Source organism: Selaginella moellendorffii, unplaced genomic scaffold (genome assembly GCF_000143415.4).
Source record: "Selaginella moellendorffii unplaced genomic scaffold, v1.0 SELMOscaffold_21, whole genome shotgun sequence".
NCBI classification, from domain to species: Eukaryota; Viridiplantae; Streptophyta; class Lycopodiopsida; order Selaginellales; family Selaginellaceae; genus Selaginella; species Selaginella moellendorffii.
In genome coordinates, this window is record NW_003314282.1 from 1,093,239 (window position 1) to 1,154,186 (window position 60,948).

At 45.5% G+C, this 60,948-nt stretch overlaps 15 protein-coding genes, 1 long non-coding RNA gene and 1 other non-coding gene across 26 annotated transcripts; 8 read left to right on the top strand and 9 right to left on the bottom strand.

The window, feature by feature from the left end:
- Nucleotides 1-5,283: 5,283 nt before the first annotated feature.
- LOC9641647 (aspartic proteinase nepenthesin-1) lies at nucleotides 5,284-7,024 on the bottom strand. Its single transcript, XM_002973331.2, has 3 exons — nucleotides 5,914-7,024; nucleotides 5,604-5,832; nucleotides 5,284-5,398 (listed from the first exon to the last, which is right to left on the bottom strand). Exons 1-3 carry the CDS (start codon nucleotides 7,022-7,024, stop codon nucleotides 5,284-5,286), a joined length of 1,455 nt encoding a protein of 484 aa, XP_002973377.2.
- A 3,501-nt stretch (nucleotides 7,025-10,525) lies between these two features.
- Nucleotides 10,526-14,802, top strand: LOC9637926. Its single transcript, XM_024678188.1, has 5 exons — nucleotides 10,526-11,013; nucleotides 11,301-13,340; nucleotides 13,414-13,464; nucleotides 13,622-13,694; nucleotides 14,380-14,802. Coding segments are annotated over exons 1-5 (2,475 nt in total). The 5' UTR covers nucleotides 10,526-11,011; the 3' UTR covers nucleotides 14,689-14,802.
- LOC112347418 lies at nucleotides 14,750-16,086 on the bottom strand. 2 transcript variants are annotated; one of them, XM_024678191.1, is made up of 6 exons: nucleotides 15,776-16,086; nucleotides 15,669-15,716; nucleotides 15,533-15,621; nucleotides 15,339-15,469; nucleotides 15,070-15,271; nucleotides 14,750-14,975 (listed from the first exon to the last, which is right to left on the bottom strand). In XM_024678191.1, exons 1-6 carry the CDS (start codon nucleotides 16,006-16,008, stop codon nucleotides 14,794-14,796), a joined length of 885 nt encoding a protein of 294 aa, XP_024533959.1. In that variant the 5' UTR covers nucleotides 16,009-16,086; the 3' UTR covers nucleotides 14,750-14,793. The 2 variants fall into 2 exon arrangements, with proteins under 2 accessions (XP_024533959.1, XP_024533958.1); XM_024678190.1 differs by having other exon boundaries at nucleotides 14,750-14,987.
- Nucleotides 16,087-16,143: 57 nt separating this feature from the next.
- On the bottom strand, nucleotides 16,144-17,528 carry LOC9637927 (cysteine and histidine-rich domain-containing protein RAR1). 4 transcript variants are annotated; one of them, XR_002992755.1, is made up of 7 exons: nucleotides 17,410-17,528; nucleotides 17,309-17,311; nucleotides 17,166-17,248; nucleotides 16,879-17,009; nucleotides 16,503-16,747; nucleotides 16,283-16,420; nucleotides 16,144-16,195 (listed from the first exon to the last, which is right to left on the bottom strand). XR_002992755.1 is itself a non-coding variant. In XM_024678195.1 (6 exons), the coding sequence occupies exons 1-6, from the start codon at nucleotides 17,500-17,502 to the stop codon at nucleotides 16,334-16,336; spliced, it is 642 nt and encodes a 213-aa protein (XP_024533963.1). In that variant the 5' UTR covers nucleotides 17,503-17,528; the 3' UTR covers nucleotides 16,229-16,333. The 4 variants fall into 4 exon arrangements, 1 of the variants encoding a protein (XP_024533963.1); XR_002992753.1 differs by having other exon boundaries at nucleotides 16,144-16,225; XR_002992754.1 differs by having other exon boundaries at nucleotides 16,144-16,225; nucleotides 16,279-16,420.
- Nucleotides 17,529-22,798: 5,270 nt separating this feature from the next.
- On the bottom strand, nucleotides 22,799-25,616 carry LOC9641650. Of its 2 annotated transcripts, none has more exons than XM_024678193.1 (12): nucleotides 25,518-25,616; nucleotides 25,417-25,445; nucleotides 25,274-25,356; nucleotides 24,994-25,126; nucleotides 24,648-24,862; nucleotides 24,454-24,583; nucleotides 23,967-24,396; nucleotides 23,860-23,907; nucleotides 23,724-23,812; nucleotides 23,554-23,630; nucleotides 23,294-23,486; nucleotides 22,799-23,199 (listed from the first exon to the last, which is right to left on the bottom strand). In XM_024678193.1, exons 7-12 carry the CDS (start codon nucleotides 24,194-24,196, stop codon nucleotides 23,018-23,020), a joined length of 819 nt encoding a protein of 272 aa, XP_024533961.1. In that variant the 5' UTR covers nucleotides 24,197-24,396; nucleotides 24,454-24,583; nucleotides 24,648-24,862; nucleotides 24,994-25,126; nucleotides 25,274-25,356; nucleotides 25,417-25,445; nucleotides 25,518-25,616; the 3' UTR covers nucleotides 22,799-23,017. The 2 variants fall into 2 exon arrangements, with proteins under 2 accessions (XP_024533961.1, XP_024533960.1); XM_024678192.1 differs by having other exon boundaries at nucleotides 22,799-23,211.
- A 1,690-nt stretch (nucleotides 25,617-27,306) lies between these two features.
- Nucleotides 27,307-27,717, bottom strand: LOC112347421. The gene is made up of 2 exons (XR_002992756.1): nucleotides 27,653-27,717; nucleotides 27,307-27,574 (listed from the first exon to the last, which is right to left on the bottom strand). It is a non-coding gene; the product is annotated as an uncharacterized LOC112347421 (long non-coding RNA).
- An 8,154-nt stretch (nucleotides 27,718-35,871) lies between these two features.
- Nucleotides 35,872-35,952, top strand: TRNAL-AAG. Its single transcript has one exon. It is a non-coding gene; the product is annotated as a tRNA-Leu (tRNA).
- A 6-nt stretch (nucleotides 35,953-35,958) lies between these two features.
- Nucleotides 35,959-36,754, top strand: LOC9637928 (photosynthetic NDH subunit of subcomplex B 3, chloroplastic). 3 transcript variants are annotated; one of them, XM_024678198.1, is made up of 5 exons: nucleotides 35,959-36,138; nucleotides 36,202-36,303; nucleotides 36,362-36,478; nucleotides 36,536-36,598; nucleotides 36,664-36,754. In XM_024678198.1, the coding sequence occupies exons 1-5, from the start codon at nucleotides 35,980-35,982 to the stop codon at nucleotides 36,697-36,699; spliced, it is 477 nt and encodes a 158-aa protein (XP_024533966.1). In that variant the 5' UTR covers nucleotides 35,959-35,979; the 3' UTR covers nucleotides 36,700-36,754. The 3 variants fall into 3 exon arrangements, with proteins under 3 accessions (XP_024533966.1, XP_002973178.2, XP_024533965.1); XM_002973132.3 differs by having other exon boundaries at nucleotides 35,959-36,303; XM_024678197.1 differs by having other exon boundaries at nucleotides 35,959-36,303; nucleotides 36,539-36,598.
- On the bottom strand, nucleotides 36,723-37,924 carry LOC9637929 (ATP-dependent RNA helicase eIF4A). Its single transcript, XM_024678194.1, has 7 exons — nucleotides 37,810-37,924; nucleotides 37,698-37,761; nucleotides 37,504-37,641; nucleotides 37,208-37,429; nucleotides 37,039-37,129; nucleotides 36,884-36,981; nucleotides 36,723-36,830 (listed from the first exon to the last, which is right to left on the bottom strand). Exons 1-7 carry the CDS (start codon nucleotides 37,833-37,835, stop codon nucleotides 36,813-36,815), a joined length of 657 nt encoding a protein of 218 aa, XP_024533962.1. The 5' UTR covers nucleotides 37,836-37,924; the 3' UTR covers nucleotides 36,723-36,812.
- Nucleotides 37,832-38,723, top strand: LOC112347420. Its single transcript, XM_024678199.1, has 3 exons — nucleotides 37,832-38,145; nucleotides 38,202-38,462; nucleotides 38,518-38,723. The coding sequence occupies exons 1-2, from the start codon at nucleotides 37,864-37,866 to the stop codon at nucleotides 38,454-38,456; spliced, it is 537 nt and encodes a 178-aa protein (XP_024533967.1). The 5' UTR covers nucleotides 37,832-37,863; the 3' UTR covers nucleotides 38,457-38,462; nucleotides 38,518-38,723.
- On the top strand, nucleotides 38,703-42,376 carry LOC9641652 (probable LRR receptor-like serine/threonine-protein kinase At5g48740). Its single transcript, XM_002973133.2, has 16 exons — nucleotides 38,703-38,800; nucleotides 38,877-39,408; nucleotides 39,469-39,944; nucleotides 40,002-40,125; nucleotides 40,190-40,261; nucleotides 40,320-40,391; nucleotides 40,457-40,528; nucleotides 40,584-40,652; nucleotides 40,704-40,763; nucleotides 40,810-41,036; nucleotides 41,088-41,293; nucleotides 41,344-41,470; nucleotides 41,521-41,580; nucleotides 41,642-41,831; nucleotides 41,892-42,024; nucleotides 42,087-42,376. Exons 1-16 carry the CDS (start codon nucleotides 38,725-38,727, stop codon nucleotides 42,282-42,284), a joined length of 2,694 nt encoding a protein of 897 aa, XP_002973179.2. The 5' UTR covers nucleotides 38,703-38,724; the 3' UTR covers nucleotides 42,285-42,376.
- Nucleotides 42,377-42,413: 37 nt separating this feature from the next.
- LOC9637930 lies at nucleotides 42,414-43,778 on the top strand. The gene is made up of 7 exons (XM_024678196.1): nucleotides 42,414-42,573; nucleotides 42,631-42,690; nucleotides 43,030-43,080; nucleotides 43,134-43,214; nucleotides 43,272-43,341; nucleotides 43,397-43,479; nucleotides 43,532-43,778. The coding sequence occupies exons 1-7, from the start codon at nucleotides 42,448-42,450 to the stop codon at nucleotides 43,676-43,678; spliced, it is 618 nt and encodes a 205-aa protein (XP_024533964.1). The 5' UTR covers nucleotides 42,414-42,447; the 3' UTR covers nucleotides 43,679-43,778.
- A 266-nt stretch (nucleotides 43,779-44,044) lies between these two features.
- Nucleotides 44,045-49,434, bottom strand: LOC9637931 (kinesin-like protein KIN-14E). The gene is made up of 18 exons (XM_024678187.1): nucleotides 49,127-49,434; nucleotides 48,765-49,060; nucleotides 48,535-48,700; nucleotides 48,388-48,482; nucleotides 48,167-48,329; nucleotides 48,005-48,114; nucleotides 47,848-47,947; nucleotides 47,706-47,792; nucleotides 47,482-47,658; nucleotides 47,141-47,426; nucleotides 46,935-47,096; nucleotides 46,666-46,881; nucleotides 46,577-46,614; nucleotides 46,365-46,528; nucleotides 45,226-46,314; nucleotides 44,985-45,169; nucleotides 44,571-44,933; nucleotides 44,045-44,515 (listed from the first exon to the last, which is right to left on the bottom strand). The coding sequence occupies exons 1-15, from the start codon at nucleotides 49,383-49,385 to the stop codon at nucleotides 45,286-45,288; spliced, it is 3,348 nt and encodes a 1,115-aa protein (XP_024533955.1). The 5' UTR covers nucleotides 49,386-49,434; the 3' UTR covers nucleotides 44,045-44,515; nucleotides 44,571-44,933; nucleotides 44,985-45,169; nucleotides 45,226-45,285.
- LOC112347367 lies at nucleotides 44,079-45,164 on the top strand. Its single transcript, XM_024678101.1, has 2 exons — nucleotides 44,079-44,248; nucleotides 44,654-45,164. Exons 1-2 carry the CDS (start codon nucleotides 44,097-44,099, stop codon nucleotides 45,162-45,164), a joined length of 663 nt encoding a protein of 220 aa, XP_024533869.1. The 5' UTR covers nucleotides 44,079-44,096.
- A 532-nt stretch (nucleotides 49,435-49,966) lies between the features above and the next one.
- Nucleotides 49,967-52,021, bottom strand: LOC9641653 (probable sodium/metabolite cotransporter BASS3, chloroplastic). Of its 2 annotated transcripts, XM_002973337.2 has the most exons (7): nucleotides 51,710-52,013; nucleotides 51,514-51,647; nucleotides 51,314-51,432; nucleotides 51,105-51,200; nucleotides 50,736-51,042; nucleotides 50,436-50,683; nucleotides 49,967-50,366 (listed from the first exon to the last, which is right to left on the bottom strand). In XM_002973337.2, exons 1-7 carry the CDS (start codon nucleotides 51,798-51,800, stop codon nucleotides 50,135-50,137), a joined length of 1,227 nt encoding a protein of 408 aa, XP_002973383.2. In that variant the 5' UTR covers nucleotides 51,801-52,013; the 3' UTR covers nucleotides 49,967-50,134. The 2 variants fall into 2 exon arrangements, with proteins under 2 accessions (XP_002973383.2, XP_024533957.1); XM_024678189.1 differs by having other exon boundaries at nucleotides 51,314-51,647; nucleotides 51,710-52,021.
- Nucleotides 52,022-52,154: 133 nt separating this feature from the next.
- On the bottom strand, nucleotides 52,155-54,951 carry LOC9641654 (FAD synthase). Its single transcript, XM_002973338.2, has 17 exons — nucleotides 54,821-54,951; nucleotides 54,715-54,760; nucleotides 54,443-54,594; nucleotides 54,255-54,372; nucleotides 54,111-54,193; nucleotides 54,001-54,060; nucleotides 53,647-53,934; nucleotides 53,500-53,596; nucleotides 53,392-53,442; nucleotides 53,261-53,341; nucleotides 53,141-53,212; nucleotides 53,025-53,087; nucleotides 52,820-52,972; nucleotides 52,711-52,768; nucleotides 52,609-52,664; nucleotides 52,424-52,553; nucleotides 52,155-52,370 (listed from the first exon to the last, which is right to left on the bottom strand). Exons 1-16 carry the CDS (start codon nucleotides 54,919-54,921, stop codon nucleotides 52,482-52,484), a joined length of 1,551 nt encoding a protein of 516 aa, XP_002973384.2. The 5' UTR covers nucleotides 54,922-54,951; the 3' UTR covers nucleotides 52,155-52,370; nucleotides 52,424-52,481.
- Nucleotides 54,952-55,119: 168 nt separating this feature from the next.
- On the top strand, nucleotides 55,120-56,861 carry LOC9641655 (myb family transcription factor PHL7). 2 transcript variants are annotated; one of them, XM_024678230.1, is made up of 6 exons: nucleotides 55,124-55,729; nucleotides 55,821-55,897; nucleotides 55,955-55,997; nucleotides 56,066-56,105; nucleotides 56,173-56,242; nucleotides 56,306-56,861. In XM_024678230.1, the coding sequence occupies exons 1-6, from the start codon at nucleotides 55,444-55,446 to the stop codon at nucleotides 56,687-56,689; spliced, it is 900 nt and encodes a 299-aa protein (XP_024533998.1). In that variant the 5' UTR covers nucleotides 55,124-55,443; the 3' UTR covers nucleotides 56,690-56,861. The 2 variants fall into 2 exon arrangements, with proteins under 2 accessions (XP_024533997.1, XP_024533998.1); XM_024678229.1 differs by having other exon boundaries at nucleotides 55,120-55,729; nucleotides 55,955-56,242.
- Nucleotides 56,862-60,948: the final 4,087 nt, after the last annotated feature.

The following is a 60,948-nucleotide window of genomic DNA, read 5'->3' on the forward strand; positions in this document are numbered from 1 at the left end:
ATAGCTAAAGTGACTAGGGAACTTGAAATCAAGCAAAAATTTAAAATACGCAAGGGGGATGTCACTCAATGGTTCCTAGAGGCAAGGGGGTCATACATGGGATCAACTTGGCAAAGGATTAGCTATTGAGGATGTTTAGGTTGAGTGGGATGTTGTTGGAGCAAAGATTGAGACTACAGTCTAGGAAGCCCTTGGATAGACAAGATGGGAGATATGGTGTGCATCCAGGATTTAGGCACTCTGGGAAGCTTAAAACCAAAGGCATTTTGAGGGATAGAAATTTAGCGATCATAGCAAACTAGTTGGGGCTCATGTTAGTAGCTGTCCGTCTCAAGGAAATGCTACTGTAGGAATATAGCAAAAGGAAGGTGCTTGATGCTTAGCAACAGCAATAAATACCCTGCTATAGAGGGGAATACAAGGGAGGTATCAAATGAAAATGGAGACCACTAGACACTATAGTAAAGGCAAGACAAGGTGATTTAGTACAAGATATTTTGCAAAGGAGACAACCACAACAGCCTCGGTTGGAAGGTAGCGACCACTAATAGATAGGATATAGTGAAATGTTATAGTTGAGAGAGTACCTTTTTTGCAACAGTCCCTAAGGAACATTGAGTAATGTACATATATGTTGCACCAATAAAAAATAACCCAGACCAATCCATGTATATGTGCCACTATTGCTAAGAGATGGCAATTGTGGTTGTATTAGAAGCCTATTGGGTGTTTAGGTCCTTGCAAATGGCTTATCAATGTAATAGCTAGATCATGCTAATTCTTCCTAAAGGACTCCTAGCTAATATAAAATTGCTTGAATTTTATGCTTGAGTGCCTCTATCTAGACATCACACCAATGCTATGATGGCCATTTAACACTAACCAGCCCTAGAATGCTCATGGATGAAGATGAGCTCTTGCCTTGAGATAATGGATTGACAATCCTAATCTCAACACTTCAGAAAGTTTGTTATCGCAAACTAATAAAATATTCTTAGATACTCTGATATTATCCAGGAATCCAAGCAAGAAATCCTTGAAAGGTAAATCATGCCTCCTAAGCAACTCTTTTCTTCCTTGCTTGTCCTTCAAGAGGATTATTTCCTTTGTTATCTCTGTGGGAGATAGCACTACAGAGAACCCAAAGCTTTTGGGTTTTTAATGGAGTGAATGTTGCTCATGCTACATGATAGTGTGGTGCACATATTAGAAGCTAAAAGTTAACAAGGAAAATCTAACTTTGAGAAGGACCAAATAAATATTTTTCTCCATTTTGAGGTCATTGTCTTTTTGGAAATTTAGCAACATTGGATGGTTGAGAGTAAATGTGGGAAAGAATTTGAATTTTTAAATTAATTTTTTATCAAAATATTTAGTATAAGCTTGTGAAGGAAGAGTGACTTATTTTTGGCTAATTGGGTTAATTATGTGATGCTAAGTAAGTTTGAAATCTAGTTCATCAATAACCTCCTCAAGAAATTTCACAGTCCATTTTCCCCTTCACTTTTAAGCTTTTCTTTCCTATTTTTTCCTTTGTTTTGTCTTGTTTTTGCCATTCTTGCAATAGTTATCAACTCTTGGATGAGTATGGAACAGTCGATATTTCACCCTTGCTATACAACTGAGGAAAATATTTTATCTTCCTCTAGGAATCCATGACGAACCTAATGTGACACAAAATGGTTTTCCTTGATATTGGATTTTTAGGGCTTACAAAATCTTCTATATTTTAAATATAGCATATTCGATGTGTTCTCTCGAAGTTGAGTGCAGCATCGAGAAAGAAGCTGGCTTCCAAGGTTTCACTTCTTTTGCAACAAGAGGGCAAAAACAGGCTAATGTTGACAATTGGCGTATTGTTGGGTGGGAGTCCTTGCACGCTGTCCTTGAATGCATCCTGTGAAAGTTACCAACAAGACCACAATTGCTACACAAGATCTCCTCAGTTGGAAACAAGCAAATAGGAGCTATATATCTTGAAAACCAAGAATTAACTGAATTTTCTATGTTGATGTGGTTTTGTATACTTGACAAGATAAAGTTTTGAAGGTGTCTTACTTAAACAAGCAGGAGATACGTCAGGAGAGGAAGAAAACGAAACACTTGCATTGTAGAAGATTTCCACACGAAGACGTATGTCCAAGCACACAGTTGCATTTTCAGCATGTTCATCTAGCAGAAACCATGTCCAAAATTCAACCTGTATTCCATCCTCTAAGTGATCAGAGTTTGTGGTGGTGGTGTGTCACCATTTACGGAAACATTGTAGTAAATATCATTGCCGAGCAGTGCTTCAGTTCCATTGCTCGATACTTGAGTAAGGTTAGAGTTGAGGTTTGTACGGCTTGCACAAGAGAGGTGTAGGAATCTAGTGTGAAATAGCTGAATACAAACATTAAATCAATGATCATTCCTCCAGTTCCATCTGCAAGAATTCCTTGCACCACGTGCCATTGATACTTATGGATCCCAAGCCGATGTAATACAACACAGTGGAATTTGGATTTACTATGATTTCTTATAGTTGCTGAGCACAATTTTGCCACTAAACGTATCAGATGGAACAAAATAGATAAACTTGCTTTTCGTATCCAAACTATGTACCACTCTCATTGAGCCACACTAAAAGGATAAGTCAGTTAATCTGAGGCATGGGATTTTGAGAGGCTCTATAATGCATTTTAGGACAAAGAGATTGAAGAATGCAAAGAGCTTCTCTCTGCAAAAGTCTATTGATTGGCTCTTTGTGGATGATGCTGCTGCTGAAGTATCACAATTATCGATTGGCTCCAAGTATGCTTTTCTGATTATGATTATTGGACAGTTTTCGTGAGGGAAATAATGCCAGAATCAGAGTGAGCAGTGTTACAGCATAAACAGTTAGAGTGTTTACATGACTTTCTTTATTGTCTAACTTTTTAGCTTCTCCAATGCTTGTTTTACATTTTCAACACTTGCAATTTTCTTAAGAAGATTGTTTATCGTCTTCAATTCATAATACTTATAACCTTTTTTGTTTTTGAATGTGTGGATAACAATTCCATTGTTGGGCTGCAAGCAAAAAGACTTTGGCTTGTTGCCCACGCCCTAATCTCAAGAGATCTTTCACAACCTTTTTCCCTCTAACTTCCTTGGTAAGCACAAATCTTTGTAGACAATGGGCAAAGAGATTCCTAGCTAGGTCAAGCTTGTCCAAAATCTTGTCCACATACAGCTTCATTTCTTGAGTAAAAACCACAATCTCATATATCTCACTCATCTCTTTTAGAAAAGTCATCTATGCCTAGCCTCTTTGTTATAAGGTAATGCTCTAGTGGAATAATTTTCCCATTGAAGAGCTTGAAGGATGTTGTGGCCTTTGTCTCATCTATGTCCAACACAAGCATGGGTTTCTTTTCCAAAGCTAGTTGTAACAGCAAAGAATTGTGACAATTTCACCTTTTTGTTCTTTTTGGTGGTGATGTCAAGTGTTACAAAACTCTACTCCTTATATTCCCACAGCCTCTTTATACTTATGAAGAAAGATAGAAAAAATGCAAGCCCTAGTTTAATTGCAATGAATTTTTATAAATCAAGTTAATACACTTCCATAATTTTGGCGACCCCAACACCAAGGGTCTCTAGGTAACTCGAGCTCCACACTTGGGATCCTTGTGGATCTTTTGGCAAACAGCCAACAGTGAGACCCCCCAAGCAACACTCTCAAACTCAAAGGTGCTATGGATGAGTTTTTTAGCCTTGTCTAGCTCTCTGGCCTTTGCAAATGCGTCAACAAGCCCACAGTAGCATTGTCCCATGGGCTCAACTCCATAGCCCTAAATCATTTGACTAGAAGTAGTCCCAAAAGATCTTCACCAAACCCAAGTGGTAGCATGCCGCAAGAACACTCATAAAGATTATGTGATCAGGCATCATGCTCTCCTGGATAGTCCTATGGAAGGTTTCCAAGGCCTCAGTTACATGCCTGGTGGAAGCATACATGGCCACCACTGCAGTCCATGAGACCAAGTTTCACTCTGGTATTCTCTCAAACCAAACTCAAGCTTCCAAGAGGAGTCCCTTGTGAGTGAAGCCTGCCACCATTGCCATCCAGGCAATCACATTGCACTCCTCGATCACCTGGAAGAGGCTTATTGCTTCTTGGAGGTGGCCGTTCCAGAGATAGGCGAAGAGGAGCACTTTGCTCACTGTCTTGCTATCATAAGGCATCTGACAGAACATAAACTTTCAAGATGGTTTCTAGAGGCAAGCATATGGATCATTGTCGTCCAAGAGATGTCGTCGCAGTGAGCCATCTTTTGGAAAGAATGTAGTGCCTCGTCAAAATGCCCATTCGCGGCATATGCGCAAAACATGGAGTTCCAAGCCACCATGTCTTTGTTTGGAGCGTCTCAGACAAAACTTTAGCCTCTTCTACGGAGTCGTTACATGCGTAGTGTCAATCATAGCCGTAACTGCCACCTCATTAAGATCCGGGGCATCATTAAAGAGAATCTTTGTTTTCTCCATATGCCCAGGCCTATGATCATGGCCTTGTGGGCATTCTGTCAATCGTTTCTAGCACCGCCATGATCGTGGCTTATGCCCATAGCGGGCATCTCTCACGCGCGCGTGAGGTGTTCGATAATCTGCCCCAAAAGGACGTAGTGGTGTGGACGGACATGATACAAGGCCATTGCCACAACCAGGGGCTGGATGAAGCTAAAGATCTCTTTGGGTTTGCTCCGGCATGGAGTGGAATACCGCCTCCGCCTCGCCAAGATTGCCACTCTGCGAGTACATCTCGATCATCCGGTTCCAGGTGATGGAATTCTTTGGCAGGGATGCGATCGAAGTGCTGCTTGGCGCGCTGCACGTCCCCAGCCGCGGCATATGCCGAGATCATGGCGTTGCTGGACACAATCTCCTGCCGCGGCATGCTTTCCAGGACCGATCACGCCTGCTCCAGGTCATGGTTGGGATTGTAGGCCTGGAGGATGAGATTCCAAGAGAAGAGATTGCGATCCGAGGTAGAATGGAAGACCGATCGCGCTTCCTCCAGGCAGCCGCAGCGGCCATACATCTGGACGAGGAGATTTCGCACGAAGACGCTGTTATTGTGGTCGCTGTGAAGGATCTGGGCGTGGGGCGGCCATCGCTGGGATTGTCGCAAGATCTGACAAGGGCGGCCAGCTCTTGGACGCGCATCACATCATGGCCGTTGGATGATGGGGACGGCCGAGGTTTTAGTCGTGGCAGGTTCTAGCTACCAGCCACGAAGTTTTCATGGCACGCGGCGAGAACTCATCCCCCATCGTCCAGCCGCACTCCAAATGCCGGAGGCAATCGCAATCGGGGGCGCGCGTCAACGACACAATTAATTTCCATCTTTTCTTGTGGCTTGGATGGATTTCTCTTGCTGCGAGTTCAGCAAGTTGTCCGATGAATGACTTGTTTGTCTTTGCAAATCCCACCAGGCCTGATGTATTGAGAATTCAAAGAAGCTATATATCTCGAGTTTACAAATCAATCCAGACTGAATTTTCTATGTTGACGCGGTTTGTATAGTAAACTTGACAAGACAAAGTTTTGAAGGTGACGTGAGGAGAGGAAGAAAAGAAAACGCTTGAGTTGTAGAAGATTTCCACACGAAGACGTATGTAAAACCAGAAGAAGTGTCAAGGTTCATGCTGACATTGCATCCTGCTGTTCCAAATCCAATCTCCTGCTTTTCCAGATCAAACTCCACTGCCACATCTAGCTGCTGGTAGGTTCCTATAACATTCAGTGAGAACCCCACCTTCTCTGAGTCTCCAACAGCCAAGCACACGGTAGCATTTTCAGCATCATCATCTAGCAGAAACCATGTCCGAAATTCAACCTATGTGCCATTCTCAAAGTGATAAGTCAGGGTTTGTGGTGGTGGTGTATCACCATTTACAGAAACATTATAGCAAATATCATTGCCGAGCAGTGCTGCAGTTTCGTTGCTCGATACTTTAGTAAGGTTGGAATTGAGGTTTTGTATGGCTTGCACAAGAGGGGTGTAGGAATCTGGTGTGAAATAACTGAATGCAAAGGTTGAATCAATGATCGTTCCTCCAGTTCCATCTGCAAGAATGCCTTGCACCGGAAAAGTCAACGTATCGGTGATACTTATGGATCTCAAGCCGATGTAATACAAGGCAGTGGAATTTACGATCATTGGAGTGTAAGAGAGAGAGGAGTGCGATGAGATCTTATAGTTGCCGAGCACGATTTTGCCGCTAAACGTATCAGATGGAACACAATAGATAAACTTGCTTGTATAGTCCATTTCAGCAAGTTGTCCAATGAATGACTTGTCTGTCTTTGCAAATCCCACCAGGCCTGATGTATTGAGAATCCCCAGCAATGTCGTGCTTTCTCGACCACATCCAAGTGACATTCTGAGGCTCTTATTGCCTCTAGTTTTGCGTGGAGTTTTCATGGCTACAACATCACTAGCCATCTCACCAGCTGAGGAGTAATCGGTGCTGTAAGAAAAATTATATAAGCAAGTCGTGGAACCCACTGCTGAAGATCCGCAAGCGTTTGTGGAGAAACCAGGGGATGTCGAGCAGAAAGGAGAGGTGCAAGGAATTCTAGTGTAAGATGTGGATGATGCCGATGAAAAGAGGGGATCGTTTGTGGAAACATTGCAATCGACGCAAGGAGAGCACGCAGCCCAGAAGAATTCCGAGTTAAGTGCCATGGTGAAGTTGTGCTGCACAGGAGGAGTTCCCAAATTGAGATTCATGGCGAAGTTGAGGCCGTTATCTACATAGAAACTCGTCTCTAGGCCTTTGTCTCCTCCTCTCACACTAAAGTCGGTGGTGATGTTGGCTAGAGTTCGTCTTTGCTTCCATACGATCGCGCCTCCCTCTTTTAGGGCAGCTGGCAAGACCTTTCGCGCAATAGCATTGACAAGCCCTGAGACAGGAGCAGCCTCGACGTGAGGTCGACTAAATTCCCAAATGCACACAAGAGCCAATAGGAAACAAAGCACAGACCGACGCCTTTCCATGGAGAAATGAGAAACTCTTGGAGGATTGAGGCAAGATTGGGAAAAACTAGATTGAGAAACTCTTGAGGCAAGATTGAGGAAAGGATAATTGATATATATTTGATGACATATCTGACTCTTTCAATCAATATACCTTTTTGTAAGAGATAAAACCTCGACACTTTAAATTATCTCGGTTTACCTCTTACCAATATAAAAACGGGCATAGCATGGCAAAACCTAGATAGCTATGGCGAGGGCAAAGCACGCAGCCACTGCACCGAAGGTAGCCAAGTCACAGAGAGACAAGAAAAATGGCTGGATTGAGCCAAAGGTTACAGTATCTAGTGAAAAGGCCTTGTCCTCATCTCTGGTTAACAAGGACAATGAGATTGTTGGCAAGAAGAAGACTGACGATTTCGTGCTACTCTCGAATCCATGGTCGGTGCTTAGAACGAACATCGATATGGATAGCAAGAAACAAGCGTCAATCGCTCATGAAGTGATCATAAAAAAGGACAAGCAAAACTCAGCAGCGCCACCATCGAAGAATGGCGAGCCGGATCATGACAATTTGAAGAGAAAGAAGAAGCGCTCTAAGATATCATCAAACGCTGCCCTGGAGAACAAGGATGAATCTGATGCCAGGAAAATCGAATTGGAACGTGAGGAAGTGGTCAAGAAAACTCCCTTCAAAGAAGAAAGAGTGGTCGATCAGAGCTCGGGACTCTTGATCATAGTGACTCTTTTAGTTATTGCTATCTTGTTGTTCATGCTAATGTGAAACAAACCATTACAATGGTTTTCCTTTTGATAGACAAGGTTAAGTGCATCCAACGGCCACGATTGCTTTAGGGTTCTTCGTTGCACGCTCAGCCCCATCACACCAGGACGATGCAGCTGGCTGTGGCACTGCGGCTAATCTTTGCGGGAATGATCTGGTGCCTGGCATACGCCGTCGTCGCCGCGATCGCTGCCGCTACCGTCTTCCACTAAACCCATGGGTAAACGAATTCTAGGGTCGATTCGATCGGGTCTAGGGAAATTTCGATCAAGGAGCGTATTGCGATCGACATTGCGGCCGGATTGTCCTCTCGCGCATCCAAATCGAGCGAAATTCCGGGCTTGACACTTCGCGTCTAGCTAGAGCCAAGGCAATCGTACGGTGGAAGGCCTACGATGGACGGCATCCAGGCATCCAAGCAAAAGAACCTATGGATGAAACCCAGGTGGCGGAAGAAGATTCTCTCTTGGAGATTCCCGGGCTCTCACAGTTTCTACAAAGGTGGTGGTGGTGGTGGTGGTGATGCCGGGACCAAGAAGAAGATTCTCTCATGGAGATTCCCAGTCTGAGCGAGGGGCTATTACTCGATTTCTAGGTGGTGGACTCCCTTTGTTCGTGTGTGTGGATTGATGGACGGATGATTCCCCACCAGCACAACACAGGGTCAAATACTTTGCTTTCGCAGCTTTCCTTTTCCTCTTTCTTGCTTGCATGCAAGGCCGCGGCTTTGACCCCTCTCTCAACCCCAATATATGCCCAATCCATGGCGAAGTGACGCGAAGAAGCAGATCGAGAGGGATTTAACAAGTCGTGCCTGTGCTTTGGAGGCCCCACGATACAAAGCCGAACGCTGCTTTAGACGTGTGGAGTTATATGTGTAATGGGCGACAGACGTGACTTTTAAGTTAGTTTTTGGCAAATGTATGAAACTGTTTTGCTCTTAATTGTTCCTTGCTAAGCTTGGCTAGGCATTCTGTTTTCACAAAGTTTGGATCTACATCTCTTTGGAGACAATGTCACAGGCCCCGATGAAGGTGGCGGGATTCCTTTGGAAAAAGCATATGATCCCGTCCATCTTTTCTGATTTATAGAGGCGTGACACTTGGAAAAAGTTGCATCATTCTGTTCACTCTTATGCATTTCATCATGACCAGAGGGGCGAATCTCTTGCGGCATCTTCCCATACATGCAAATTGCCTAATTGTTGGTGATAAACATGCTGTTTTCTACTCTAAACCCCCGTCACGTACGTACATGGGGATTGCAGACGCAAAAGAAAAAACCCTAGTACATTTTCTATGCAAAAGCTTCCGCTCCACGTACCTGCGAATGATGCCCACCACCACGCACCGCATTTCCATGAGACCACTCATGCTTAACGCTAATAAACAATCCATCCCGATCTTAACCAACTCTCAAGTACATAATCTAGCAGCTTAGCCCTAAATCCGGACTCTTACATCACCACTCCATCACCTTCTTAGCTGCCTAAGTATGAGCCAGATTCCTCAAACAGGAAAGTTACGTACACGTACATGCAAAAACGAGAGAGATTTTTATAAAAATATAAAGAAAAAAGAAAAATGTTGGGCTGTGTTGATTGAGAGGACCTTCATTCTGATTCTCGCTGCACCTGCACCAACAAAAGCTTCTTTTGCAAACAATGCTGTAAGCTTTTGTCCCTCTGCACAGTGCAAGTTTTTCTATTAGGGCTCGCCCATGTCGTGTGTCTTGTTTACTTAAGGTAGCGGCCGGGGATTCATTTCCTAGTCGCTCGCGTCAGCGTGACAGGGCAAAACAGCAGCACAGATTAACAAACAAAAAAGAGAAAAATAAAAAAAGTGCTTTCACACATAAAAAGGAGCACGCACGCACAACTACAGCCCCCATCCCCGTCGATCCAACACTACGTTCCTATGTAATGTGTGGTTTAATAATGCCCACCATGGGCTATGCTTGTAAAAGCAAACAATTCTATCATATTTGGAGACTACGTTCTTTCATGGTTTTGGAGACGCGTTGAAATTTCGTCTAGTAGAGGAGCCCATGCTTTACCAGTGGAGGCGCGGGATATACCTTCCGTACGATGGACCACGAATGATTTTGCCATGCAAACGCATGCATGCATGGCCATTGGCCATCGCTTCGTCGGGCGGGCGCGCATGGCATGGGTGCTTGATGGGACATGGCATGCATGCATGCATGGGGCCGGGACCATTCCATACTGCCAGGTATTGGACAGGCGCGCGAAATGATGATGGCACGCGTGCACCCCCCCGATCTGTGTGCTAGTGGATTTACTTACCTTGGCAATTTCACGCAGTTTTTACCTCGTATTACCACGCATTTTCTACCGGGTTATACGTATGTGAGTGCACGCGCACACATGAAGGCATCATGGAGATATGGCCAGCCAGCCCTGCAAAACATGCCCATGTAACTCCCATGATGGCCATTTGCCAGCATGTCCTCTCCAATGGGTGCGTACGGGGCCGTACCACGGGAGCGTGCCTCGGTATGAGAGCTTCCAACTGACCACCAGGGCGGCCACGGTAAGTTACGCTGGGTGTCACATTCCACGGAATGTAGCTGTCGGCGGCGGACCCCAAATCCGGAATGTTGGGGGACGTGCCATTCTGGTAATCGACGGTCACTACGTAGTATGGGCTTGCCCATAGAGCACACGAAGGAGAGAGAGATAGAAGAGAGTGCGGTGGGGTTTTTTCTTTTCTTTTGTTACCTAGCTATGGCACCCAGAACGACGACGCGACTCGACAGAGGGATTCTTCTCCGATAGCCGTGCAAGATCGAGCGCCCGGGCGGCGCCTCGCCTCGATCGATCATTCGGTCTCTCCATCGGCATCGATCGGCTTCTTTTCTCTCGCGATCGATCGCGTTCTTGTTTTCCTCTCTCTCTCTCTCTCTCTCGTGAAATCTCCCGTTCTTGGCGCCGATCTTCCTTGTTTTCTGCGAAATATCGAGCTGGCTAACGCTCGATCTCCCGGAATTGGCCGAAATTCTCCGAGTCTTTGTCATCTCACTCACGCTACTTCGACAGCTCGAGATTTTTGGTTCTTCTTTCCTCTCTTTCTTGCCAGGGATCTCAGTCTTCTCTCTCGCAGCTCCTGAGTGACTCCAAATCGAGATTGCAGAGAGAGCGCTGGATCATTCTCTTATGAGACGACAACGCTCAGTTCATCAAGGGTTGACAAGCCTCTCTGATAATGTGAGTCGCAATCGCTGTTTTGGATATTTTCTTTGCTCCTCGATTGTGACTGGCAACCTGATCCGCGCTGCTCTGTGGTGTCGAACAATCCAGAGCATCATAGTTTCCTTGCTTCCTTGCATCACTCCTGCCGAATTCTCTGCTAGAGCTCTAGTGATGATCATCATCTAGAAAATCTCTCCTAGAGTCATGATCGAGTAGAACGCGCGAGCATTGCATGGCACGGCAGCATTCATCTCCTTTTATCGGAATCTCGGGCTCGTGACTAACTGATGCTGCTACTGCAGGCTGAATCACGATCGAGATAGAAAGAGACGTCAACAATTTCGTGCGCTGAGAGGAGACTTCACACGCCACGATCGCAAGGACGAGGAGAGCCAAGAGCTAGCGCTGCGTGCCTCCTCGTTCCATCGTAAGTATGAGCAGATAATGAGCTACACACAAGACGATCTACATGGTTGCGGTCGCTTGGGCAAAGTAACAGCGGACTCTCTCAAGGAAGAAGAAGCTAGCTTGATCCGGAAGAGAAAAGCAGCATGGAATTCATGGCCATGGAGCAACTTTGACGGCGGTGATGGTGCACAAGGATCGAGACCATACAGCAGTGTCAACAAAAAATTCAAGCAAGTAGAAGCAGCAAGGAGCTCGTCAAGTCCTGGATCTAACAGCTCGGAGATCACCACCGATCAGTACATGGCAGCAGAGAGCTCCAAGTCGAGCTGCTTTGATGATGCTTGCACACTAGCGACCACCGCCGGGCAGGGTTCCAGGAATTTAGTAGGCGATCAGGGAGGAGGAGGGGAATTAGGAGCTTCCACTTTGGACCCAGCTCAAGCTTACAAAACCTTCCGGGACGTGGACTTCCATCACGGTGGCTCTCTATCACTCGTAACGCAGCAGTCCCAGCAGGCGAGAGAGAAGCTCTTCCCTGGTTTCAGTTCCAGGGAAGAAGGCCAGCAGTTTATATCTCAGACTGTGGTGAAGGCCGAGGATCGCGAAGCTATAGCTCGAGGGGAGGAGTTCCGTCACGACAGCAGCGCCAGTAGACAACGGGCAGGGGAAGGCATTGATTACTACAACGATTCATGGCTCCAACTGGGACTCGGTCCCAGCAGCAGTGGCGCCACTCCAACAAAGGCCCGACAGGAGATTGCGAGCCCGGAAGTGAGCGAATATCCGGGGGATGATCAAGACTTCGAGGCTCCTGGTGATGTCTCGATACAACCGAAACCAGTGCTGCATTTATTTCCCTCGGAGTCGGTTCATCAGATACCGGAGTACAGTCCCCACAGTCCTCTGAGAATGCCGTCATCACAGTTTGCTGGTCATGGCGAAACTTCTTCCAGCAGCGACTTCTACTTTGGGGGAGGAGCTCATGTACCTCCCGTGAGATTTGACAGCAGAGAGGCGGCTTACAGGGAACACGAGGTCGCCGGTTTGCTCAAGTCGATGAAAGAAGCTCCCAGCACGCAGCTGATGACATCTTATAGCACCAGCAATGCAGCCACTCCTTATGCTGCGACCACCACCGATGCTGCGAGATATATCGATCAGCAGCGACGGCTGAGTATGTTTGCGGAGTCGCTGGTCCCCTACCACGATCAAAGGGCGGCATCGCTTTCGGATCCACCGGTGCATCACGGAGGTTATGGCGGTGATGGCAGTTTTCCGAGCTCCCAGCTCGGTCAGTTCGAGGATAGGCGCTTCCTTTGCGGAAGCTATAATGCCCCGGCTACTGCAACGTTGAGTCACGGGAAAAGATCGCACCAGGACGTTGCTATCTCCTGGAAGACCGAAGGCCTTCCTCTATTTGCTCCGGCGCGACCAGACAGCGTCTACGTTCCTACGCCATCGCCATTCCATGCGACGTCTCGGTTGCTGCCCAGCCAGCCACCTCATGAAGACTGGCAAGCTTTGATAAAGAGGCTTGGTGGCAGCATGCAAATTCAGTCGCTTTTCCCAAAAGCTGCCGAGGAGGACTTGCAGCAGCAGCAGCAGCAGCGCTCGAGAAGCAACTTGCGGGACCTTCAAGAGCAGTGGAGCAACCAGGAGATGAAACCAGCGGCCTGGTCAAGGCATCACGTCCTGGGTGGCCAGGAAATGATGAAAACCATGCCACCATTCAACTTTCCTGCGTTTGAGGGGCGGGTGCCGGCACCACCGAACGTCCAACAAGGCTGGCACTCGCATTCTTCGGCAGCGAGTCTACCATTCTTCCAGCAGCTGGCTGCTGCGGATGGGTCATCCTCGAGGGAGCGACGGAATTTCTCTCCACCGGTCGTCAGAGACCACGACCTCTGGTTCTTCCTACGTGCTGGCGAGAATCAGTAACTTCTACTCCCCCCCACCACTTTACTTTGTGCTCAGATAAAGCTCGGTATACTGATAATTCCCCTACAGGGACAGCGAGCAGTGGTTGCCACAAGTTCCCAAAGGCTACCTGCGGGTCAAGTAAGTAAACAAGAGAAAGAAAAAGAGAGAGGAGAGAGAAAAGCTGTGGACACGACTTCACGCAGCATGGCGTGTGTCGCAGAGGACCGAAATTTTTTAGGATGTACGCGATGGTGGTGCTAATTAGCCTTTTTGTTGGGGGGTGGCTTTGTTGCAGGGATGGAGCGGTACCTGTTTCCCATGTCAAGAAGTACTTGGTGCACAAGCTGGGATTATCGTGCGAGTCAGAGGTACGCTCGCCTACTTTATTTTCGTGTCTGACCAGGTCGTCCATTTCTTCGTCACGTCTAGGCAGAGTCTAGCGCATACTTCTTAGTCATTTGACCAGAGAGAGAGAGAGAGAGAGAGAGAGTGAGAGATCCACACTCGAAGCATGGCAAGCTCCCCTCACACGTATCTGGCGTGATAGTTGCATTGCATGCTCGTCACTTCTCTCAGACACTCCAGTCTCTCGTCGTCGTCAGGGAGAGTCCTTCATCTGGGAAATGAATGAAACTCTCTTCTCTTCCCCCATTCACTCACTGTGCTGCCTAACTGCGCAAAAGTAGAGCTGTCCTGTCCTGGTATGAGTCACAAAACAGCGAGCCCAGTACACGTACGTCCTGCTTGCAGGGGGTGGTCTCGCTTGTTCCTTCCCGATTTCATTCCTTTCATATCTTCTGACCCTTAAAATGATGGTATATAGGAAGCGCATTTAGTTGCATCATGAATCTCCTCAGTCTGCCTCTCTGCCTGTGTGTGTGTACTGCTTGCAACTTTTAAGCTTTCCTCACTTCCTCACTCTCCTCTTTTTTTTTTCTTTTGTTTTGTTTTGTTTTTTGTTTTGCTTTTGCTTCTTCTTCTTCTTCTCTGCTGATGGCATTGCTTTATGCGCGTTGTCTTGTTGTGTTTGTGTTTGGGTACCTCCGAGTATAGGTGGAGATCTCATGCAGAGGCCAGCTACTGCAGCCGGGCTTGTCGCTACAGCATGTGCGTGATGTTATTTGGCACTCGAGTGCGGCAGCAGCAGAAGCAGGAGCAGCAGCAGATGAGCAAAGCCCAGCATCAATGACTGCAACAACACCAACAGCAACAACAACATCAGGAGGAATTATATCATCATCAGCCACAACTGCTACACCATCACCACCTCCTCCTTCAGGCAGGAGCATTGTCATGGAGCTGAATTACAGGAGACAACCACACCAATTTGGGCCACCACCACCACCACTCCCAACATCATGAAGAAGAGCAGCAGCAAAAAACTTCACAGCAAACATCTCACAAGACAAACAGAGACACCATCTGTAATTTTGGTCACAATGATTTTCAAAAAATGGAAGAGAATATTCACATTGTTATGCTGTGGTGGAGCAGGAAGTCAAACACGTGCTTGAGGATGGCCGGCCAGTTTGAGACTATCAAACTCGAAAGCATGGCACTCAATAGCACGAGCGTGACGGCGCTTCTGCCGCGTGAAGGCGATATTGCTCGAAAGTGGTGGGACTTGCTCATCGCGTTAGTGGTACTCCCTGTTAGAATCTCTTTCGTGCTTTAGTAAATGGTTGACTCTCGTTTTCTTTCCCAGCGATCAATCACAGCGATGCGAAAGATGCTAGAGCTTACCTGTGTGCTTCTCCTCGAGCTCCGTCGCCGCGTCTTTGAGCTTCTGTGCTTTCTCCGCAGCTCGAGAGGTTGCGTCGGCTGCGGCCTTGACGTCGGGTTCTCCACCGGCTTTTGTCTTGGGCTTGGTTGGATCCGCAGCTCCTTGCAGGCTGTCAATGGCGGTGCCGATGTCCGAACGCATAGAGTCCGCTGTGGCTTCCACCTATGCTTCCAACAGTTGAAGCTTAGAATACTTGGAAGGTTGGAGCAAAGCAAATGAGCGTGCTCACCTTGTCCATGAGTTCACGGGTGTCTCTTGCGTCATCTGCGATCGACTCGGCCACTCTCTCCACAACTCCTGCCACTTGCTCTATTGCTTCTGCAATGCCGCTCACAGTTTCTGCTGCGTCGTCTATTTGATCTGTGCAGCAGTGCACAAAATTCTTACTGTTAGCATGGAACAATAAGAAAGCAACGTTAATACCTTCCACTTTATCGATAATCTGTTTCTCCTTTTTTATAAATCCCAGGATGAGGGCCGGAATTCTTATCAGAAAACCCAACACATCCAATCTGCAGAATTGGTTAAATAAAAGAGCACCCAAAATGACAATTCTCACATATTCAAGGAGAAAAAGGACTTCGAAACTGGGCCATCTGGATCGTTACTGTTTCATCACAATTCACGAGAATTTGTTTTCGCAGAGGAAAAGATCCGAAAGCTTACCTCGCTCTGGCGATGATATTGGAGCGCCTTGCGGAAGAGAAGCGAGAGATTTGTTCCGCCGGGAAGGATGAGTAGAGCTTCAGAGCAACCAAATCCTGTTGCCTTCTCGTAGAAATTCTGGATCCCGCCCTCGCGCTCAAGTGATTGTTGATTGATAGAACCTGGTAGCCGCGTCGTTCTGCCAGAGGATTGAAACGTAGTCCTGGAAAAGCGATATCAGAAACCGTAGCCATTCTTGAATCCAGATCCAAGCTGCTCGACCTCCGCTTAAGAAGCCCTCGAAACGAAACTTCAAAGTCAGCACTTTCCGAAGCTTCCTAACACAATCGAGACTTGGCAAAAACGTGAGCAAAAGAAACAACAAAGCGTGAACTAAACGGCTTGTTTTACGTCGTGGATCCGTTTCCAACTAGTATACACCTATTCCAATTCACGTGCAGTGTTAATATCCTATCAAGGAAAACAGAAAAGCGTTCAAGAAACGAAAACGAGTGAAAACTCACGTACAAGCCAGAGCCATCGCGAAGCATTCCTGCGCATGTGCATCTCGTTTTTTAGCTATTGGCTGCTGTGCCAGCCTTTCGAGCACGGCGGGATCTCCAGGAACTCGTCAAACTCCTTCACATGAACATCACAGCAGGCCCACTAGCAAGAAAAAAACAAGACAGAAAAAAACGCGTCATAGGATTTGGAATGGATAGACTAGACAAACTGAAGAGAAGCTTACTCCTCTCGATCTGTCGTGAAAAACAGCTGGGCCCGGATGATAACTGCAAGCAGTTTCATGGTTCTCTCGCTCGGTGAATGCCTTTCCGCAGCCTTTATTCCTGCACGTCCGCTTTGCATCCAAGTCAATCACGTTGGGGAGGGCCGCCGGGGCTGCTTGCACCGATGATTGCGAAGCTTCTTTCGCAGCTGGTTTTTCCACGTCTTTGCTGGGGGCTGCCGCTGGTCCACACGATATCTTTGAGCCTGCGAAGAACAGATATTTTAATCTTAAGTTACGAGCATAAAGGACAAGTAAAGAGAGAAAAAAGATCAAAGCCATCGTCCGTGCGTGCGAATGAGCAAGACAAATGACAAAAGGTTTAAGGTTTGCTTACCGTGATCTGAACAGTAGAAACCTTGTTTGCATCTCAAGCAATTGGTGTTGCTGGCGTCTCCCTGTGGTAAAGTTTTGCTTGGCTTGGGAGCTGGCTTTGGTTTCTCTGATGTGTGCTTTCCGTGCGTACAGCTGATGGAACAAGGAGAAAATTTAGCCTCCAAAAAAAAAGAAGAACAAAAAAACAACGAACGAGAAAATGACCGCAGCAGAAATAAAAGAAAACAAAAAAGAAGAAAAACAAACACAAAAGAAGAAGGAAGAAGCAGGAGAAGGAAGTAGACGTACCCTGGAATGCTTAAGAACAAGCTAAAATCGTGACTCTGCTGTTTGCAGCAACTCCATTGTTTCCCACCGTCGTGAAACAGGGGCTGAAATCACCACAGCAATCCCAAACTGAAGAAATCAAGCACAGATTTGACAACACATACCGGCTGCTCGAAAAAATCCAGTTCCAGTTCCAATTTCATGCACAAGATCAAAATTGGAGGCAAAAATCTGTGAAAACGCGGGAAGAAAACCACAAACTTACGCCGGGATGGTAGCAGCAAGCCTTCTCATCGTCGTTTTGATCGGGAGAGAAGAGCGCGTCGCATCCAATCCGCTGGCATTGGACCTTCCCCATCGCTCCAGCTCCCACACACAAGCCCTAAAAATAATTAACATTACAAGTTTGGCTTATACTATCACATTCTATCAGCAAAGACTGACATAATGCGCCAGATTTCGGTTCTGGTCCGGAAGGGCATCGGTTCGAATCCACAGCATTTTTTATGGTTTTTGGTTCTCTATGGCTGTCTCTCCAGATGCCAATGGGAGTTTTCAAGTCCTTTGCGATTCATTCCAAGGTCATTGTTGTGAAATCTACAAGATGGTAGTGACCAGCCAAGCAGCGAGCCAGCATCGATAGAGCTCGAATTTTGGGGGCTAATAGCATCAAAACTCCAGCAATTTCCAAAGCTTTTTTCTTTGTGTGTGCTGTGAGCCCGATGGCAATGGGGATGTGAGTGTCAAGAGCGGTGAGAAGGTGCTCAGGAATGTGATGCACAAGAACAAGCTCGAGCTCTACAGTTTGTATGTGAGCTTATGAACAAAGTCAAGGGTGAAATTTGAAAAAAAAAATTCTTACTGAAGAGCAAGCTGATGAACTGTGGAGGAGGGGGTGGCAGCTGTGGAAATTGTATTGTGGAGATTTTAGAATGACAAGAGTTGGTAAGTGAAGTGAAGCAAGCCAGTGCTGAAAAGAAATATCTCAAACAGGTAAAAGAGAATTTCAAAGCAGACAAGTTGAATAATTTATTACTTAAAACTTTCATAAGCCTGGTACTTTGGAGGCTAGCTTGTCAAACAATTCTCAGAGATAAGTCTGATGCTGGCAAGGTAAGAAAGTATTCTTTTGCCAAGTCAATTTAATTTTTTGTTTTTCATTTTTTTATATACATTAATTAGCATTTTGTTAATCATCATTCCCCAACTCTATAGTCTACACATAGTCAACAAAATGTCTCAATAAGATAATGCTGATATTTATACTAATGATATAAAATATATAGTTATGGAGCCATTTGCACCTGCGCTTTATATAAAAATATTTAAAAACATGTATTTAATTTTTGTGACTGCTACATTTGCACTTAAGTAGTTTTTAGGTTGTTTTAAACTTTAAGTATGCATTTTTAAGCATTTTCATTCCCACTTGCATAGGTTTTTGTGGTAAAAATTTAACGTAAAACACTAGTGGCTTCGCATCTGACATACTTTAAAATGTCTTCAAAATAGCATTTGAACATGTTTTAAAATATTTTAAAATTTCAAATTCAAATCAAATTCAAATGCTAACCCTAAATTTCAATTTCAAATTTCAAATATTAAACTTGAACATAGCAATCACGCAATTCTACGACGGCGCAAACATAGGAAATTGGTTAAGTTCTCTCAAACCTTTTATGCATCTTCCAGCCCACGCAAATCTTCTTATGGTTCTCCCTCAGCCATGATAGGATCCTCATAATCTTCAAAAATCTTTGCTTTCTTCAAGGCTTGAATATGTCTCTCCCACGCCTTGATCTCGGCATTAATGTTTGTCTCACCAGCATCAATCAAGAAGTTGTGCAAGATGCAACAACCTTTGATGATGTTTGATAGATATTTCAGCTTGATCCTTTGTTTTTTATCCAAACATCTAAATTTCATTTTTAGGAGTCCAAATGCTTGTTCAATAACAATCCAGGCCAAATGGTGTTGCTGGTTGTATTCTACCTTAGTCACCGTCAATTGGGTGTAAGCAACCAAGAGAACGACTCGAGAGACAATCCATGGGGTTCAAATATAGAGGGAAAGGGCCTATGAATAAAAGTGCACCCCCTTTTCTAATCGGTTAAGGGTCTTGGGATATTTGGAGTTACATTTGGTATCAGAAGGGTCTCGGGTCCGACTCTGTTGGTTAGCTAAGGGAATCACACCACATGTTGATTAACATCTGGCTGGTCCAATTTGCTCCTGAAGGGTAGGGTGTCAAAAGAGCGGGGCTCTTGGGAGAGCAGGGCTCTTGGGAGAGCTGTGGCTCTCAACTTCCGTTCACAAGGGCGTGAACTTGCAGGGAAGTGTGATGGATTGTAAGCAATCAAAGGGAACTACTTGAGAGACAATCCATAGGATTCAAATATAAAGGGAAAGGGCCTATGAATAAGAGTGCACCCCCTTTTCCAATCAATTAAGGGTCTTGGGATAGTTAGAATTAAATAGTACTGGGCTGGGTGACTTCTCGGGAATCGGTTAAGGGTCTTGACATAGTTGGAGTTAAGCATCCTTGGGTTTGAATAGTACTGGGCTAGGTGACCTCTTGGGAAGTCCAAACTCAGGAGTTTACACTGCGAACCTGTTTCAAATGAATAATTAAAAAAAAAAACAGTCAACTTACCTAAGTGAGGGATCATCAAGTGCTGCTATAGTTGGTTGCCCTTGAGGAACTCTTGAGCATAGCTTGGAGTTCCAAAAAACCCTCACGTCATGAACACTCCCTAGGGAAAAAAAAAAACCAATTAGATGTATAGAAGAAAATAATTAAAAGTAATTACCTGGCAACCTGCATAGATACTCCAGAACCTTTTCTAAGCGTCGCAAACCCCCTGCAAGATCACTAAGTACTGCTGCTTTCGATCAAAGTAGCCCTCACCATCTGGGCCAATTGGTCAGATAATCTCGAAATGTGTAGAGTCAATCACCCTAGCCACATTAGGGAGACAGGTCTTGGTGATTTGTTGAAAATCTGCCACTACAGCTCTAACCTTTGCTGTTGTCTCCAAGAATTGAATCTTGTACCTAAGGCACTTGATGATTGCAACAGTTGTCTGCACCACAATGTCATGTGCAATGGCTTCCCCGATTCCAAACTTGTCAGACAGGTCAGAGTAGTCAGTGTTTTTGAACAAATTGTACAAGATGACCCCCATACGAACATCCACTAGCACCACTCTCCTAAACTTCGTATCCTACTTGCAAATTTCAACCTCTAGAATGCCACAAAGCCCGAAGAATGTCATCTTCTCCATCCTCAGCTTCCGCTTCCATCAACCAGGGTCATACAACTCCATGAAGAACTTGCTCCATATTGTCATACACCACAGCTTCACCCACCAGAGACCGATGTCAAATTGTTTGGACAAGACTGCTCAACAAAGCTTGTCTTCGTCCTCCTCCTCGTCCGGAAGAGTTTGTGCCACTAGGTCTTGTCATCAATGATGGATTGAAAAGCCTCCATGGCAAGAAACAAAACTTACAAAAGAAGTAAGATTACCTTGTTCCTCAACAAGGCATCGATGACTGCTGCCTGATTGTTGAAAGAACCACGTTCTTCCCCAGCATCTCTCTGGTTTTCCCTAGAAGCATCTTCTATTTTTTGAGGTTGAACTGTTGCAAGATCTTGAAAAAAAAAAATGGTTAGAAGAAATCTAGAATATCATAGCCTAAACATAGTTTAGTTTAATATTAATAATTAACGTCCCCCTAAAATCCCGAAAACAAGGTGGCTAACTCCTGGATGCAGCCCCATTCAAGAAGTTGGAGATGGAGCTTGCAAGGTTGGAAATGGCTCTAGTTAAAATTGTTGCAGCTGCAACCTTCTCCTTCTCGGCCAGGCTATTCTCCTTCATGCAAACAATGCTCTCTTTTTGCCATGCTAGATTCTGCTTATTTTGAGCAGCAACTAGAGCATTCCCCTCACCAAACAAAGTGTTCATGCTTTTCTCGGCCTTCTTCAGGTTCTTTTGCTTCCTTCAACTCCTTGGCACTTGTGTAGCATCTCCAAGAGGATCAACACCATCCGTGGGATCCTCCTTGTGAGATTCCTCCTACAGAGCATTTGAATTAACAAGAAACGTTGGAGATGTTGGTGCCTGCTTTGCCAGGAATTCATCCATGATGTTGAAGTACTCGAATAGGAACACCTTCAAGTTTAGCTTCACTGGCATAAGCCACTTTGCATCCTTGTGGCTCAAGCTGAAGTAATCAGGGTTCTCAGTTTTCCTCTAGAAATCGCAAACACACTTGTAGTCATTGCAAAGGTTGTTTCAGCGAGTCTAGCAAGCCTTCCAGTCCCACTGCATGCCAGCAACTTGCATCTTCTTTACAATCCTCTTCTAGCAAGCAGTTGTTTTCAATGTCATCTCCTTGCTGGCCTACACATCCCCAATCTTTCCAAGGTGATCTTCTTGTTTGAAATCAATGAGGGAAGCTATCTTATTGTCCCCCCAGTTTTTCCTGCATTTCTTCCTCACTTTCTTCACGACATAAACACTTGCCTCCCCTTCCTTGCAATCATTGCCCTCTTCTTCATCACCTCCATCATCTTCTTCCACCTCTTGTTCAACAGTAACATCGTCTTGCTCCTCTAAGTTATGAAACCACAACTGCATATATTGTTGTCTTGATGACTATTCCCGCTCCAAGTCACTTGCTTCGCCACCCTAAACCCAAAACCACTCTCCTAGAAACTCTGAGCTAAATTGGGGATGAAGCTTACCTCGTTGGTTGTTATAGAAGAGAATTTAGAGAACAATCAAATTCTAGAAGCTGTAGGGGGAGAGGCTCTAGCTCCCCGTGCTACAGCTCCCCCCACTCCAGCTTCAGGTCTGCCCTGATTAAGGCCAAGATCCGTGAGCTCGGCATCTCCACGGCCTCAACCCCGAGGCGGCCTGCCTCCTCAAGCGACAGTTGGGCCTGGTGCCGTCCTCCAGCCCTAGATGCTCCTCCACTGCAGTTGCTCCTCACTCCACGAGCAGCACCTCCACACTAGATGCTGCCGCCTTGAACCCACACATCTCCTTATCAAACCCTACAACTCCTCCTTCCTCAAAATCAGCTGCTCCTCCTTCCTCCATCGAATCCCCAACATGATCTAACCCTAGGGAGCCTACCTTGGTGATGCGGCTCCCCTGCCATCAATGCCTGAGCTCGTGGCAAGCAAAAAAACTGAAATACCCTAATCAGGGCATTGGAATCTTTAAGGAATCTTGGACATTCCTTTTAAAAATATTTTAAGATTAAAAGAACCCATCTTTTAAAATCGATTTATTTTTATCTGAATGTTTTAAAACGTGAAAACATTGTGTTAAAGTTAGCACTTTCAATGAAAATGTTTTTAAAAAATATCCTAAATTTTAATGTAAAGTAATTTACTTTATTTTAAAACATAGTGCAAATGTATTTTTCACTTAAATTTAACACATTTTAAGAATAAAGAGCAAGTGCAAATGCCTCCAAATTATCTATGTTTAAGAGATGAAATCAAAATATAAAGTTTGCAAGCTTGTCACAAACCACATCAATAGCTGGATCACATTATGTTATAATGGTGATCTAGAGATTCAGGAGAACCTGCTAAAAAAAGTGTCTTATATTGGGATTGAAAAGTTCATATGGGATGCATATAATTATATCCTTTTTTTAATGCAGGATTTAACATTTGACATTATTTCTTGCAGAAGCATAGCAGCCTCTTGAGAGGACAATTTACCTGTCCAGCCAGAACTAACTAGATTTCTCTAGCAAGCTTGTTTCCCTAGCACTTTGCTTGCTGTAGGTCATCTAGAGGAGTAAACTTCTCTTCAGAGAGAAACCATCTGTAATTTTGGTCAGAATATTCAAATTGTTATGCCGTGGTGGAGCAGGAAGTCAAACACGTGCTTGAGGATGGCCGGCCAGTTTGAGACTATCAAACTCGAAAGCATGGCACTCAATAGCACGAGCGTGACGGCGCTTCTGCCGCGTGAAGGCGATATTGCTCGAAAGTGGTGGGACTTGTTCATCGCGTTAGTGGTACTCCCTGTTAGAATCTCTTTCGTGCTTTAGTAAATGGTTGACTCTCGTTTTCTTTCCTAGCGATCAATCACAGTGATGCGAAAGATACTAGAGCTTACCTGGGTGCTTCTCCTCGAGCTCCGTCGCCGCGTCTTTGAGCTTCTGTGCTTTCTCCGCAGCTCGAGAGGCTGCGTCGGCCGCGGCCTTGACGTCGGGTTCTCCACCGGCGTTTGTCTTCGGCTTGGTTGGATCCGCAGCGCTGTCAATGACGGTGCCGATGTCCGAACGCATAGAGTCCGTTGTGCCTTTTACCTATGCTTCCAACAGTTGAAACTTAAAATGCTTGGAAGGTTGGAGCAAAGCAAATGAGCGTGCTCACCTTGTCCCTGAGTTCTTCTCTTCGGTCTTCTGGGATCGACTCGTCCTCGATAACTTCTTCCACTTTCTCTAGTCCTTCTGCAATGCCGCTCACTGTTAGTGCTGCGTCGTCTAATTGATCCGTGCAGTAGTGCACAATAGCATGTAACAGTAAGAAACCAACGTTAATACCTTCCACTATTTCCATAATCTGTTGCTCCTTTTTTATAAATCCCAGGATGAGGGCTGGAAGTCTTATCAGAAAAGCCAACACATCCAAGCTGCAGAATTGGTTAAATAAAAGAGCACACAAAATGACAATTCTCACATATTCGAGGAGAAAAAGGACTTCGAAACTGGGCCATCTGGATCGTTACTGTTTCGTCACAATTCACGAGAATTTGTTTTCGCAGAGGAAAAGATCCGAAAGCTTACCTCGCTCTGGCGATGATATTGGAGCGCCTTGCGGAGGAGAAGCGAAAGATTTGTTCCGCCGGGAAGGATGAGTAGAGCTTCAGAGCCAAATCCTGTTGCCTTCTCGTAGAAATTCTGGATCCCGCACTCGCGCTCAAGTGATTGTTGATTGATAGAACCTGGTAGCCGCGTCGTTCTGCCAGAGGATTGAAACGTAGTCCTGGAAAAGCGATATCAGAAGCCGTAGCCATTCTTGAATCCAGATCCAAGCTGCTCGATCTCCGTTTAAGAAGCCCTCGAATCGAAACTTCAAAGTCAGCACTTTCCGAAGCCACCTAATACAATCGAGACTTGGTAAAACGTGAGCAAAAGAAACAACAAAGAGTGGACTAAACGACGGCTTGTTTTACGCCGTATACACCTGTTCCAATTCACGCGCAGTGTCAATATCCTATCAACCAAAACAGAAAAGCGTTAAAGAAACGAAAACAAGTGAAAACTTACGTACAAGTCAGAGCCATCGCGAAGCATTCCTCCGCAAGAGCATTTCATTTTTTTAGCTATTTTCCTGAGATCTCCAGGAACTCGTCAAACTCCTTGACATGAACATCACAGCAGGCCCACTAGCAAGAAAAAAACTAGAAAAAGAACACGTCATACGATTTAGAATGGATAGCCTAGATAAACTGAAGAGAAGCTTACTCCTCTCGACCTGTCGTGAAAAACAGCTATCATCCTGCAAGCAGTTTCATGGTTCTCTCGCTCGGTGAATGCCTTTCCGCAGCCTTTATTCCTGCACGTCCGCTTTGCATCCAAGTCAATCACGTTGGGGAGGGCCGCCGGGGCTGCTTGCACCGATGATTGCGAAGCTTCTTTCGCAGCTGGTTTTTAATCGTTGAGTTGCGATATCTTTGAGCCTGCGAAGAACAGATATTTTAATCTTAAGTTACGAGCATAAAGGAAAAGTAAAGAGAGAAAAAAGATCAAAGCCATCTTCCGTGCGTGCGAATGAGCAAGACAAATGACAAAAGGTTTAAGGTTTGGTTACCGTGATCTGAACAGTAGAAACCTTGTTTGCATCTCAAGCAATTGGTGTTGCTGACGTGTCTCCCTGTGGTAAAGTTTTGCTTGGCTTGGGAGCTGGTTTTGGTTTCTCTGATGTGTGCTTTTCGTGCGTACAGCTGATGGAACAAGGAGAAAATTTAGCCTCCAAAAAAAAAGAACAGCAAAAAAACAATGAACGAGAAAATGACCGCATAAGAAAACAAAAAAGAAGAAAAGCAAACACAAAAGAAGAAGGAAGAAGCAGGAGAAGGAAGTAGACGTACCCTGGAATGCTTAAGAACAAGCTAAAATCGTGACTCTGCTGTTTGCAGCAGCTCCATTGTTTCCCACCGTCGTGAAACAGGGGCTGAAATCACCACAGCAATCCCAAACTGAAGAAATCAAGCACAGATTTGACAACACATACCGGCTGCTCGAAAAAATCCAGTTCCAGTTCTAATTTCATGCACAAGATCAAAATTGGAGGCAAAAATCTGTGAAAACGCGGGAAGAAAACCACAAACTTACGCCGGGATGGCAGCAGAAAGCGTTCTCATCGTCGTTTTGATCGGGAGAGAAGAGCGCGTCGCATCCAATCCGCTGGCATTGGGCCTTCCCCATCGCTCCTGCTCCTACACACAAGCCCTAAAAATAATTAACGTTACAAGTTTGGCTTACACTTTCACATTCTATCAGCAAAGACTGACATAATGCGCCAAATTTCGGTTCTGGTGTCGGTTTGATGAAACGTGTATGTATTATTCCCCAATGCCCCTTAGGGGCTAAAACAACAGCGAGAACGCACTCTCTAGCGAGACTACGAGCATGGATGCTCAGCGTTGCTCATGGGCCATCCACCTCCCAAGTGACTCCACCACGAAACTAGAAGCCACAAACCGCCACAGAGCCCTCCACCACCAACCTGCCTTCGGTGCCAAGACGAAAGGGCATCGGTTCAAATCCCACTGTCCCACGGCTTTTTTTATGGTTTTTGCTTCTCTATGGCTGTCTCTCCAGATGCCAATGGGAGTTTTCAAGTCCTTTGCGATTCATTCCAAGGTCATTGTTCTGAAATTTACAAGATGGTAGTGACCAGCCAAGCAGCGAGCCAGCATCGATAGAGCTCGAATTTTGGGGGCTAATAGCATCAAAACTCCAGCAATTTCCAAAGCTTTTTTCTTTGTGCCCGATGGCAATGGGGATGTGAGTGTCAAGAGCGGTGAGAAGGTGCTCAGGAAAAGAACAAGCTCAAGCTCTACAGATTTTATGTGAGCTTATGAACAAAGTCAAGGGTGAAATTTGAATTTTTTTTTCTTACTGAAGAGCAAGCTGATGAATTGTGGAAGAGGGGGTGGCAGCTGTGGAAATTGTATTGTGGAGATTTTAGAATGACAAGAGTTGCTCAGTCAAGCCAACTAGTGCTGAAAAGAAATAAACAGGTAAAAAAGAATTCAAAGCAGACAAGATGAATAATGTATTACTTAAAATTTTCATAAACCTTGTACTTTGGAGGCTAGCTTGTCAAACAATTGTCAAAGATAAGTCTGATGCTGGCAAGGTAAGAAAGTATCTTTTTGCCAAGTCAATTTGATCTTTTGTTTTTCTTTTTTCTTTTCTACACATGGTTGTTCAGAGATTACCATAGAAGAAAAAATCTTTCTATACCTGCACATAAATTAATTATTAACTCCAATGTTTTTTCAAAAGTTCTCTTTTACTTTGTATTTGGTAGTAGCAAGAGTGAAAGGTTTTCCTTCTAATGAGCTTGCTAGAACAACTCTATAATCTGTAAGTCAGTAATGTGAAAATTAAAGAAGTTTGAGAGAAAAAACATACATTAATTAGCATTTTGTTGATCATCATGAAGTTGACTCCCCAACTCTATAGTCAACAAAATGTGATCTTCCCAAGTCTCAATAAGTCAATTCTGATATATGATATAAAATATATAGTAAAACCATTTACAATAAATGTTTTTTGATAGATATATATTGTAAATGTTATCTATATTCAAGAGACGAAATCAAAATATAAAGTTTGCAAGCTTATCACGAACCACATCAATAGCTGGATCACATTATGTTATAATGGTGATCTAGAGATTCAGGGTAGAACCTGGTAAAAAAAATGTCTTATATTGGGATTGAAAAGTGGGATGTTAATGCAGGATTTAACATTTGACATTATTTCTTGCAGAAGCATAGCAACCTCTTGAGAGGACAATTTACCTGTCCAGCCAGAAATAACTAGATTTCTCTAGCAAGCTTGTGTCCCTAGCACTTTGCTTGCTGCACTAGGTATAAAGAGTACATCTAGAGGAGTAAGCTTCTCTTCAGTTCGTCTAGTCTATCCAGTAAGAGGAGAAACCATCTGTAATTTTGGTCAGAATATTCAAATTGTTATGCTGTGGTGGAGCAGGAAGTCAAACACGTGCTTGAGGATGGCCGGCCAGTTTGAGACTATCAAACTCGAAAGCATGGCACTCAATAGCACGAGCGTGACGGCATTTCTGCCGCGTCAAGACGATATTGCTCGAAAGTGGTGGGACTTGTTCATCGCGTTAGTGGTACTCCCTGTTAGAATCTCTTTCGTGCCTTAGTAAATGGTTGAATCTCGTTTTCTTTCCGATCAATCACAGTGATGCGAAAGATACTAGAGCTTACCTGTGTGCTTCTCCTCGAGCTCCATCGCCGCGTCTTTGAGCTTCTGTGCTTCCTCCGCAGCTCGAGAGGTTATGTCGGCTGCAGCCTTGAGCTTCTGTGCTTCCTCCGCAGCTCGAGAGGTTATGTCGGCTGCAGCCTTGACGTCCGGTTCGATGACGGTGCCGATGTCCGAACGCATAGAGTCCGTTGTGGCTTTTACCTATGCTTCCAACAGTTGAAACTTAAAATGCTTGGAAGGTTGGAGCAAAGCAAATGAGCGTGCTCACCTTGTCCCTGAGTTTTTCTCTTGTTGCGTCTTCTGGGATCGACTCGGCCACTTCCTCGAAAAATTCTTCCACTTTCTCTGTTACTTCTGCAATGCCGCTCACTGTTAGTGCTGCGTCGTCTAATTGATCCGTGCAGTAGTGCACAATAGCATGTAACAATAAGAAAGCAACGTTAATACCTTCCACTTTATGGATAATCTGTCGCTCCTTTTCTATAATTCCCAGGATGAGGGCCGGAATTCTTATCAGAAAAGCCGACACATCCGATCTGCAGAATTGGTTAAATAAAAGAGACACAAAATGACAATTCTCACATATTCAAGGAGAAAAAGGACTTCGAAACTGGGCCATCTGTATCGTTACTGTTTCGTCACAATTCACGAGAATTTGTTTTCGTAGTGGAAAGATCCGAAAGCTTACCTCGATCTGGCGATGATATTGGAGCGCCTTGCGGAAGAGAAGCGAATGATTTGTTCCGCCGGGAAGGATGAGTAGAGCTTCAGAGCAACCAAATCCTGTTGCCTTCTCGTAGAAATTCTGGATCCCGTACTCGCGCTCAAGTGATTGTTGATTGATAGAACCTGGTAGCCGCGTCGTTCTGCCAGAGGATTGAAATGCAATCCTGGAAAAGCGATATCAGAAACCGTCCATTCTTGAATCCAGATCCAAGCAGTGCGATCTCCCTTTAAGAAGCCCTCGAATCGAAACTTCAAAGTCAGCACTTTCCTAAGCTTCCTAACACAATCGAGACTTGGTAAAACGTGAGTAAAAGAAACAACAAAGAGTGGTTTGTTTTACGTCGCGGATCTGCGGGATCTTCAGGAACTCGTCAAACTCCTTCACATGAACATTACAGCAGGCCCACTAGCAAGAAAAAAACTCTTAGGGAGCTATCTGTGTGAACTTGGCCAGCCTTGTCCAAGGCGTGGACATATTTAGAGATCCTGGGCATTCTCAGTGTCTTTCACCTGCTGTTCTGCCATCTTAGCAACATTGCAAAGATGAAAATGTGAAGTTTCCGCACATTTCTTCACCATTTCCATGGCACAAACCCAATTTGCTATGGGAGCTTTCCAACTTGATCGTAATGCAAATTAAGCTAAGCAGTGCTAGTACAATGTTAATCCAATGCTGCAATTTAGTGGAAGTCAAGAAGATCTTCAAGAGGATGGAGACGTGTAATTGAGCCAAATCTATGAAGGTGTTTAATCAAATGTTTCTAAATAGTTTAGATGTTTAATTGAAGATCATAAATTACATGAATATAAATTATATTTTACATTTTATTTTGGACGGAAGCTAAGAACTATAATTCTCATGAGAGCCCCACCCAATTGAAAAAAGTGGTACACTTTTATTTATAGATTTTTTCTTTTTATATTTGAACTTTTATGAATTATTTCTTAAGTCATTCTCTTTAATTGTTTACACAAATTTTTTAACACTTCCCCACTCTAACTTTTAACTCCTGAATATTTATATCATTATCATTGGGTATAGCTTTTTGTAGTCATATTAGTTAGCACTTTCGGCTTTCAGTCTCAGTTTAGAACTTAATTTTGGACTTAATTTTGAATTCTTTATTTTGGATTTAGTTTCAGATTTGATTTTAAATTTGATTTTGGACCCAATCTTGGATTTGATTTCAGACTTAGTCTTGGATTCAATTTTTTATATTTCCATGTGTCACAACACTACTCACATGTTAATCATTTTTTTGCCCCTTTTGTTTATCAATCACTATGTACAATCAATCATCCAACCTTTAAAAAGGATGCATTTACTAAATTCAAAGTTGATGTAGGCTTGTCCATATCCTCAGTGATTTATGGTAACTTTGTCAAATCATGTAGCCCTCATGCCAATTAATTCATTAGACTTCCACTCTATATGGCACATCTTCAGCTTTAGTTTATTTTGGAACTTAGGGATTATGCACTGAAAAATAAAGCAAACATGATGGTCATGCTTTTCTTGAGTTTCAGCTTATCGAAAGGAGTAAGCTTCTCTTTAATTTGTCTAATTTATCCGTTCTTTTTCTAGCAACACGCTCAGTATCTCCGCTGGACCATCAGCATGAACTTGTCATACTCAGCACACCAACAGGTACTTCCTGAAATCGAGCAACATTCCACAGCAAGCACGTCTTGAGATCGTTAAGCAGAGCAGACCTGACTTCTGAGTCTTGATTCCTGAGCTTTTGGCTGCTACATTCATCCAGATGAGACTTCTCTGGAAGTCTTTGAAAGCCTCGGCCAGCGGGGGGCGTGTACAAGTTCACGGACAAGGAGCGCACAAAGATGCTTCTTGTTGATCAAGACGAGCTTCAAAATTACTACAGTGTGCCCGAGTTCCCCAAGGTGAGATCCAGGTGGATCTTAGGGCGCTTTAGACGTCAAGAAGCTTCCAAACCTTCAAAAAGCTGGAGTTCAGAATGCCGTATGGACGACTGATGTTGGCGATCATCAATTTCGTATAGTGCTAGATGGAAGATCTTCTCCATGTGGAAAAGCTTTTCTGTGTAGCGCTGCTGCCTTGACTTTGGAGCCGCTTCGTCTTTGCAGCTCTTCTTCGCCTCACTATCCTCGTCACTGATGTTGGAGGCTTCGGCAATGATCTGGTCCTCGTCTTTGCTCTTGACATATTCCTTTATTCCACAAGCTTGCAAATCCTTCCCGGGACCAGGAGATCAGCATAGGCAACAGTATCACAGCATGGCATCTCATCATACTTCGAGAAAGTGATTTGGAAGAAAAGGTGAACGGGTGCTTACGATCCAAACGTGATTAAGCTGAACTCATACCTGGAGATGTTCTTAAAGGCGCTGGCCCTGGCATCAAAGCCTGACTTGACTTCCCAGGAGCAAGATCACAATGAAAGCAGCACTCAACCTCTTCTCGCCTTGAGCAGCTACACCGACGACCAAGGCCGCCGCGACTTGAGGCTCTACGTTGGTTTCGGCTATCGAATTGCCCCTTTACTTCAATCATGCCCTGCATGCTTGCTGAGACGTCAATCGTGGTTGACGCTTAAACTTTACATGCTGCCTGAAAAGAAGAAAGTGAGCAGTACTCAATCTTACTGCATACAAGGTCATAAGCACTCGTTGGCAAAAGAAATCAGCCGAGCACCTAGTCTTTCGTAGGATCTCAAGCGAGTGACAAAGAACTCTACGTTGAAAACGCAAACAATAAACAATAAGAGGCTGACCAGGGACAAAGAAAATGAGAGAGTGACTTACAAAACCAATTCCAGAGATCAGTTGATGTAGCAAAGGCAGTCCGATGCAAATCCTTCCCCGGACCAGAAGATTAGCATCATCCAAACGTAGGCAATTGAAGCCACGGCCGTCTTGGCCGTTTGTGTAGCTGCTAGTAGCGAGAAGAGATCATACACTGCTTACTTTGTGATGTCTGTTACCTAGGACGCAAACTTCTCCCCTTGCTCCTGAAAAGTCAAGCTCTCAAGAACTTTGACATCCAGCCCCTTTGAGAACTTCTCCAAGTGTGAGTTCAGCTCGCTCACGTTTGGATCGTGAACACTCGTTTGCCTTCTCATACTCTAGTGTCCATTTCCGCTTTATCCTCGTGCCATTGTACAGTGAGAAGACTAAAGGAAAGGAAAGAAGGAACAAGAGAAACTTACATTGCAGTCAAAGTGTGACTTTTCCACCAGAGAGCTCCCATTAATGTGTAGAACCAGCTTCTCGCTTCTCTTTGGTTCGTCCATTGGCAACGAGTAGCCAGAAAATAAAATCCCTGCGTCCCTGGGAGACATTTAAATAAAATTTGGTCACTCACGAAGTTCGTCAAGCTTACTCTTTCAGTCGGGTCACAGTCCCACTTCCTTGTCGTGGGGTAGAAGACCATGGTCTTCCTTCACACGTTAAAAGCCTGAAAGAAGAAAGTGAGCCAGTAGTAATCCACTCAATCGTACCGCTTCATATAAATACTGCTGGTCGGTAAAAGAAATCAGATGATGAGGAGGTCGAAAATCCAGTGCCAGTCGGATCGGTGGCAGTGCTAGCCACGAGCACGCTCAGATTTTTCCATTTCCTTGCAAAGTGGATGTTTACCAAATCTTCGTGGTCACAGCTCGCGCAATGGGTCTCGACTTTCACTGCTGCCCTCTACGGGATCTCTGCGTCTGATCATGAGCTCCATAGCCAAGGTGATTAAAGTTAGTGGATCTCTCTTTCTTTACGGCACAGCGGCAGAAGCCTCCCCGATTTTCGCACAAGAGTTTGCCCGGGATGTGCACGGAGCTTTCACAGCGTTGGTCTACACTTACAGGGCGTTCCTTTTGCGGAGAGGACTGCTTTCGTTTCACCACTGCTCAGGACCATGCTATCCCGAGTTTTGGAGGTATGTCTGTTCGTGGAGGTCGGCTTTACCATCCTTATCTTTTTGAGTCCCTTCTGTAATAGACCCTCCTGCAATACAGAAACATATCTAAGTATGAATGAGTGGAGATTTGTCGAAAATAAGCACCTTCTCACCGCTTATGTGGGTCTTCTATAGCTTGTTTGAAGAGCATCACATAACAAATACAAATCTATAAGAAAGAGTCCTTTAAAGGGATCATCTTTGTCGGCTTGATTATTACTATCACATTTTCTGATGTATTGATTATAAACAACATGAAAATCAGGGAAGGTGGTATATGGACTTCAGGTGATATTGCAAAACTTCCTAGACTCTTTGAAGTTGAAACTCTTTTTGAATTGATTTTTCCAGTTTTACCAACTTGCTTCATCTAAACTTTTAGGGCTATCTAGATTTGATAAAGTTATAGCCTTATGGTTATGTGTAAGATAGTTATAAAGGGCAAAGGTAAGGTAATCTCAGAGTAATATTTATGAGAATAGTTATTATCCAAAGGTATATTCAAATGAGTTAACATTATAACTATATAAGAATAATCCTATGACTCTAAGAGTCCCTTTTTTTCACATGATCAATTATAGTTATTACCATAACTACATTAAAGCCAATTTTTTAAATTTATGTTTTGCATCTTCATTTATTTAAGGAAAATCTTTTATAGTTCCTAAGTGTAGCACATAGTTTTCATTAGTGATTTACTATAGGATAATCATGAAGTGAAACTTATCTATATGCCATGTGTCACATGCTACATATCCAAGGAGAGTGGAGTGGAACTTAAATTTTAAAGCTTTGGGCCATTGAATGAAGGAATGGAACCAAACTCCTAAGTATGGAATTAAGGAGTGAAAGTACTAGAGTATGGAGCAACTCTTGCATGTATAGTCCAAGAAGCGAAAAGACAGAAATACAGAGTGACTTAGAATAGTTTTAAAGCATCCAACATCTAAATGTCAAGATCAGCACATAAAATTGAGTTAAACAGAATTTAATATTATTTTAGCATACCAGTGGTCTAATATGAAGATATAAATATGGACTGGTGTTAGATTCTGAATTTGGACATAGGATGAACACCATTATATTCAAGACAATCTCTACATTCTATAAATATCCTAACATAAAAGGCATGATAGCAAGGGTGTTTTGTAGACATAGTAAATTATCATTTAACGAATATTAACGGACTAATTTCAATATTGTGGGGGTTCTTAACATAGTTTCTCATCATCGTATCAAGTATGCTTAATTAATAACAACTTAGGATTTCCTTCCTTAGTGTCATTCCAGTCTAAGTGCACATATTGCCTTGGACTCCCTTTATATAAGGCTCATTTAGCTTCTGAAAGTTATTGTACATAAAGGAGGGGAGAATGATATAAACCACAAAAATATTTTAAAAATATTCTATACCCTATGGGATTTAACACCTTTATATGCCACATAGACTCTCATGTTATAGAGAATGTATATCTCTAACAATCCCTTCCTCCCATATCTCAAGTTTATTGGCATACATGTGATTTAAAGAGGCAATCAATCTTATGAAGAGAAAATGCCATATGTGACAACCAAAGCATTGTAAGCCCAGCCATGGGTGTCATAGAAAGCTGGTCCAAAGATCAATGAAACAACACATGCAATGACATAAAAAATGGGTTTAGCAATCAGCCTCATGAATTTCGGTAGCAACTCCCTAGTGGCGATGAGCTGAGCAAGAGATGCTGTATACTAGAGCCGCCAAGGTCACGCTCCAGCCACAGAAAGCCGACCACTCCACCATGCTGAAGATCCACTTTTCAGTGGTTTGAGAAAGCTGAATAATGCTGAGCACAATATCGCGAGGCATCCTGGTGGCGGAGCTGGAGCTTGGCCCGCTGAAGCTGGTGGTGGAGGAGGATACTTGAAAGTGATGAAGAGAACCGGGATGCTCACTAAGAAAGACGCGACACTAGAGCCGATCCCGATCCAAAACCCGCTTGCCGTTGGCCATGCTGATGCCGATGCCAGACTTGCCGCAGAGAGATTCTGCTCGAAGATAAATCTGCGCTGCAGGAGCATTGAATTACAGGAGGCAACCACACCAATTTAGGCCACCACCCTACAGCAAAATTTCACAGACAACAGAGAAATCATCTGTAATTGATTTTCAAAATAGAAAGAATATTCACATTGTTATGCTTTGAAGTCAACACGAGGGCCGGCCAAGACTATCAAACTCGAAAGCATGGCACTCAATAGCACGGGCGTTTCTGTTGCGTGAAGGAGACCACGATATTGCTCAAAAGTGGTGGGACTTGTTCATCGTGTTGGTGTTAGCATCTCTTTCGTGCTTTAGTAAATGTCAAGGACGTCCGTCAAACCTCTTGCAGGCAGGGGTCCTCCCCACTTGTAGTGGGTGGCGGTCATAGTTGCTGCTGTTCTTCTTGGTGCTGGACCAAGTTGGCTGTCTGGGAAAGTGTAGGGCTTGGGGACTTTGGTGGTGCTCTGGAGGGTCTTGCAATATTCCGTTTGGTTGGCATTTCACGATCACTGTCCTCCACCTTCCATTGGGGATGTTGTGGCGTGGATATGTGGGAGAGTTCTGGTGACGGAATCCTTACCATATCTGTTGTTGCGCTTCTTGATGATGGATTTGGTTCCTTCTTGGCGCGGGATGGTGTGGTCGCCCCCTCACGGATGTTGTTTCCCTTGTCTCTCGGACTCTCGGAGAGTGCATGCGCTCTAGCCTTGAGCCGGCAAAAGATCAAGTACGAGATTCCTGGAGGTACAAGCTTTGTTCGAGAATCATGGTTTTCTTTCCTGCCACTGGTCCAATATCTTTGAGCCTGCGGAGAACAGATATTTTAATTAGCATAAAGGATAAGAAAAGAGCGAAAAAGATCAGAGCCATCATGCGAATGAGCAAGAGGTTTAAGGTTTGCGCTCCGTGATCTGCACAGTAGAAACCTTGTTTGCATCTCAAGCATGCCGGCGTCTCCCTGGGTAAAGTTTTGCTTGGCTTGGGAGCTGGCTTTGGTTTCTCTGATGTGTGCTTTCCGTGCGTACAGCTGATGGAGGAAGGAGAAAATGTAACCTCCAAAATGAAAGGACCAAAAACAACGAACGAAAAAATGACCGCAGCAGAAATAAAAGAAAAGAAGAGAAAAACAAACACAAAAAGAAGAAGGAAGAAGGAGGAGAAGGAAGTAGACGTACCCTGGAATGCTTAAGAACAAGCTAAAATCGTGACTCTGCTGTTTGCAGGAGCTCCATTGTTTCCCACCGTCGTGAAACAGGGGCTGAAATCAGAAGAAATCAAGCACGGATTGACAGCTCGAAAAACTCCAGGTCCAGTTCCAATTCCATGCACAAGATAGAATTGGAGGCAAAAATCTGTGAAAACGCGGGAAAGAACCACAAAATTACGGCGGGATGGTAGCAGCAAGCGTTTTCATCGTCGTTTTGATCGGGAGAGAAGAGCTTCGCATCCAATCCGCTGGCATTGGCTAAACATAATTTCAATTATTAAAAAACTTGTGTTTAGCTTTGCGATTGGTGGTTAAACTTACACACTCTACCAGCAAAGGTTGACATGGCCGAGTTGGTCTAAGGCGCCAGATTAAGGTTCTGGTCCGAAAGGGCGTGGGTTCGAATCCCACTGTCAACAGATAAATTTTCTCCTTTTTGCTCTTCTATGGCTGTCTCACCCGCATTCTCCATATGCCAATGCGAGTTTTCAAGTCCTTTGCGATTCATTCCAAGGAAGAAAGCCAGGCCATTGTTCTCAAATCTACAAGATGGTAGTGAGCAGCCAAGCAGCGAGCCAGCAGCGATAGAGCTCGAATTTTTGGGGGTAAAAAAGCATCCAAACTTCAGCAATTTCCAAGGTTTTTTTCTGTGTGTGTGTGCTGTGCAGCCCGATGGCAAAGGGGATGTGTTGAAAACGAGTGTCAAGAGCGGCGAGAAGGTGCTCAGGAATGTGATGCGCGAGAACAAGCTCGAGCTCTACGGATTGTACGTAAGTTTCTGAACAAAGTCAAGGGTTAAATTTGATTTTTTTCTTTTTCTTACTGAAGGGCAAGCTGATGAACTGTGGAGGGGGTGGCAGCTGTGGAACTTGTATTGTGGAGATTTTAGAGGGACAAGAGCTGCTAAGTCAGCCAACCAGTGCTGAAAAGAAGCATCTCAAACAGGTAAAAGAGAATGTCAAACCAAACAACTTGAGCAATTTCTTACTTTGAAACTTTCAGAAGCCTGGTACTTGGAGGCTGGCTTGCCAAACAATTGTTGGAGATAAGTCTAATGCTGGCAAGGTAAGGAAAGTAAATTACTTGCCAAGGCAATTTGATCTCTTGTTTTTCATTTTTTTTTTCTGCAGGTGGTTGTTCAGAGATTACCACAGAAGAAGAAATAGATTCCAAAAGTTTCTTTCTATACCTGCACATAAATTTCCAATTTGTTTTTCAAAAGTTCTCTCTTTGTATTTGGTAGCAGCAGAAGTGAAACGTTTTCCTTCCAGTGAGCTCGTTACAACAGCTCTGTGATCTGCAAGCCAGTAGTGTGAAGATCAAAGATGAAGTTTGAGAGAAGAAACGTACGTTAATCGGCATTTCGTTGATGATCACGACGCAGCCTTCCTCGATGCTGCGAAGTGTGGATACTTCGCCACCAACAACGATGTTAAGCACGACACCATCTGGAAAGAAGAGAACAATAATCTATCACAAGAGATAAACACAGAACTACCACTTACTGGTGCTCGGTTCATTCGTAGAACTCTTTGTGACGCTTTGTGTCCCTCCGGAGGGGCTCAAACAAGCACCGAGACGCCTCAAGTACGCTTCCTAGAGAAGCAAACGAAAACAAAGAATGAAATCCCGGGGAGAACGAAAGAAATGCGAAGCTATCAGAAGAAAGCTCGCCTTTTTCACGGGAAGATCGTAGTTGACAAGCGCTCTTGCGAGAAGGGAATGCTCTCCAAAAGTGCTGGAAGGCAGGCAAGCGTCGGTGACAAGGAGGAGGAAGAGCTTTGGAGGCATGGTGGAATCACCCTCCATCGTTACTTCACTCTTCCTCCATTCTGCCATGGCACGCCGGAACTCTTCGATCGTTGTCGCTCGTTCGTGCTCGCATAGATCACTGTGCTGCGTCTCACAAATCGTTTAGTCTCGAAGGAAAAGAGCTGGCAAGAAACGAAAAAGAAGAAAGCTTTTCTTACGAGGAATTTTACGTGGAAGTGTGGACACGACGCAGCGGCGGCGAAGACTGCGTCGAGGCTGTCGCGCGCGTTGCAGCAAATAACCAGAGGAACTCCCGATCGCTTCCAGAAGTGCTCAAGCAAATCGAAGAAAGTTCTCTAGAAAGGAAAACGAAGAACACATGTAAAACGAGAGAGCCAGAGACTATCTTCACCATTTTAAATTCTTGCCGATCGACCGCGATGTAGAAATGCCGCGGCGAATCTCCATCGCGCTGCCTAGTCGGAGTAGAAGCGATCGGAAATAGCAGGAAAGAGAATTCCTACCTGGGAGTCACGGATGCCTCGCTCATAGCTACCGCGCATAAACCCTAAAATCTCATGGCTATGGCGTCCATTGCCAGATTATCCGCGGCTCCTCCAGCGGCACGCCCGATCGGCGCCAAGACCCCGCGGTGCTTCTTCTCTTCGCAATGCAGGATCGATCGCAGCAGGAGGAATCGCGGCACGATTGCGAGAGCGTTCTCGGACGATTCGAGGCGAGATGGAGAGAAGAATGCGGGCAAGAAAGGCGGCCAGGAAGAAGGAGAAGAAGAAGGAGAAGAGGGCGTGGAAGATCTGATGCTACCGGTGGAATGGTCGACGGCGTCGGCAGCAGCAGAGGTGTGTGCTATCGATCAATCCATCGATCGTGACGAAAATCTTGGAAAATCTCGCAGGAATCGCAGTGGCTGAGGGAGAATCTCCATGCCTGGCTCGACAACGAGTACTGCCCGGAGCCCGCCAACGCCGAGATCAGCGATCGATGCGCCACTGTCTACTACCGCTGCCTGATCGAGAAGGAGCTCGATGCTGGCAACATCCTCATGCGAATCGTGGAGAATTTGGAGAGCTTCTCCTTCAAAGAGAGCTTCCATGGCGCGTTCTCCTCCGCGAACGCGGCCATTCAGCTCATTCTCACGAGAGTGAAGTAAAGAGAGGTATTAAAGCTTAACTAAAATGTTTTGTTTAAGCTAAAATCGTGTCGACGGCCAGGATGGAGGCAATCGGACGGACACCAATGCCCACGATAAGAACACGACTAAGTCACGAAGCTTACATTATGGTAAGCTACTGGGGACTGGATCGCGTCAATAGGTACTAACAAGAGGAGAATTCAGAAGAAGAAGACGAAGAAGACGAACAGGGGAGCTCCTCCAATTCACTCTTAATTTTCCAATGTGTCGATAGCGAGCGACAAAGATGAAAGAGGGTCTGGCAATTCTCCTCTGCATCGCGTTTATTCTTCGTCAGATTTCTTCGCAGACTCCAGGGCCAGGTACATCCCTCTATCATTTTCGCGGAATTAAATGCCACTCATCTCATTTTCTGTTCTTTTCTTTCTTTTGCACCAGATTTTCTGAGCTTGTCATGTGGATCGTCGAGCAATTTCACAGATAAAACCACTGGGCTTATTTGGATTCCAGATGCGAGTTTTGTGAACAACGTAGGCATCACGTCGAGCATCCAAGGTAATTCTGTGAGATACTTCCCATTCTCCAAGACCACGCGCAACTTCAATTGCTACGACATCGGTCACCAAGCCGGCTTGCATCTCACGAGAGCAACTTTTAGATATGGAAACTACGACACGCGCAGAAGGCCTCCCTCGTTCCAGTTTGTTATGAACCAGACTGTGGTGTCAACGGTGGACCTTTCGTCCAGGGACCCTTGGATTGAGGAACTTGTGTGGACTTCTTCCACTGCCGGCGCTACAGCCTTCTGTTTGCTCGCGACTTCAGAAGGTGGTGTTCCAGTTATCTCGTCTTTAGAACTTCGGCCGCTCGAAGAAAATGCTTATGACGCAGCTACATCGAGACTAGACCGTGGCGCAATGCTGCAAATGATCTACAGGATCAACTGTGGTGAAACGACGAAGACACTCAGGTAGCTTGCATTGCATATGTCCTCGCACGTCCTCTCATCTAAATGCTTTTCGTGTGCCAGATATCCAGATGATCAACAGGATCGCATATGGGATATTGATACCAACTATTTTCCTACAGACTCAACAGCTTCAATCTATAATGGTTCCATAAACTCAAGTGCACCAGCAGCACCCCAATCGATTCTCCAGACATCTAGAGTGGGTTCAGGAAATTCTCTCAGCTACCTTCTCGCTGTCGCTGATAGGAAAATGACGCAAAGCTATTTTATCGTCGCACACTTTGCAATGCTGACCAACACCACCAGTCAAACGTCCTTCGACATTCTGCTAAATGGGAACTCGAGCAAGTCAAGCTTTCTTCTCCCCGGTAGCTTTCAGGGGACTTCGTATTCCTTTACTGGGAATTCGACCACCTCGCGATCGGCCGAGTCAACACTCAACATTACTTTACAAGGCATTGCTGGTTCGCCAGAGATAAACGCATTGGAAGTTTACCGTCCAGTTACTGTTGTTCCTCCGACAACGAGTGCTGATGGTATGCTTTTCTTTCAGAACTTCTGATGCAAAAAGTGCTTACTATTTCGACATGCAGTCACATCTCTAAGCTCCATTTGTTCATATTACACGATAACGCTGGGCGACCACGATCCTTGCTTACCAGTCCCATGGAACGGAGTGAAGTGCTCATCTGTACAATCTCCTCAAGTGGAATTTTTGTAAGTGACATTGATCTTTTTCTTTTTGTTGTTAATAAGAGCAATGGTTTCATTTTCCCCATAGGGATCTTTCTGGCAAGGGGTTGAAGGGTTCCTTGTATCCTCAAGTGGGGGACCTTTCCAAGCTAACATATCTGTGAGTATGCAAAAGCTTTTTTGTGGTTCAACCAACGCATACATTTCCTTTTGGACAGAAACATTTCAAACAATCAACTTTCTGGAATTATTCCCGTCAATCAGTGGGATTTGTCAGCGCTTGAAACTTTGTAAGATGCTATTTATCGTTATTTTCTCTCTATGCTATTGTTGTTTAAGCTGTTGAAGTTGACAGGGATCTGAGCTACAACCAGCTGTCCGGGGCACTCTCTTTTGATTCACGTTCATTACAGAACTTAAAGCTGCTGTAAGTCCCGTTTTTTCTAAAGCTGATTTAAAGTGTGTTTACTGTGTTGATATAGGAACTTGCAAAATAACAGCTTAAGCGGTGAGCTTGATTCCTTGGTGAATTTACCGAATCTACAATCAGTGTGAGAGCCAGACTTTCTTTACAAGAGAAAAGATAATTACTTATCTTACAGGAATGTTGCAAACAACAATTTCTCGGGACAGATTCCAGCTGCGCTCGTGGGAAAACTTCAGTAAGTTCTTCTCCGGTCAGACAGGAAGTAACGTTTTCTTTCGCAGGTTTACCGGAAATCCTTGTCTTGGCTCTGCAGACTGCTCTCAAGCTGCAGCAGTGCCTCCGGCCCCAGGTCCGGAAACAGGCATTGTTGTGGATCTCAAGAGCAAGAGCCAAACGAAAAAAGTTGTTGGTATCGCGACTGGTAGCGCTATAGCTGCTGTTTTGGTTCTTGCTCTTGGTTTCCTTCTGTTACGAAGAAACCGGAGCAAGGAAAAATCATTTGAAAGAGGTACATTTATTTTGGTGATGTTTTCGCTTCCGATGACGATTTCTTCTTTAGAAATAAGGGCGGGTTCAAGAGATCTCATTGGATGCAAAGAGTTCTCGTACAGAGAGCTCAGCACTGCAACAAACGGCTTCAAGACCGAGCTCGGGAAAGGAAGCTTTGGTCCGGTTTATCATGGGAGACTTGCAAACGGTCAGGAAGTCGCCATCAAAGTCCGATCAGATGCGTCTCAGCTTGGAGCCGACTCGTTTATCAATGAGGTTCGTTCTTAGAAGAAACAAAAACCATCAAGCTGGTTTTTGGCTTTCAGGTGAGCCTACTATCTCGTGTACACCATCAAAATCTCGTGGAACTGGTAGGCTTCTGCCAAAAGTCAAAGAAGCAACTTCTTGTATACGAGTTTATGGGAGGAGGGACGTTAATGGAGCACCTCTATGGTAAGCACGAAACAAACTGCATTGTGCTAAAAGAAAGTTCTTTCTCTCAGGCTCAAAGTCTCCATTAGATTGGAAAGCACGGGTAAAGATAGCCGTGGGTGCTGCGACAGGTAACTCAACACTTTGATTACGTTTCTCTTGTTGACCAAACTTGAATCATGATCTTTTCAGCACTGGATTACCTTCACAATGGGAGCGACTCCAAGATCATTCACAGGGACGTGAAGAGCACCAATATCCTTCTCGACTCGGGGATGAATGCCAAGGTAGCAGACTTTGGGCTCTCCAAGCACGTCACTAGGATTGATGCGACGCACGTCACAACTCTGGTAAAAGGCACGGTTGGATATCTCGATCCAGAGTAAGAAAGAGTTGTTTTAAAGTTCGAGCGGTTCACAGTAGTTGTCTTTCGCTGTTTCAGATACTATGCCTCAAACCAGCTTACCGAAAAGAGTGATGTTTATAGCTTTGGGGTGGTGCTTTTGGAGCTCATTTGTGGAAGAGAGCCACTCAGTGACCGCGTTCCTGCCGATCAATACAGCATCATCACTTGGGTATGAAAGTTTTCCCTTCGCACAATGCACGATTCCCTCTGATACTTCTTTCGTGCTCGCAGGCAAGACCATATCTCCTGAGTGGATCTTACAACGAAGTCGTGGATAGAAACATCGCAGGGCGATTTAGCATTGGAAGCATGGCAATCTTCGCGAATGTGGCAGCAAAATCGGTGGCAAGAGACCCAAACGAGCGACCCAAAATGAGCCAAGTGTTGCGAGACCTCAAGGAAGCCCAAGCATTCGAAACTGCCATGTAATTAAGAAACATATAGTGTTCGTCTCAAACAAACGATCATGCACACGTAATCCAAGGATCCAAGGCATTTGCGAACAGAGCATAGCTCTGTTTTTAGGGTTCTTGGCAATGTATAGACGTAAAGAGAAGATATTTTGCTCCAGGGCTTTAGGGTTTAAGCGGCAATGGCTGCGACGGGCGCGCGTCTCCTCGGCGGAAGGATGCTGTGCTCCATTCTCGCCGAGCCTCGAGGCGCTTCCACTCGATGCCTGCGCTTCCCGCTACCCAGGAATCCTAGCAGCTGCTCTCAGGTGGGTTGTCGATCAGCAATAGACTGAGCGAGGCCTTTTTCTTCTTATTCTTCGCAGGGAATGCCGCCATTGCTCGTGAGCCGGAGGTTTGCTTCCATGTGTATGGCGACCGATCGAGTAAGTGCGCAAAATACAATGCAATGCTGGTGGAGTTGAATCGCATTCTTGTAGAGTGATACATTCTTGGATTGTCTTGCGCAGTCTACTTGAAGGTCTGAGCAACTAGCTACTCCAGGTTTTGTTGTGTTTCTCCTTCACTTCCATTGCTTTCTCCCGTCTCCTTCTCCATTGCTTTCAGAGTATGTTTGTGTGTGTGTTTGTTTCTTCTTTACTTCCATTGTTTCTCCCTTCCTCTCTTTCTCCACTTCTTTCAGAGTCCTTTGTGTGTGTTTGTGTGTGTGTGTGTTTCTGTTGTTTTCCACTGTCTTCTCACTCGAATTTTTTTTTTCTTTCTAGAACGCTTGGGAGGAGAGAAACCTCAACGACTGGGCTATCTCGAAGCTAAGGGTATGGTTCTTACGAAACCCACGACAAACGTCTGAGCTTTTTCTTTTGATCAGGAGCTTTTACTTGCTGCGGAGCCCATCACTTTTGGAGAGGGTTCAGCCTACGTGACTGATGTTTCTCGCTGCACTGGTGATGTAAGCACGAAGATTGGGAATCTTACTGTTTCTTCCAACGCTCACTCTCTGTGTCAGGCGGCGATACTCACAGTACGTGGGAAAAGACGAGTGGATTACAGCTTCGACATTCTGCTGGACTTTCTCGGTATCCTAATCTTTTAAGATGAATGCTGCAGAGACCAACGTAAAACGTTGCGCAGGCAAGATCGAGGTCGGTGAGCCGTTTCAAGTGGAAGGGACACTCTCGGTCGATACTTGCTTGGGTGATCTTGACGATCTTCGGGTATGTCTTGTTTCCTCTCAGCACAAAGCTTTGAGCCGAGCGGATGATGCAGATAGACGTAGCCTTCACCGAAGTTCCAGAGACGCTGCCCGAGCCAGAACGCGAGCACCTCCGATCCCAGATGAGCCAGTTCCTCCCAAAGATCAGGACGCAGCTCGAGTGCTTCGAGAAGGAGATCAAAGAGCTCGTCTGCGATTGAAAAGGAGGAAAGCAAACGAAGAATCCTACCAAGTTTTCTCATGTCTTTCACACGTTTTCTTTCGATCAATTAACATCTTGATGATCTTCTTTCCAGATCATCTGCTGGACTTGCTCCAGTGCCTGTGTGATTTTCTCCTCGAGTTGCTGCATCGTCTCTCCAATCTCTTGCTCATGCCTCGTCATTTCACGCATTGTCCGTAGAATTTCCCTCTCGGCCTCTAGCATCTCCTCACCATTTTGCTGAAAGAAAAGAACGCAGTAAAAACCACCCGCTTCATCAAAACTTACCGCCAACTCCTGTAATATTCTCTTCCAACTGCTATTGTCCATATCACCACAAACCCTAAAATACTAGAACCCAAAATACTTCCAATTTGGGCCCTAAATTTTACTCTCTTGCCACCCTTTTTGTACAAATGGCCAAGTTGATCAAGCTCAGCTCCTACCTTTGCGTGGGTGGTAAGTTCCCAAATCACGATCTCCAGGCTCTCCTCCAGCACAACAATGGCGATCAATCGTGGTCACTGCTGCTCAAGGACGACGACGAGATCATCGCCTTGGACGACGATCACAGCAGCAGCGACGTCAATCATCACCTCCTGCCCAAGCTCTCGCTTCGCAAATCCTTGAAAGCTCCTCCAAATCCCCGGTGTAGGATCCTCCACTGGTCGGCGCTGGGAGGCCTGGTTTGCACGGTCGGCTATCTCCGAGGCCTTGCTCACGAGATCCTCGTCTTTAATCCGCTCACGGGATCTAGCAGGAGGCTGCCGCATCCTTCCACTCTCGACTCGGGCCCTCTCGGCATGGCGATGGCGCGGGATCCAAGCTCCAAAGCCTGGAACAAGAGCTACACGGTTATAATCTTCGATGAGTTCTACATCCATACTTACAGCTCCATGCGCGGGGACTGGGCCACGACGCTGGCCGAGGAGAGTTTCAAGCCTTCCACCGGAGTGATCGTCGCCAGCGACGAGCTCGTCTACTACGCGTGCGATTCAGAGACGCTGCTGCTCAGCCTGTACGATTGGAAACTCCTCAGGAGAGTGAGCCCACCTTGCGGGTCCATTAGAGTCGACGAGCGCGACGTTTCTATCTCCAACAATCTCGTCGACTTTCGGGGGCGCTACGTGACGGTATCCGGGGTCCGGATAGAGGGCAGTGATGAGAACTCCATTGCGGTATGGGAGCTCGACCAAGGCAAGCGGCTGATCAAGAGCCCGTGGGTGCTCTGGCTGTGCATGCCGTGTAATCTCCTGAAAGACTTTTTTGTAAAGGTCGAGCAGACTGCGTCTGTAAGAGCTTACCAGTTTGAGGCGTCCTTCACCGGTCGGCTGATTGGAGCCTCTCTCAAGGGACACCCAGAACTCGGGGGACTCGCTTATGACACGAAGCTTGATGTCTGGAGCCATGTCCCCGAGAGTGCATTTAGGATCGCCGTTCCGCCACTGGTTTGCTTTCAGCCGGACTTTAGAGCTATTCCTTGACATATCTAGAAAGAACTAATGATGTAAAACGAATGACGTGATTAGAAACATGTAAGCTTACTTGCTATATGAAGAGCACAACTGCTTCGTAGTGTATGTATGCTGCGGCTCCCATTCTTATCTATCCTTTGTTCCAGCCCCTTTCACGCTGGTGCATGGAACCCTTCCTGCCACTGAGAATTCGTTGGGCTCCTCCTGGATGCTTGTTCCAGGACCTGGCCACCAAACTTACTCGTCTCATTCTGGTACCACTGGACTGCTTTGTTTCCGGGAGGTTGTCGCACGTTTCCTTCTTCAACGCCATCAGCTTCTCCCTCGACCGCATTAACGGCGAGCTGAAGTGTACTCTTCTGTGTTGCCTTAGCCTTGTGAGCGTTCCAGGAACGTCGATACCTTTCCAGGCTACGGAAGGGACGTTGCTATCTTCTACCTGGAAGGTGCGGCTCTCTGCTTGGACGATACTCTGCACTGTCTTAATGTCCTCTTGCACCTCCGATGACTTAAGCTGAGTTGATGGAGTCTCCACGACGAATTTCGTTGGAGCAGGAGCCAAGGACGTCCGTCGAGTGATTCCGCACAGCGAAGTTCGGCGGGGCATTGGCATAAGCGGCGGAGAATTGAATCTCGAAGGTACCACCTTCAGCCTTGCGTGTGGAGGCTTGCGTAGAACCGAAGTAAGACCATCTGGATTTTGGGGATCGATGTTCTCGTTTTGCAGAGCACGGTTTTCACCAAGGACTTTGGGAGCTTTCTCGTCTTTGCTTAGCGGCTTAAGCTCATTCTCCAGCGCCCGCTCTTGTAACGGTTGTCTGTAACTATTTTCCTTGGGGTGAAAACTAGCGGCTGTTTTAAACGCAGCTTCAAGAGCTTCTTCCGCATTCGCCCTGTCAGCCCTGTCCCACGATCCTTCTCTATCAGCTTTCAGACGCTTTTCCTTGAGAGCCACTTCTGCTGCAAGACGAGCTTTCTTCTCGGTGGCTAGCTGGAGCTCCAGTTCAGCAGCAACTTTGTCTCGGTCCTTGACCTTTTCAGCTAGGCTCTGACACAGTTGTTCTTTTACCTTCAGTTTACTTTCGGTGGTACGTAAGCTGTCTTCGAGCCTTCTGACGCTATCATCCTTGGTTTTCACATCTTGCTTAGCCTTCTCTGCCTGCATGCTCTGGGTTTTAGGAGACTGAGATTCACAGAGAAATACTTTACCATTTGCTTATACTTGAAAAACTCCGAGGAATCGAGCTGCTTCTTTGCCGGACCCATCTCTACACCACGTACTCTGCTAGCAAAATTTAAGGAGCACAACGTTTCCCCGACATCAGCCTCGGTGGGGCTTATCTGTACGAACATAAGAGTCTTCGATTCTCCTCCTGCACAAAAGAATGAATGGACAATTGAAGAGGGAACGCCAGACATACCAAGCGAGTCTTGCAGAAGATGTGTTAACTTCGAGTTCCTGCACAATGCCCGACTAATTAATGTCTGCGTTGCTCTAGACCTGAATTACCTGTAAGGCACGTGGTTACTTTTCGTCGTTAGAGCGTGAATAACATCTCCCAGGGCTGATAACGACTTGTTGATGTTCTGAGCTTCTTTCAGGCGATCACCCTGAACATCACTTTTTGCAACTCTCTCGCTTCCAGCAAGATCGACAAGCCAAAGCTTGCTGCGAGTACATTCTCCTGTAGTCATGTTCTCGCCTCTTACTTTCACGCACAACATGCTGCAACGGCATCATTAGAGACCAAAATTTAAACTTCAAGACGTTATACAAACCAGTGAGAACGGCTACTATGTTCGTTAGCATTTGTAGAGCCAACAGCTCGAGCAGCGCTCCCGCTTTGGAGAACCTCCCATACTTCTGTCATGCTGTGTACCTCAGCCTCGACGAGGCCAGGAACACGATGGCCACCATCAGCGTCTTGCTTAATTTCTAGCCTGAACAAAATGTGTTAGCAAGCCGCAATAATAGCTTTGCCTACCTCTTTGGCGCCAGACCAGCTTGAGATGGTGTTGTCAACAAGTCTCGGATCTGCTCATTATAAACTTCTAGAACACTAACTTTTATCTCATAGTTGACCTCTCCTTTGCGTACAGTAGATAGTCGAAAAAGTTCCTCCAATGTACGATAGTTGACACCTCGGTTTCCTGGAATGCCTTCCATCGTGAATGTTTTGCCAGTACCTGTTTGTCCGTAGGCAAATATGCACACGTTGTAGCCATCCAGGACAGATACAACGACCGGAGACGTGTCTGCAAACACTTCAGCTGCACAACGGAAACGAGGATCAGCTTGTGAATATAGACTTTGCCATATACTCACGTTGATCGTCTTCGGGAGTGAACACTCGATCAAACTTGTAGAGCTTTTTCGGATTGGTGCCAGCCCGAATGACGAGTTCATTCTCTCTAGCGGAGTCAAACTCGACTACTGACACCGACGATGCTGACGCTTCTGATGCATTCAACGGTCTGCATCTGCAAAACACCCTAACGTTCCCTGGAAGAAAACTCATGAAATCAATTATACAGATGTAGCAAACTTGCCTTTCATTTCAATCAACTTGTTGTACAAAAACTTCCGTTCTTGACTCTCGTCTAGTAGTCTTTTCTTTAACTCCTTCTGTTCATTCACTGACAAAAACGATATATTCAGCATTGAAGTAAGTCCAACTGCGCTCGGCCTTACCTAAAGCTTGAACCGCAGAAACCATGCCATGGGGATCTGGAAAGGAGCATATACAATCTCTTGCGTCCTTGGACAGGAGACTATAGAGTATTCTGAGTTCCTGGATTATCAACAAATGAATAAGTATCAGAAGACAGAGAAAGAAATGGACGCTAACCTCGACTTTCCTCTGGGCATCACTGACGGCTAGCTTCAACTTCGTCTTTTCGTTCATTTCTTTTTCCTTCAAATCTCTTAGCTCCAGCACCTGAGTTTCCACGGCATTTGCTGATAACAAAACAAAAAGCATAAAGTCTTAACTCAATCTAGATAATCGTACCGAGTGTATCGACAGTAAGAGACTTCACGGAAAGTTCATCACGTAATTTTTCAGCTTGGCGATTGGATTCTTGAACAGAAATCCAGGCCTGATGGCACTCGTTTCTGAGTTCTTCCAATCTTTGCTCGCTTTCAGTAACTGCTCCTCGACTTTTATCCCTCATCTGAAGCAATCCAAACCATCATTAATAGTTTGAGAAAAAGTAGCGCTGCATTACGAACCTGCTCACAAAACGTGAGTCTGCGAGCATTCTGCTTCTGGCAGTTTTCCAACGCAAGCTCGTAAATTGGTCGTGGCTTACGACCGGTTCGCTTAGCTGGATCAAACAAAAAAATCAACAAATTATTTACTACATTGAAGAAACGCACCAAGAGGAGGAGCTCTGTGAACGCAGATGGCGCTGATGGTGGGATTTCCAACAACGCCACGAAATGCCAAAGTAAGAACACCGCCGTCGACTGCAGCTCGCACGTTTAGCAAAATCAAGGGCCTGTTCGACCCCACCCGTCCATAGACGTCAAGATCCGAGACAACCTATACGCAAGAAGGACAAACGTAAAAAGTGAAAAGAACATGAAAAAATTCCAAAGACTCTCACCTTCTCGTCCTGAATGTAGACGTCAAAGATCCTCATCCCAGGAGGACCATTCGTGAAAATAATCTCGGCAAAGTGGATATCCACGTAGTAATCTCCACTTTCCAGTCCATCTAGGGCGTAAGTAACCTCCCCATACCTTGCTGTGCGGTATAGCGAAGGCTCCTGCGCATCAACGATATCTTCGGCAGTTCTAAGCACATCTCCACCAGAGAAAAATCGATCGTCCACGAAATCGATGCCGAAAGATGTATCTAGAATCGATGAGCCACCGGCATTTATCGCGGCCACGACCTTGTCTGGAAATAGGCATAGGCATGGCGGCAGAGTATTTCGCGATGCTTCTCGCAAGAACAAGAACATACCTGGAATGTAATTGAACGAGAGCTCGTTCCCCTCGCAGAAACTGCTAAGAATTTCCTCTCCATCTCCCAAATCCAGCTCGAAATCTCGCACCGGGCTCGAGAAAACCGTGATTTCTTCGTCATCCCTGGCCGCGACCCTGGAATCCTCTGCCGCGGACGCTTCTTCGATCATCGGATCCTGGCGAGCAGCGTCATCAGCTAGATCGCCGCCACAGCCCTCTCTAGACGCTCGACGCAAGAAATCTAACATCGCTGCCATTCCCAAAACCTAAAAGAAACAAGGGCAAAAGGGCAAATAGACTAGCCGTTGGCTTTAAAATGTCCCGCCCAAATGGTCGGATTTGTTTAGTCAACTAAGCCTATTTACCACAATAATCACGATTAAGCTTTTCCTGGCATTCCAAGAGAGAAAGCAACACAAGAAGCCGCGATGGCGCTCGCGAATCAAAGAAACACACGGACACACATGAAAGGAAATTTCTTCACTGCGACGCGATCACTTCTTGCTCGCGGGCGGACTGTAGGTCGCGCTGCCTTTGCCGCTGTTGTAGTACGTCGATCCATTGGGATTGGAGTAGTAGTAGGATCCGTTCTGGTTGGAATAGTGGTACGCGTTGGGATTTGGAGCCGAGGCGCCATAATCGCGAGAGCAGTAGTGATTTCCCTGCGAGTTCGTCCCAGAGCCCTTGTAGGAGTAGCCCTTCTCGCCCGATCCAGACATTGTAGCAAGCGCGCCTGCGAGAAAGGCGAGAGAACAAGGAGGAGAATCGAAGCGATCGAGAGATAGAACCCTACCTCGAAAACCGAAAAAGCCCACGGAAAGAATGGCACAAAACCCTCTTTGCTTGGTGATCTATAAATGCCTGCTGACGGCGGTTTTATTCCACGTGGCGGTTCGTTACTCTGCCACGTGGACACTTGGGAATTTACGGTCACAACGAAGAACTTCCAGTTCTTCGAGATAAATATCTCATATTTACAAACTGCTGCCTGTAAAAATTTCTTGTGCTACGCGAAGACTGGAGCGCTGGAGGAAGACGACGATGGCGTCTTGTTGTTTGATTCTTCTTTTCCCCACCAAGTAGCCAGCGTCAATCCCATCACTGCCATTATCACCACCGAGCAAGCCGGAGGAACTGCTTGAGTGTCGCCCAAAAACTGGGTGGCCAGGAGCATTGCTAGCGTCGAGCTTTGCATTCCAGTGCAAAGTGACAGTGTTCTTGACACCTTGTGATTTTGCCTGAGATACAGAACAAAAAGGAACTCGAAGTAAGGATTAACGGAACTAGAAGCGAAGAACTTTAGTTACCTCCAGAAGGGAAGTCTCGAGATGAAATAGCCAAGACCAAAGCCAAGGGCGTGGAATACCAGCACCGGGAACAAAAGCTGGAGACCTTCCATTGATATGATCTTCGACTGGTTGAGAGCCAGAGGGCTTCCAATGCACAGCGACGTGCAAACCATGGCAACCAGCGGCATCACGGGACGTATTCTGTCCACCAGCGGCTTTGCGTAAGTGTTGAGAGTAAGTCCTGTTAGAACCGGAAGAAAGACCACCTGAAACAAGGAAAGGATTTGAGTTACATGAAATCTCGAGGCCATAGTTTACCTGGAGAATTGATTTCGCCATGGCTACGACGTCCACTGGCACAACTGAGCCAATCAAAAACTGCGTAAGAAAAGGCGTGACGATCACAGAAGTAATCGTGCTGATGCTCGTAAGCATGATGCTGAGAGCTATGTCGCCTTCACTTAAGTAAGCCGCGTAGCTGGAGAGCTGAGCACCCGCAACACAAGCCGTGAGAATGAGACCCGCGGCAAACGAAGGAGGAACACCGAAGCCTCTCACTACCAAAAACCCGAGTATTGGCTTCATCACGTATTGAAGCACGTAGCCCATGCATAGAGGCAAAGGCCTGAATCGAAAAAAGAAAAGGAAGAACTTCTCAGTGCAAAAAAACATGGACTGTAAGCTCACCTCTGCAAAACAATCGCGAAGTCGGATATGGAAAGCTGGACGCCTATAGAGAGCATGATTCCTCCAAGTGCCGGAGCATAGTGCTCTTTTCTGACCCTGAAAGTTCATCAAAGTTTATATCCAATCTCAGTGATAAAACCTTGATTTGGATGGACAGAAGAAAGCTAGATCAATCTCAAAAGTTCTCGGTGAGAAATTCTCTTACGTACCACGCAAATGTAGCTGGGTGGATGAGCGCCGCGGCAGCAGTGGCCACCACAATGTATGGCAGCATTTTGGAGAGCGACTTGGCTATGTCGATCTTCCTTCCTTGGCTGTCCCTCTTAACCTTCAAGCCAAAAGACGCCAGGGGATTCTCTTCTCTAGAAACCTTTCGGGAGCTATGATCCTTGGGAGCTTTGGAGAATACCTGGAGCTTCCCGATGCTACTCGCGCTGTTGTTCGCGCTGCTGGCTGGATGAAAATCGCCAAATTTCGAGAACATCCCGTCCTCTGCCTCGCTGTGCTCGATGCGAGAGCAATAGCGCCTCCATCGCCTTCGACCTGGAGCGGCATTCGAAATATCTATCATCCATCGCTGCGAAACCAAATTGCCTCACACATACCTCTGGGAAGGACGCTTCTCGAGCACAAAACCCTGAGAGACAAGAATGTGCCCTGCGAGACCGCGCTACTCGTCGTCAGCACGAATGCCATCTCCGGCGAGGCAAAATAGCGGCGTCAACACCGCCAGAGCTTCATTCCGGGATAAAATCCGTGAGAACCGACCGAGCGCCGCGCCCGCCCTCTTTGCCTATCTATCGCGCCTCACCGCCATAGCTAAAAGCTCACCCTATCAATTCATTCACAAAGCGGGGAACAAAGAAATTCCATTGCGAGTACGGTCGGATGCCATAAACGTACGAAAGAGAGGATATTTAACGATATTCCTAGAGATATATGCTGTCCTTTAGGTCATTCAAATGGCGCTCTTTCTTGTTGCTAAATAGACACAGTTGAGCCACAAGGCTCGATTGGTGGTGTGGAGACCACTGTCGTGGAAGAAGCTCATTCCTACACGCTGCTTTAATAGTTATATTCGAACTCGTGCATAGAATCTATACCATAGAGATTTAAACAATTGAGCAAACCATAGAGCATGGTAAAACTTAATTAGCTCCGTGACATCCTTCATGACTTGCTAATGTAGCAGGCACTCTTTTCCCCGGCCTTAATTATTTTCTTCGATTGTAATGAACACTTTGCTAGAGCTTTGTGGCCGCGTCTCTAATAAACAAGAGCTCACTAGTGTAAGCAGACAAAGAAAAACTGGGAGTTACCTTTGTTTTTCTACTGCCCGTACAAGCTTATTCCATGCGTCGTCAGTGGTGCTTTTCTTCACGCTGGGAATGCTTGCTTTGGCGCTAGAGCACGCAATGCACAGGCTGCCGCTTTGACGCGTACAGGATTCTGGAAGACAGAGTTACCTCAGTACGGACTAAGAAATTTGCGAGCACAATCTTGCCTTTCCCATGATGTTAATGACAGGAGCGCCTTTGTCATCTTGCTGGTGGTAGCAACCTGTAAATTATATGAATCGACATGTTTAATAAGACAGCCATCATACCAAGTGTCAAATCCGGGTACTCTGCAGCCAATTGGGAGAAAGGCTTCGCTATTTCTACCTGTAAACAAAGGGCATAGGAGATCGAAACAAAAGCTTGTGAAATACGTACTTTAGACAATTGTGTTTCGAGCCGTATCAAGCAAAAGGGGTGCTGGGTAGCGAGAAAGTCGCGGCTTTTGCTCAGCTCCAAAAGGCACTGGTATTGTAGCTTGAAGTCCCTAATCGTTGGACCCGACAGTACAAACACGTTTCGACATTTTATCTGAGAAGTACATGGTAAGGAGAAAAAAAAGCACGTAATCGAGAGAATTTACCACTGGGATAGAGAGCCGTTTGTGATGCAAAAGCTCAGTGATTCCTTCTGGCAATCTCGCCATCTGCTTTTAAAAATTCTTTGGGACCCAGAAAAATAAAAAGAAAACCACACTACCGCATTCTGATCCCCTGCACAGTTGTCTCCAACAAGTTGACGAAGATACTCTTCAAACTCTTCATCGGGAGCCTGATTTCTAAAAATAAGATCAAGTTCACGTATACATTCTAAACTTACCAATCGAACTCCAAAAGCTTTTGCCACGCCGCCCAGGGTTACATCACAATGCAAAGGTCCAACACCCCCACAAACTAAGACCTGTCAGCTTCAATGTTACTCCTGTACACAAATAAAATATTGGAGCTTACAATATCGCTCGCACTTGATCTCTGTTCGATTTCCTCGGCAACTGCGTCAATCTGCCTCGAAAAATAGCTTAGCTCACCTCTACATGCTAAAACACGGGAACCACTTACATCATTTGGAACGACTGCACGACGCGTAACAGTCCAGCCTAGAGAGAAAAGCTCTTTGCTTAAGAATGTACCCATCTGGTCGTCCATATCTCCTCTCCTGTAATACTGAAGTTAAACCAGCACAAAGCTCCAGGAGGAAAAACTTACAAGAGCTCATCACCGACTGACAAGACAGATGCAGCATATAAAGTATCAACGTTGGCCTGAGTATCCGTATTTTCAACACCATTTGCAACACCCGGGCCCTGATAGTCCTTTCTCGGTTGCTTTCTCAACCGTCCCGCCCTTTCAAGCCTTCCATCGCGCAATAAGTAAGCTGGCTTGTAAGCCTTCTTTCTCGACAATCCTAACTCAGGGCAATCTTTTTCCACCGAAGAATCGATATACAATGCTTCATTCGGAACGGTATCATGTACGCTTCCAATAGATGTGTACCTGGTATAACCACGAACTATATTAACCAGAGTCAGATGAAGATTCGTTCGATGGAAGTGCCCTCACCCTTGATCATATAATTTACAGTAAGGAACTTTGCAAGCCAGTAAAAATGCCCATACGTCTCTGAAAAGTACAAATAGTGGTGGCATTTCGTGTGAGTCTAAAAATCGTACCTGTAAGACCAATCTAGGATTGGATTCACGCGCATGAACGGCGGCCAGCCAGTAGAACTTGGTGAGAACTGCTCTTGCCCCACCTACACAAAATAAACAAACGAAACGTTTTGCATCAATCAGTCGAGATACCACGAAACATACTGCATTCGGATCGCCAATTCTCGTGCCTAAGAATATAGCCTTAATAGGCTTGTTTTTTAATAGAGCTTCCAAACCTGACTTGAAGTCTTGCCTTAAAACTTCAAGCTCTAAGTTATATCTGGAAACACAAATGCAAAGTTAAACACAAAGTTAGAAGCAAGAGAAAAAAAAAAAGGAAAATCGCGTACTCTTGTGCTGTCTCGTATGTGAAGGAATCAATCTCTGGGAAAGCATCGGGACCTTCGAAATAAATCGTTCGAATCCGATCTTCAGCATCTGCCGGCAGTGACAATTTAGACTTCAAAGCTGCACAGCCAGCTCTTAAAAGATGAAGAAGAACCTAAACCAGACAGAGAAAGATATAAGATTGACCTCTTATCAGCTCTTTTGGTATTTGTATCTCTATCTCAAGAATCTAACGCTAGAAAACACAAACGAATTCCACACAGTCCCACCATACCGTCGAGTCTTTTCCCCCATTGAAGCTAAATGCGACCTCATCCGGCCTGGAAAAACCAAAATCCCAGCTCAAAACCCCTCAATCTCTCCAAAATCAGCCGAAGCACCTGTAGAGCGCCAGCGTTCGATCGATCACAAACATCGCGTGCTTGTACTTGGCCTGGAGCCTCCGATCGCAGCTCGCGTCCACAGCCCGGCAAATCTCCATCCCTGTAGCTCCCAAGAGCCCTAAACAGGAGAACCCATAATAAACACAAGGGGTTTTTTTTGGAGCAACGAATATTCCCATAGACGTGATCGACGATTCGCATATCCCTGGGTGCGCCTACAATATTCCCCGCGTCAACAGGCTCGGCTTCGCAGACCTGAATTTAAACGCCCGCCGGGGCTATACCGTAGCTCGAGCCTGAGGCTCGGTAGCCCAGGCCTGGGCCCTTGTTTGCTGGAGTTCTTTCTTCCCTTCCTCCATTCTGCTGAAAGCGCTTGGCTATGGCGTGCGCTTTCTCGACTCGACGCCAGGGTTTCTCGTCGCGACAGGGGGCTCGAGCTAGCGCGTGGGGTGTTGGAGGGCTGGATCGTCTTCGGCGCCGCGAGAGCTCGCTGTTGACTCAAGAATCGCGGGGAGGAATGAAATTTCCAGGTTCTGCTCGAGCATTGCTTCTTGCCTAGGTGATCCGGCGGTCCTAGATCAGCAGTAGGAGTGGTAATCGTCCATATTTCGTGCGCGTCGATGATGCTGCAACCCAAGAACTCGCCGTCGAGCGTTGTGGCGGCAGCGCCGGTAGCTCCACAGGTCCCCAGCAGCCCAGCGGCAGCGGGGGATTTGGTTTGCTTCTCCACACCTCCTCCAGCGGCGGCGGTGCCATCAACGCCAGCAGCGGCACTAGCAAACAATGTAGCAAGCACTCCAGCGGCATCCAGCGGCAACGTCGCGTCCGTTAAGCAGAGGCTCCGATGGACTCCCGAGCTCCATGACCGCTTCATGGAAGCCGTGAACCAGCTTGGTGGCTCTGACAGTGAGTACTAGGACCACAGTCCATTTCTTTCTTTGATTCTTTCGCTTCTAAGAGCTAATGTTCTATTGTTGGTTTGTTTTTTTTCTTGCAGAGGCTACTCCCAAAGGTGTTCTTGGGCTGATGGGCGTTCAAGGACTCACAATTTACCACATCAAAAGTCATTTACAGGCAAGGATCTTAAATTTGTTGTTGCCAGTTCTGATGGAGACGTGATTGTTTCTATAGAAGTTTCGGCTCGCCAAGTATCTTCCTGACACTTTGGGCGATGGTAAGCTACTACGAGTCCTGTCGCCAGAGCTTTGTCTTTACGTTCTTTTTCTTTCTTCTGTGTCACAGGCGAACTCGAGAAAGGGAGGGACCTCGAGGCAGATTCACGGTACTCTCCTAAAGTTTTTTCCATTCTTTGCTTGTCTAGTACTATATATTTGTTTTTCCCCGTCCAGTGGCAGGCAACTTAGCGAGGCATTGCGAATGCAAATGGAAGTTCAAAAGCGACTGCATGAACAGCTCGAGGTAATCAAACGGTTGACGTCTTTGTGGATCTTTCTCAAAACATGTTCTTTTACTTCTCGACAGGTGCAAAGACACTTGCAGCTTCGGATCGAGGCACAGGGGAAATACCTGCAAAGGATACTCGAGGAGCAGCAGAAGATGAACAAGCTCTTGCGTGGCGACGATGGCCTCCCCCTCTCGCCGATCAAACTAGACGCGGATCCAGACCCGGAGCCAGACCCCGCGATCGACCTCACGGACGACAGTGCAGAGGACGAGGAGCACAAGCCAACAACAGCGGATGTAATTCTAGTCGACGAGGAGAAGCTAGCAGGAGGATCATTGGCAGCAGCAGCGGTAGACAGTGGAGAAGAACCTCATGCAAAGAGGAAGAAGGTGGACGATCTTCAACACTCGCAGCACAAGGACAATGGCGCGGAGGGCGATGCGAAGGAGAATGGCCGCTGACGAGATAAGCTTCTCTTCCATCCTTTTTTTTTTCCTTCTCTCGGGCTCCACACAAAACACTGACTCTACTTACAGCGATTGAATTTTAACTCTTAAAAGACACAGCGTTGCTAGCAGCAAAAAGTGTACCACTACATAGAATATATATCGAAAAGGAGAGATTGACAATGTATGAGTTGCTCCTCGCAATTGTTCTCCACGACATAAATGCTTTGTGAAGCAAGCTAGTGCTGTTGCTTATGCTGCCTAGTGCAGATGGACAGTAGCTTCACCAGTGTTCAAGTGTTCAAGTTCTCCGATAGCAGTTGTAATCTTTAGCAACAAGCAGGCTTCTTAAATGATTTTTAAGGTGGATTTCTAGAGATTCAAATGCTTTTTGATTATTTGTTTCATCCCTCTTTTACCTTAACCTTTTATTCTCCGTAGAATTGTTTAATAATTTAAAGAACAGTAGGATTAAAACCTAATTCAACAAAAGCAAAAATTGTGATTGAAAATTTCTTAATTAACTATTTGTATCCTAAATAAGTTAGATTTTGTTTATATTCACAATTTTAAATATTAATTATTAAACTATTCATGTTTTTTAGTGTTATTTAGAGTGATATTACTAAAATGTTCAAATGTTATAAATGATAGTATTAGTTTTTATTGGGGATGCTTGTGCAAATTTGCAATTATACAAAATTAATAGTAGTAACAATTATAAAAGTTTAATTATCTCAAAAGTTGAGGTATATAAATATTTGTAAATCTTTATAAAATGAAAATCTTAAAGCCTACCATATCCTTTAAAATGTTTCTTGTGATATATTAATATATATGATGCTATTGTTGTGTTAGCTAGCCTTATGAATATTTGCAATATAATTTTTTGTGCTTCACTTTCCAGTAAACGAAACGAAGTGATTTGCAATCCCAAAACTTATTGTGTTGAGCTAATAGATTATGGATGTCTTTGATGGCATCATCAAATCAAAATCCAAAATTGGGAGAGATTTTAAATTCTATTTAATGCCAAGAGACTGAATATTTTTTATGTGAATAACTTTTTTTAATGCTTTATGAATAAAATAATCAACTTTACCTAAAAATATTCTTTTCTATAAAGTATTATACTTTTTGAATAGTTTAGGTCAAAATTAACTTTTATAATTTAGTTTTAATAGTATTTATAAATTGTCAAGACCCTCAACAAGATCAAGACTGGAAAATGCTAAAGACAAAGAGAAAATGCTAGTGAAAACAAAGAACAGGCCTTAGACTGGTGTTGATTCAGATTGTGGAGAAATGGAACAAGGCTAACCTATATATACTATAGGTTGATGAAGCTCCACCACTCTTGGATCGAGGACGGCCTAAATACAGCTGAGGTCGAGGAGGCGCCACATCATCATCAGGAATGTGGCTCGAGACTTAGGAATCGGGAAGTGTCTCGAGACTTAGGAATCGGGAAGTGTCTCGAGAGTCAGGAATAGGGAAGTGTCTCGAGAGTCAGGAATGTGGTCTGCAGGTCAGGAATCCGGCGAGAGTCAGGAATGTGGCAAGAATTGAGGGATTCCTGATAGCACCCCCTCCTCAAGAACGAGTGGAACGAGGATGTGAATGAGAACGAAGAGGAGGATGAGATGAGCGGCGAGGGATGGGAGAGGGAGAAAAAAAATGAGGACTGGGATGAGAAGGATAGCGGCGGTGGAAGTCCTGAACAAGGTCAGGAGAATGAATTAGGTTGTCCGCAGGTTCCCAAGTGCGTTCCTCAGGTCCGTAACCCTTCCAGTCCACTAGATAGTAGAGTTTAGACTGTGAAATCTTGGAATCAAGGATGTCCTGAACCTCGTACTCAGACCCATCCTCGAGCTGCACTGGTGGAGGCGGAGGAATGACTCGATTTGGAATAGGACTGGGAATATAAGGCTCAAGGAGAGAGGAGTGAAAAACAGGGTGAATTTGATATGAGGAGGGAAGTGCAAGGTGATAAGTGACAGGATTAATGATGGCAGTGATAGGGAAAGGACCAAGGCGTTTGAAATCGAGTTTTGGACAGGGCCTGGTGGTGGAGATATTTCGCCTGAGGAGCCAGACTTTATCCCCGATATTGTAAGGGGGACAATCCTGACGATGGACATTGGCAAATGTTTTATGAGATTCCTGAGCACGATGGAGGTGGAAGGAGATAGAGTTGTGGATTTCCTGGAGGTTGGAGATAAATGCCTCAGAGCGGGGATTTGAACGAGAGGATTCAGATGGAGAAGGAAGTGAGAGATTGAATCGGGGATTTCGGCCAGAGTTCGCAAAGAAGGGGGAAACTCGAAGAGAGGAGTGAACAGAGTTGTTATAGGAAAACTCAGCAAGGGGAAGGATATCGAACCAGTTATCCTGATGATAGTTGATGAAGCACCTCAAGAATTGTTCCAACGTCTGAATCGTTCGCTCGGACTGCCCATCAGTTTGAGGATGATATGCCGAAGAGAGGTTGGCCTTCACTCCAAGCAGCTCCAAAAACCGTTGCTAGAAATGAGAGATGAACTGAGGCCCCCGATCCGAAACCACATCTGTAGGAATCCCATGAAGTCGGAAAATTTCCCTGAATACCAGTTTTGCCATGTCCTCGCCCGAAAACTCCTTGGAACATGGCAAGAAGTGCGCCATCTTTGTGAAGCGATCCACCACGACTAAAATGCTGTTGAAGCCTCCAGAACTCGGAAGATCACTCAAGAAATTCATGGAGATGGATTCCCAAGGACCTGAAGGGACCGGAAGGGAACAAAGCAAACCTGAAGGAAGGTTGTGAGGTACCTTATTCTAGGCACAAGTGTCACAGGAGGTAACAAAAGCTTTGATGTAGTTGTCCATGTGAGGCCACCAAAAGTCCCGTGCAACTAGCTCATAGGTTTTCGCAATGCCAAAGTGACCAGCAGTCGGGCTATCGTGGCACGCCATCAGGACCAACCTTCGAGCATCACCTTCAGGAACGTAAAGCTGCTCCCCACGGTACAATAAGCCATCTAAGAACTCGAACTCGTCAAATCGCCGGCAGTCGGGAGTCACTGGGTGTCTAGCTTGAAGATGGGGGAAAATGTCGCTAGCGAGATCATCGGATTGAAGATTGTTTCTGATTGCATCCATCAAGGAGGAGTCCTGAGGGGCCAGGGAAATTGCCATAACTTGAAGCCGATCAGGACCGAGGATAACTTGATCCTGTTGATCGAAGGCAGGATTACCAGGCCTGAGACTGAGATAGGAGCGCCTTGAAAGAGCATCAGGAAGGCCTTGAAACTTTCCAGGTCTGTACTTGATAACAAAGTCAAACCGACTCAGGAATTGTGCCCACCTTGCTTGACGACGGCTTAAAACTTGGGAAGTGGCAAAGTACTCGAGATTTTTGTGATCCGTCCAGACTGTTGTTTGATGGCTCGCCCCCTCCAAAAAACGGCGCCACTCTCCAAAGGAATCCACGATAGCAAGGAGCTCCTTGTCGTGGATTTCGTAATTGATCTCCGCAGGCTGGAATTTCCGAGAATGGAAAGCGACCAGATGAAGTTCGTGATCCGCTCCAAGTTGAGACAGCACAGCACCAATGGCAAAGTCGGAGGCGTCAGCCTCGATGAAGAAAGGTTGTGAGGAATCAGCATGGATCAAGACAGGAGCAGAACTGAAGGCCGCCTTGAGTGTGTCGAAGGCCTGCTGGGCAGCAGCAGACCAAGAGAAGGGAACATCCTTGCGAGTGAGATGTGTGAGAGGAAGGACAATGTCAGAGTAGTGATCAATGAATTTGCGGTAGAAGTTGGCGAAGCCAAGGAAAACCTGAACGTCCGACATTGATTGTGGAGGCTCCCATTCGAGAATAGTCTTGACTTTAGCAGGATCCATCGTGATACCCTTAGGAGTGACAATGTACCCAAGGAACTCCACAGACTGCTGATCAAAGGAACATTTCTCAAGCTTTGCGTATAGGCCGTGTTCTCGCAGCTTCGCTAGCACCTTGCGAACATGTTCGTCATGCTCCTCCTGAGTTTTTGAGTAGATGAGGATGTCATCGAGGTAGACGATCACCATCTGATCAAGAAACTCCCGAAAAACATCGTTTGCCATGTGTTGGAAAACCGCTGGAGCATTTGTCAAGCCAAATGGCATGACAGTGTACTCGAAGTGGCCATAGCGGGTTCGGAACGCAATCTTCCATTCATCACCAGGCCGGATCCGGATCAGGTTGTATGCTCCACGGAGGTCGATCTTGGTGAAGAAACGGGCACCGCTGA

Bases quoted from the DNA above. Each gene is read 5' to 3' on its own strand.
- LOC9637930 (XM_024678196.1), top strand. From the start codon at position 42,448: ATGGCTGCGACGGGCGCGCGTCTCCTCGGCGGAAGGATGCTGTGCTCC. The intron at 42,574-42,630 runs GTGGGTTGTCGA...TATTCTTCGCAG, and splicing joins ATCCTAGCAGCTGCTCTCAG to GGAATGCCGCCATTGCTCGT. The intron at 43,480-43,531 runs GTATGTCTTGTT...CGGATGATGCAG, and splicing joins GTGATCTTGACGATCTTCGG to ATAGACGTAGCCTTCACCGA.
- LOC9641655 (XM_024678229.1), top strand. From the start codon at position 55,444: ATGATGCTGCAACCCAAGAACTCGCCGTCGAGCGTTGTGGCGGCAGCG. The intron at 55,898-55,954 runs GCAAGGATCTTA...TTGTTTCTATAG, and splicing joins ACATCAAAAGTCATTTACAG to AAGTTTCGGCTCGCCAAGTA. The intron at 56,243-56,305 runs GTAATCAAACGG...ACTTCTCGACAG, and splicing joins GACTGCATGAACAGCTCGAG to GTGCAAAGACACTTGCAGCT.
- LOC9641647 (XM_002973331.2), bottom strand. From the start codon at position 7,024: ATGGAAAGGCGTCGGTCTGTGCTTTGTTTCCTATTGGCTCTTGTGTGC. The intron at 5,833-5,913 runs GTGATACACCAC...GGTTTCTGCTAG, and splicing joins CTATAATGTTTCTGTAAATG to ATGATGATGCTGAAAATGCT. The intron at 5,399-5,603 runs GTTTTCTTTTCT...CTGAACTCGCAG, and splicing joins AAATCTTCTACAACTCAAGC to CAAGAGAAATCCATCCAAGC.
- LOC9637931 (XM_024678187.1), bottom strand. From the start codon at position 49,385: ATGGCAGCGATGTTAGATTTCTTGCGTCGAGCGTCTAGAGAGGGCTGT. The intron at 47,659-47,705 runs GCAAGTTTGCTA...GTTTTCTTCCAG, and splicing joins CAAGTTGATTGAAATGAAAG to GGAACGTTAGGGTGTTTTGC. The intron at 46,529-46,576 runs GTATGTCTGGCG...TCTTTTGTGCAG, and splicing joins TCTTCTGCAAGACTCGCTTG to GAGGAGAATCGAAGACTCTT.
- LOC9641650 (XM_024678192.1), bottom strand. From the start codon at position 24,196: ATGGCTACGGCTTCTGATATCGCTTTTCCAGGACTACGTTTCAATCCT. The intron at 23,813-23,859 runs GTGAGAATTGTC...CCAATTCTGCAG, and splicing joins TCCTTTTTCTCCTCGAATAT to CTTGGATGTGTTGGCTTTTC. The intron at 23,212-23,293 runs GTAAGCTCTAGT...AAAGCACGAAAG, and splicing joins GCTCGAGGAGAAGCACCCAG to AGATTCTAACAGGGAGTACC.
- LOC9637927 (XM_024678195.1), bottom strand. From the start codon at position 17,502: ATGGGGAAGGTCCAATGCCAGCGGATTGGATGCGACGCGCTCTTCTCT. The intron at 17,010-17,165 runs GTACGTCTACTT...TTGTTCCATCAG, and splicing joins TTGTTCTTAAGCATTCCAGG to CTGTACGCACGGAAAGCACA. The intron at 16,748-16,878 runs GTAAGCAAACCT...TGTTCTTCGCAG, and splicing joins TTTCTACTGTTCAGATCACG to GCTCAAAGATATCGTGTGGA.
- LOC9637928 (XM_002973132.3), top strand. From the start codon at position 35,980: ATGGCTGTCTCACCCGCATTCTCCATATGCCAATGCGAGTTTTCAAGT. The intron at 36,304-36,361 runs GTAAGTTTCTGA...TTCTTACTGAAG, and splicing joins TCGAGCTCTACGGATTGTAC to GGCAAGCTGATGAACTGTGG. The intron at 36,599-36,663 runs GTAAGGAAAGTA...TTTTTTCTGCAG, and splicing joins ATAAGTCTAATGCTGGCAAG to GTGGTTGTTCAGAGATTACC.
- LOC9641652 (XM_002973133.2), top strand. From the start codon at position 38,725: ATGAAAGAGGGTCTGGCAATTCTCCTCTGCATCGCGTTTATTCTTCGT. The intron at 41,037-41,087 runs GTACATTTATTT...TTTCTTCTTTAG, and splicing joins GGAAAAATCATTTGAAAGAG to AAATAAGGGCGGGTTCAAGA. The intron at 42,025-42,086 runs GTATGAAAGTTT...TCGTGCTCGCAG, and splicing joins AATACAGCATCATCACTTGG to GCAAGACCATATCTCCTGAG.
- LOC9641653 (XM_024678189.1), bottom strand. From the start codon at position 51,800: ATGGCATTCGTGCTGACGACGAGTAGCGCGGTCTCGCAGGGCACATTC. The intron at 51,648-51,709 runs GTATGTGTGAGG...ATGCCGCTCCAG, and splicing joins GAGAAGCGTCCTTCCCAGAG to GTCGAAGGCGATGGAGGCGC. The intron at 50,684-50,735 runs GTAAACTATGGC...TCCTTGTTTCAG, and splicing joins TGGCGAAATCAATTCTCCAG to GTGGTCTTTCTTCCGGTTCT.
- LOC9637929 (XM_024678194.1), bottom strand. From the start codon at position 37,835: ATGAGCGAGGCATCCGTGACTCCCAG. The intron at 37,642-37,697 runs GTGAAGATAGTC...TTTCCTTTCTAG, and splicing joins ATCGGCAAGAATTTAAAATG to AGAACTTTCTTCGATTTGCT. The intron at 37,130-37,207 runs GCGAGCTTTCTT...TTGCTTCTCTAG, and splicing joins ACGATCTTCCCGTGAAAAAG to GAAGCGTACTTGAGGCGTCT.
- LOC9637926 (XM_024678188.1), top strand. The intron at 13,341-13,413 runs GTAACTTCTACT...ATTCCCCTACAG, and splicing joins CTACGTGCTGGCGAGAATCA to GGACAGCGAGCAGTGGTTGC. The intron at 13,695-14,379 runs GTACGCTCGCCT...CTCCGAGTATAG, and splicing joins GATTATCGTGCGAGTCAGAG to GTGGAGATCTCATGCAGAGG.
- LOC112347420 (XM_024678199.1), top strand. From the start codon at position 37,864: ATGGCTATGGCGTCCATTGCCAGATTATCCGCGGCTCCTCCAGCGGCA. The intron at 38,146-38,201 runs GTGTGTGCTATC...AAAATCTCGCAG, and splicing joins CGGCGTCGGCAGCAGCAGAG to GAATCGCAGTGGCTGAGGGA.
- LOC112347367 (XM_024678101.1), top strand. From the start codon at position 44,097: ATGGCCAAGTTGATCAAGCTCAGCTCCTACCTTTGCGTGGGTGGTAAG. The intron at 44,249-44,653 runs TCACAGCAGCAG...CGCCAGCGACGA, and splicing joins ATCATCGCCTTGGACGACGA to GCTCGTCTACTACGCGTGCG.
- LOC112347418 (XM_024678190.1), bottom strand. From the start codon at position 16,008: ATGGCTACGGTTTCTGATATCGCTTTTCCAGGACTACGTTTCAATCCT. The intron at 15,470-15,532 runs GTATTAACGTTG...ACTGCTGCACAG, and splicing joins GATTATCGATAAAGTGGAAG to ATCAAATAGACGACGCAGCA. The intron at 15,272-15,338 runs GTGAGCACGCTC...TTGGAAGCATAG, and splicing joins CCCGTGAACTCATGGACAAG to GTGGAAGCCACAGCGGACTC.
- LOC9641654 (XM_002973338.2), bottom strand. From the start codon at position 54,921: ATGGAGATTTGCCGGGCTGTGGACGCGAGCTGCGATCGGAGGCTCCAG. The intron at 54,373-54,442 runs GTACGCGATTTT...TTGTGTTTCCAG, and splicing joins ACATACGAGACAGCACAAGA to ATATAACTTAGAGCTTGAAG. The intron at 53,443-53,499 runs GTAAGTGGTTCC...TTTTCGAGGCAG, and splicing joins GTGCAGTCGTTCCAAATGAT to ATTGACGCAGTTGCCGAGGA.